The sequence below is a fragment of the Archocentrus centrarchus genome, chromosome 3, assembly GCF_007364275.1.
Source record: "Archocentrus centrarchus isolate MPI-CPG fArcCen1 chromosome 3, fArcCen1, whole genome shotgun sequence".
In the NCBI taxonomy this organism is placed as follows: Eukaryota; Metazoa; Chordata; class Actinopteri; order Cichliformes; family Cichlidae; genus Archocentrus; species Archocentrus centrarchus.
In genome coordinates, this window is record NC_044348.1 from 897,969 (window position 1) to 969,396 (window position 71,428).

The following is a 71,428-nucleotide window of genomic DNA, read 5'->3' on the forward strand; positions in this document are numbered from 1 at the left end:
CAAAAGGGAGTGTTAATGATTGTCATATTACCATTTAGCAAATACACAAGAAAGCCTCAGCAAAGAAAATCAAAAAAAAAAGTGTCCATTAGATCAGCTGGTCGACCCATCGGACCTCTCTTATGGACCTCTCCCTGCCTATCCATTTCTCTCCCTAGAATCGAGCAAAAGAATAAAACATCTGAGGTTCCAATGTACTTACCAAATGACAGACATCCTTCTTAAATTGATTTAACCAAACATGTTATGCATACATGAAAAACTGTCACAAGTTCTGCCATTGTGTTACTGTAATGAACATACAATGAAACAATATTTTATTATCATATAAATTCAGCCAAACATAAGAATATCAACTGTAGTTCTCCAGCCACGTTGGCTCCTTCATGTGGTGTCCATACTGTGTTGGTTCAAGACATTTCAGTCCATTTTATTGTCCATTCATATGAACCCCTCATCTCAGCGGGTTCCCAAACACCTTTTCTGAAAGAGACAAGAAACACTGAACAGTATCTTTTGTAAAAGCAACAAATAACATTGAAAACATCAAATGTAAAAATTTTATTTTATATTTTTTAGACAAATGTGAAATTTCCTATTTCCCATTTTTGCATTTCCAATTTATCTTACTTTTCTCTTTTCCCCCCTTGGAAAACATCACACTATTATAATAAACATCAGTAAAGAAATAAGGAAAATTAATAATATGAGAGTAAATATTTAAGAGTATAATAAGGCTAAATATTAAAAGTACAATAAAGAAGATCAAAATGGATATCTTTCCACCACTCCTCCTATCACCACATCTTCCTCCTCATCCATATCAGTTGTTTGTATTAATGGCATCTGAGTTCCATCACTAGGCATAACTATTCCAACCCATCTCAATATCATTGCTTTCGCAAAAGTCAACAGCACTGTGCAAAAACAAAACATCACACATAATGATAGAATGACTGCAATCAAAATTTGAACCAATATTGCGCCCATTGGTCCCAATTTATCCTGCAACCAAGCATTAGCTGACCATCCAGCTCCTTCTGACGGACCAAATGCATCTCTAATATGTCTCAATGCATCAATGACACTAGTGATATTATCTGAACTATCTGGTATTAATGTATAACATGCTTCTCCTGTTAGATTCAAAGTCATGCATAGGCCACCTTGTTTGGCCAGAATATAATCAAGAGCCATATCATGCTTCAACAGTGTCAGTCGGTGACTTCTTTGAGTATTTGACAAAAGTTGAAATCCTTTAATGGTCTCATTTGCGAAACCCTGTAAAGTGTATGTAATGTTATCAATGTGATCTGCTAAAAACACAACACCATACCATGGAAAAATTCCTATACCCCATTTTTCTCCCAAATTTATTCTCCAATGATAAGATTCCAAGTTATGAAATTGAGCAAGTTCTCTTTTTCTTCTATTTCCCCAAATTTCATTGGATTGGTTCTTATTGGGTGCTTCACCCCTCTGCATAGTAAAAACCTCATATGGCAATTTCAAAGTTGCCATATAACAGCATCCTGTCCACCCATATGGCAGAAATAAATATGCTTTATCACCACAAACCCACCAGATATCTTTAAAGTTTCCTATAGTTACATTACCTGGCAACAGTTGATGTTTCACACTCACAGTTTTACTCTGTTTTTGAAATGGTATCTTAAAAGTCACTTGAAACATCTCCGTTACATTCTTAGGCTTATGCTCACCAAAATCCATCATATATTTGTTACAGTCCGAAATGCCCATAAACATCCCAGGTCCTCGGTGAGTATTGTTAGAACAAAAACAATCTTCAGCTCTCTCAGGTCTTACCACCATTGCATCTGGAATTGCTGTTATTGCATTTTCATGTTGATCAAGTAAATTTACATATGGCAGCTCCCTCAACCAAGAACAGTTTAATCTGGGTCTAAACAGATGCACTGACAATGCCATGACTATATCTTCTGCTGATTGTTGTTGATATAACAACCACGATAACACATAAGATTGACACATAGGGAGCAATGGTTCTGGTACAGTCTCTAAAATTGAAGGCCATGTTCCTGGTGTTGGAACTTTGACCACACATGGACAATTCAATCTTCTAATAGATTTTACAGAATGTGTTAACTGTTGAAACCATAAGTTCCTACTAGCCCACGGGTCTTTTATTTGCAATACAGAGGAATCAAACCCATATGCTTTCCACTGAGCATCTCTCTTCTGAACTGTATGATAACTGTCGACCATCTCTTCTGGTAACCAATCATCATTAAACAACTCCTCATCCATTTTTGTAATAGTTTCTAGAGTAGTCACAAATGGTTCTGAAACATTCTTTTCCGTCATATGTTCTCTCATTATTGGAATCTCTTTGTGATTATTCTCATTGAGCTCTACAGACATCTGAGTTATATTTACTTCACTTTCGGGTTTCAAAGTTGTAACCTTTAGTATCTGAGTCACCTTTACCATGCTTTCAGTAGGCGTTATTGTCTCTATTTTATTGGTGGAATTAGTCTTTAATTCCTCTAAAGTTGTCAATAAAGTAGTAGCTTGGGTTGTAATGTTAACACTCTTAGTTACTTCTGGAACCAAAGTTGTCATTGTCTCTTGAGTCGTGCTAATCCCTTGAGTAGTTATCATGGTAGATTGTTTCTGAGCTAAGGTTGTTATCCTAGGTGTTGTGGTGAATTGTTCCTGAGTCTTTTCAATTACTGTAGAAACTCTAGCAGGAATCAAACCTCTTATTATTAGTATCACTGTACGAGTTATGTGACCTCCTATCCATTTATTCCTAAATGGGATAAATTTAAACTCCGGTGTATAAAAGGTACATGTATATTGTCCTTGATCTTCCCACATAACACTGTGCACAAAAAGTGAACAATCATCTCTAGACTTTATTATTCTGCCATCATTGAATAACAAATACTTCCTCTGGTAACGAGGCACTGTCTCAGCTTCTGATATTGCTAGCAAATCTTCACCACGACTATTTTCCCATCTTGGTGCAAAATTACCATGTACGTTATATCTAGTACATTTACATGGAAGACTAGCTAATTCTCCCAACCGGGCTTTAATTACAGTCTTCAGGGGATTTGGTGTTGTCTGAATCATCTTAGGCATCACTACTGTTAAATGTGACTCACTTAAACCACTAGATGTGTTCAATGTCAAAGGAACGGGTTTCTCTAGGGTTAATTCTACCCTAGTTGTCATAACGCTTCGGTCTAACTCTCTTCCGACTCGATTTTGGTCTCTTTTGTCTTGCCGGGTTTCTGAATCTTCTCGTGGTGGAATCACCACTTCTTGTAGCTGTAGACTCTGCAGTTTTTGGGACATGTTGAAGGTCGATTTCTCCAAACCTTCTGTCTTGTCCACTAACTGCTGAGTCATTCCTGTCATCATCAAAAGTGTGCCCAGGATCAGCATCATTGTCCCCAGCATGGACAATTTCTTCTTCTGAATTTTGATCCTGGAGATCTCTAAGTATCTCCTCTGCATGATCTTCTTCATTTTCGTCTGGCTCTCTTGAGGCCTCTTCATGTTGGCCTCCTGCAGGTGATACTTCTTCACTCGGTGCCTTGACACAATGTGACAGGTGGTACCACGTTGGGGACCCTTTCACCTGTACTGCAGTTCCAGTACTGTGAACAACTTCAAATGGTCCCTCACGGCGTTCATTATACCACTTTCTCCTAAACACCTTCACGAACACCTTGTCTCCAGGTTGGATTGTATTCTTCTTTTGCTCATTCAGCTTCTCCTGCACCTCTTCTTTCCTTTGCCTGTCAGAAATGTACGTAGATATTCTTTTATGCAGATTAGCCATATATGACACGTATGCTTTCATTTCATCTTCCAGAAGGGCTAAACTTGGGCCCTTTCCACTTGTACGAAAACAAGGCGCTGGCATCTGTCTTCCTGTAGCCAGCTCATGGGGTGTCAAATGTAAATCACGCAACTCACTTGAGCGACATGCCATTAATGCTAATGGCAATGCTGCTACCCAGTTTAGGCCTGTGTGCTGACAAATTTTAACGACACGGTTTTTTAGTACACCATTCATTCTTTCACAAATTCCTTGACTTTGCAGGTGATAAACCGCACCAAAACGCTGTTTTATCCCCAGTTTTTTCAAAATCAGTTTCACTGTCTTATCAACAAACTCCTTACCGTTATCTGAAGCGATACGATCTGGAAAACCCCATCTGCTAATCACTTCTTTACACAGAAAATTGGCAACCGATTGAGCATCTTTTCGCTTTGTTGGGCAGGCCTCAGGCCATCTTGAAAATCTATCAACCACTACGAGCATGTATCTCTTACCTTCAACTGGTTTTATCATGTCAACAAAGTCTACAACTAGTTCACGCATTGGACCCCTCGGAGTCGGAATGTGACCAGGAAGAACCGTCACCCCCCTTCGAACGTTGTTTTTCAGACAGATGACACATCTGCCTATGACATAGTCAATCTGTTCAAGCAAACATGGTGCCCAAAAACCATACTCTTTAATGATCTTTCTCTTGACTTCTCTCGCCACATGAGCTAACCCATGCGCTTCTTGGATCATCAGACCTAAAAGGTCTGGGGGAGCTACTATGAGTCCCTCATGGTTTCTCCAAAGTCCCATAGAATCTTGGGTGACACCTCGATCAAGCCATAGCTGTTTATCAAGGTCAGGAACAGCTTCTTGCATTAAAATCACATCCCTAAGCGTGATTTTGTCTTCTAAATCTACTTCATGAGTGACCAGAAAAACTTCACCCACTTTATTAGCGCCAGTCACCGCTTTTGCAGCTTCATCAGCTGCTTTGTTACCTTGCGTGACCCTTGACATATCCGCTTTATGTGCTGCACACTTAGCTATCGCTATTTCTTTAGGCTTCATCATGGCCTGCAACAATTTCATTATTTGTTCATGGTGACGTATTGGCGAACCATCTGTCTTTCTAAAACCTCTGCTTTTCCATACTGCTCCAAACAAGTGGCACACATTATGTGCATAAGCAGAGTCAGTATAAATTGTTACTCGCTTACCTTCTGCAAGCAAACATGCTTCTGTCAGTGCCACAAGTTCAGCAAGTTGTGCTGATGCTGGCTGAGGTATGACTTCAGCCTTTTCAACAACAAAATCTAATCCTTGTGCTTTTACCACTGCGTAGCCAGCACTCAACTTATCACCCACACGATAACAGGACCCATCGGTCCAAAGCTCCAGATCTGCCTCACGCAATGGGAGGGCTTGTAGATCTGACCTTAGCCTAGAATATTTCTCAGCTTCTCGCACGCAATCATGTGGTTCACCATCTTCTAATGTTGGCAAGCTCTCAGCTGGATTCGTTGTGACGCACCTCATCAAAGTGACGTCTTCTTGCTCCAGCAGCCTGTGATATTCTCGAAGTCTGGGCATAGTCAATGTGTACTTACCATAGTTCAACAAATTTCGAAGGCTATGGTGAGTAAGTATTGTCACTGGATAACCCATCGTGATCGCTGATGCTTTCTCATACATTAGTGAGACTCCCACTAAGGCTCTGTAGCATGGTGGTAGTCCTTGCTCCACTTCTGAATAAGCGGTCGAGTAATAAGAAATCAGCTGAGGATTTGTTCCTGTGCCAGTTGGTTGGCATAGGACTGCACACGCATATTTGCCTCCTGTAGAGGTGGACACATAGAGCAAGAAATTCTTGGAGTAATCTGGAAGCGCCAAAGCTGGAGCTTCTTGCAATCTTTGTTTAATTGTTTCAAAGGCTACAAAGCCATCTGATGTCCAAGAGAGCATAGAGTGAAGCTGAGAGCTTCCAGCGTCCTTTATCATAGCTCTCAATGGTCCTGTCAAACTAGCATAATCCTCAATCCACGCTGAAGAATAGCCAGCAATCCCAAGAAATGTCATCATCTCTCGGACGGTTCTGGGCTTTGGAGCCTTTCGGATTGCTTCCAACTGACTGTGAGAAATACTTCTATGTCCTCTGGTTATTACCTGTCCCAGGTAGACCACTTTCTCCTGGCAGTACTGCAGCTTTTTCTGAGAAACCTTATGTCCTTTCTCTGCCAATATCTGTAACAAATTCATTGAATCCTTGTGACACGTTTCTGCGTCAGGTGAACAGAGCATAATGTCGTCCACATACTGAATGACAGTGCTCTTTAGCACCTGACCAATTCCTTCCAGGTAGTGTTGTAGTACTCGAGATCGGTCTTGGTCTCGAGACCGGTCTCGAGACCGCTTTTTGATGGTCTCAGTCTTGTCATGGACTCGACCGCATTTGGTCTCGGTCTTGTCATGGACTCGGACATTGCGGACTCGGCATTTTATTTCAAGACCAGTCGAGACCGCAGCTGTCGAAATATCACTAATTTGCCAGAATATTCTCAAATTTATTTGTTAACATCCTTGCTTTTATTGAGTGCAAAACGTACTGATTCAAATCCGAGCAATAATGTGACTGATCCTACCGCTGTCACTCCCGCCCCCTTTTCACTTGCACTCCAAGTAAGATGTGGTTGTCTGGGAGCGGGAGGAGATGTCTGCCAAATCGTCAATTATAAAATTCGGCTATATAAATCATAAAGAATATGTTTGTAAAACAACATCGAGAAAAAAGCATACTGCGACATGTAAATTCTGCCGTGCTTCGCTATCAGAGACGGTGGGGACAACGTCCAACTTTTATCGTCACCTAGAAAGGAAGCACAAAGCAAGGTAAGCTATGTGTAAGTGATGTTAGCAAAGCTAGCTAACTAACGTTAGTAATCTGCCTCTACCGAAATTCTTTACCTGGCCATCACACAAAGACATTTTGTCAATATTAGCTATGCATATTAAGTTAGCAAACACTGTAGAGCATGTATATTTAGGGTGCAATTTTCCGTTTCTTGTCAGCTATTTGCCACCTAGCTTGGCGCACAAGCTAATGTCACCTAATTGTGTTTGCGTCAGACATTACTGATTTAAAATCGTCTGACATGTTGACCGACGTGCTTCTCCTCTAACCTTGCCAATATATTGCCATTAAATAAATCTTGAAAATTACAGGGCTGTACAGTGACAAATATGTTGCATTTGCGATGAAAAAAATTGTTTCTACGCTGAATTATTGTGCAGACGTGTTGTTCGACAAGCCTGCAAATACAGTGATGTGACGGCTCTTGACTATGAGCGATAGGACTCGAGTCTCAGTGAAAACCGTCCTTTGTTTTTGTAATGCTCTGCACACTACAGTAGCTATTATTCCATCCATCCATCCATTTTCTTCCGCTTATCCGGGGCCGGGTCGCGGGGGCAGAAGCCTAAGCAGAGAAGCCCAAGCTTCCCTCTCCCCAGCCACCTCCTCCAGCTCATCCGGAGGGACCCCAAGGCGTTCCCAGGCCAGCCGAGATACATAATCTCTCCAGCGTGTCCTGGGTCTACCACGGGGCCTCTTCCCGGTGGGACATGCCCGGAACACCTCACCCAGGAGGCGGCCAGGAGGCATCCTAATCAGATGCCCGAGCCACCTCAACTGGCTCCTTTCGATGTGGAGGAGCAGCGGCTCTACTCTGAGCCCCTCCCGGATGGCCGCACTCCTCACCTTATCTCTAAGGGAGAGGCCAGCCACCCTTCGAAGGAAACTCATTTCTGCCGCTTGTATTCGCGATCTTATTCTTTCGGTCACTACCCAAAGCTCGTGACCATAGGTGAGGGTAGGAACGTAGATCGACCGGTAAATCGAGAGCTTCGCTTTTACGCTAAGCTCCCTTTTCACCACGACGGACCGGTGCAGCGTCCGCATCACTGCAGAAGCAGCCCCGATCCGCCTGTCGATCTCCCGTTCCCTTCGCCCATCACTCGTGAACAAGACCCCGAGATACTTAAACTCCTCCACTTGAGGCAAGAACTCGTTCCTGAGCCGGAGATGGCACTCCACCCTTTTCCGGCTGAGGACCATGGCCTCAGACTTAGAGGTGCTGATTCTCATGCCAGCCGCTTCACACTCGGCTGCGAACCGTTCCACTGCGAGCTGGAGGCCCCCCCCTGATGAAGCCAACAGAACCGCATCATCTGCAAAAAGCAGAGATGAGACTCTGAGGCCACCAAGGAAGAAGCCTTCCGCCACCTGGCTACGCCTAGAAATTCTGTCCATAAAAATTATGAACAGAATCGGTGACAAAGGGCAGCCCTGACGGAGTCCAACACCCACAGGAAACAAATCCGACTTATTACCGGCTATACGGACCAAGCTCTCACTGTGGTTGTACAAGGACTGAATGGCCCGCAACAATGGGCCAGACACCCCATACTCCCGCAGAACCTCCCAAAGAACACCCCGAGGAACACGGTCGAATGCCTTCTCCAAGTCCACAAAGCACATGTAGACTGGTTGGGCAAACTCCCACGCACACTCGAATATCCTTGAGAGGATAAAGAGCTGGTCCAGCGTTCCACGACCAGGACGAAAACCGCATTGTTCCTCCTGAATCCGAGGTTCGACTAACGGACGCACCCTCCTTTCCAGCACCCTGGCATAGACCTTACCGGGGAGGCTGAGGAGTGTGATCCCCCGAAAGTTGGAGCACACCCTCCGGTCTCCCTTCTTAAAGATGGGGACCACCACCCCGGTCTGCCAATCCAATGGCACTGCCCCAGATCTCCACGCGATGTTGCAGAGGCGTGTCAACCAAGACAGCCCTACAACATCCAGAGCCTTCAGGAACTCAGGGCGAATCTCGTCCACCCCAGGGGCTCTGCCACCAAGGAGTTGTTTAACTACCTCAGTGACCTCACCCCCAGTGATGGTCAAGTCATCCCCCTCATCCCCAGACTCTGTCTGTAGCTAGTAGCTATTATTATTTTATTTAATTCAATTCAATTCTATTTTATTTATATAGTGCCAAATCACAACAAACCGTCGCCTCAAGGCGCTTTGAAGGTCCTTTTGAATTAAAAATTACATTTGTTTAATCGGCGAATAAATAAAATGTAAGAACGTAAGAGCACACAGAGCGCATGCTCATTGCTCTGTTTTCGTCACCTGTCATGGTGGCAGTCATATGTAGCTCTGCGTGGTACCTGGCTGCTACACTGATGCAGGCTTCATGCAGCAGGAGAAAGGGTGAGAACAGTCGCGGTGAACGGATCCCAAAGATTCGGTTCCCTTCAAAAAGAGCCATCACTGCTGCAGTAGTTGTTTTGATCTTGAAGCAGGGACTACAGGTAACTGATTCGAGCTGAATAATTTGGTATTTAAATCCATTTCCATGGTAACAGCTTTCTTCAACAGGCCTCTGTATTTCTATCGGCTGCATGACTTCACATCATGGTATAGTGTGATTGCGCTGCATCCAAACTGACCAGATTGTGGCGCAGAGGTGGAAGCAAAGCAGAACAAAGAAGGGTTTGAAATGATAAGGATATTTATTACTGTGCATCAGACTCCCTTTGTTTAACCCTTATATGAATTTTAATTTAGTGTGTCATCATATTTAAAATGAACGGATCTATGTAGAGTAGAATATTAATGTTCAAGTACAGTGTAAAATGTGCAACTGTTAGAGGCCACTACAATACCCACTATTAAATAGATACAAATCTGCAGCACGCGAGTACATTGTCCTACATATTTAAAAAATGTCCCGCCTGATACACTCCCACATCTGCTGTAGCTCAAAAGTTTTTGCAAACACTAATTAATTAACATATTAACAGAAGTAAGCAAATGCAGTGTTTTTAAGTTCCAATTTACAGTTGCAGATCAAATAACTTCTTACTAGTGCGCTTTCTAAGGCTCATACCATATCAGTCATGTAACTTCCTTGTTTATCGATTTGAAAAATATGATGGCCAAAATACCATTGATTTACATTGTGTTGTTTACCCACACGTGTCATTCTATGCAGTAACAGTATTACACATGTTTGACATACATTTATGAAGTTGCTACATATTTTTAAGATTGTTCTTTTGATGTAATTGATGTACACATGACCAGATATACTGATTCCTCTTTCCTATTTTTTAGGTTCTTGGAGTACAAGTCAAGGCAACAGACTGATGTCACACAGCCAACGATATCATTTACCCAGAAAGTGCAGCTCTACAGCCCACAATCGCCAAGGCAACAAGCCATCAGTGAAGCCATTGTTCAAGATTTGATCATTGGGTGTTGTCTGCCTATCTCACTTGTGGAAAATGGACATTTTAAACACTTTCTTGAGGTCATGGATAGTAAATACAGACCAATCTCTAGAAGAACAGTTTCTGAGAGGCGAATACCAGAGTTGGTAAGGAAGGTCAAGGAAACTGTTTTGGAGAAACTGAAGACCCAGTCGTCTGTGTCATTAACAACTGACCTCTGGTCTGATCGCAGGCTACGCTCCTTCCTTGGAGTGACTGCCCATGTGTGCTACAAATCAAAGGATTCCTATGCACTTGAATCCTACCTGCTGGACTGTAGGTGTTTTACAGGCAGGCATACTGGAGAGCATATTGCATCTGCCTTTGAGGAGATCACAGAGGAATATGGGATTCGTCACAAAATAAGCTATATCATAACAGACAATGCCAGCAATATGAAATGTGCTTTTAAAGTACACATGCCCCAACAGCAATCTGATGACAGTGAGAGTGAGGAGGATAATCTAGATGACGAGCACTTGTGGGAGGACATTAATTTAGCGGAAGACACAGAATTACCCTGGTCATCAGGTGAACGTCTTTCCTGCTTTGCACACTCTCTGCAGTTAGTTGTGAATGATGGCATGAAGGAGGTTAGGACCCTTTCCCGCACCATAGCCAAAACATCACGGTTCACAACTCTATTACATAGCAGCTCACAATTCAAAGACAAGTTTGAGGCTATGTTTGGCACTAATAGGACTGTTCCAGCTGCAAGCATGACTCGTTGGAACAGTACATTTAAACAAGTACAGGCCCTCATAGCTCTGGACCACAAAGCCCTGAACGAAATGTGCACTAAGAATTATGAGGATGTGGTGTTTAGCACCCGTGAGTGGAACCAACTGAAGGAACTGAGTGCAGTTCTTGCTCCATTTTCTGAGGCAACAGACCTGACAGAAGGAGAGAAATCAGTTAATTCAATTCAATTCAATTTTATTTATATAGCGCCAAATCACAACAAACTGTCACCTCAAGGCGCTTTGTATTGTGGGTAAAGACCCTACAATAATACAGAGAAAACCCAACAGTCAAAACGACCCCCTATGAGCAAGCACTTGGCGACAGTGGAAAGGAAAAACTCCCTTTTCACAGGAAGAAACTAGAAACACTAGTGTGAGCCACCCCAACTACGGGCAGTCAGGAGGCCTGGGGTCCCCTCGACCCCCAAGCCTCAGTGGGACGGGGAGAAAGTCCGGGTGACCCCTTGGGGACCCCAGTCGTCCCAGTGGCGGCGGAGGCGGCTGGGGTCACTGGGACCCCACGACTCCCGGCTCAGCGTGACCTCCCCTGCGGTGATTGGGTCGAGGTGACCCCAGGCCTAACAATGGCGGCGGTGGGGGGTCGAGGTGACCCCAGGCCTAGCAATGGCGGCGGTGGTGGTGGTGGGGGGTTGAGGTGACCCCAGGCCTAGCAATGGCCGTGGTGGGGGGTCGAGGTGACCCCAGGCCTAGCAATGGCGGCGGTGGCGGTGGTGGGGGGTCGAGGTGACCCCAGGCGTAGCAATGGCGGCGGTGGTGGGGGGTTGAGGTGACCCCAGGCCTAACAATGGCGGCAGCGGGGTCGAGGGGACCCCAGGCCTAGCAATGGCGGCGGTGGTGGTGGTGGGGGGTCGAGGTGACCCCAGGCGTAGCAATGGCGGCGGTGGTGGGGGGTCGAGGTGACCCCAGGCCTAACAATGGCGGGGGCGGGGTCGAGGGGACCCCAGGTCTCCCAGCTCAACGGGACCCCCTGTGGCCGGGGACATTCATTGCATGCGTGCTATTGCCCCCGCCCCCCAGTGGCCAGTGATAGTCATTGCACCGCTTGTGACGGGGACACTCGCGTGCACACACAGACACGCACGCACGCGCACACATACACACTCGCACACACAAACGCACACACTAACACAGACACACACACATACACACAGACACTCACACACACACACACACACACACACACACACACACACACACACACACACACACACACACGCACGCCCACACACGTGGCCAGTGCGCCACTGCCCAATACGCCTCGGCCCTGTGTTAGTGATAAACACGCACACACACACACACACGTGGCCACTGCGCCACTGCCCAATACGCCTCGGCCCCGTGTTAGTGATAAACACGCACACACACACACACACATGTGGCCAGTGCGACACTGCCCAATACGCCGCGGCCCCGTGTTAGTGATAAACACACACACACACACACACACACACACACACACACACACACACACACACACACACACACACACACACAGGGTCTAAGCAGCACTATGGGGATTCACTCTGTCAGGGGGTTGGTTCGACCCCACCTGAGACCCACGTATGTATCACGCGTTTTCGAGTCCCCATTGCAGAGGGGGTCCTTCGTGCCCCGGACACATTCTCGTGAATTCAAACGCAGTGGGAGCACAAGGGTTAAATTTCTTCAGTACATTAGTGTTTACCATGGACCATAGTGCAATGTAACATGAAGTATTTTCTTAGACATACAATAGTATTTTATTAATTACAATTCCATTCAACTCAAATCAACTTTATTTATATAGCACTACATGAAAACATTCCTCCGTGAATCGCCACCTTATCATGGTGGAGGGGGTTTGTGTGTCCCAGTGATCCCAGGAGCTATGTTGCCCGAGGGCTTGTCCCCCTGGTAGGGTCTCCCATGGCAAACTGGTCCTGGGTGAGGGTCCAGACAAAGAGCAATTCAGAAGACCCTTATGGCTGTAACGCCGAGGGAACAGTTTACCCTGCCCGGGATAGGGTTACCGGCAACCCACCGTGGAGCCAGGCCTGGGGAGGGAGCTCGAGGGAGAGCCTGTGTTGCTCGGCCGGGAGCAGTCCGAAGAGGTTACATGGGCCCGCCCTCCTGTAGGCCCACCACCCGCAGGAGGCATCGTAGGGGTCAGGTGCAGTGTGTGTCGGGCGGTGGCTGAGGGTGGAGGTCCTGGGGGACCGATCCCTGGCTATCGAGACTGGCTTTTGGGACATGGAATGTCACCTCTCTGGTGGGGAAGGAGCCTGAGCTAGTGCATGAGGTTGACAGATACCAGCTAGATATAGTTGGGCCCACTTCAACACATGGCCTGGGCTCTGGAACCAGTCTCCTGGAGAGGGGCTGGACTCTGTTCCAGTCTGGAGTTGCCCTCGATGAGAGGTGGCGAGCTGGGGTGGGTATTCTTGTATCCTCCCGGCTTGCTGCCTGCATGTTGGAGTTTTCACTGGTGGACGAGAGGGTTGTTTCCCTGCGCCTTCGGGCCGAGGAACGGGTCTTGACTGTTGTTTGCGCTTATGCACCAAATGACAGTTCAGAGTACCCACCCTTTTTGGAGTCGCTGGGTGGGGTGCTGGAGAGTGCTCCATCCGTTGACTCCATCGCCTTGCTGGGAGACTTCGACACTCACGTGGGCAATGACTGTGAGACCTGGAGTGGCGTTATTGGGAGGAATGGCCGGCCCAATCTGAACCCGAATGGTGTTTTGTTATTGGACTTCTGTGCAAACCACAGTTTGTCCATAACAAACACCATGTTCGAACATAAGGATGTCCATAAGTGCACATGGAACCAGGACACCCTAGGTCGCAGGTCGATGATCGAGTTTGTAATCGTATCATCAGATCTGCGGCCCTATGTTCTGGACACTCGGGTGAAAAGAGGAGCTGAGCTGTCAACTGATCACCACCTGGTGGTGAGTTGGATCAGGCGGCGGGGGAAGATGCTGGACAGACCTGGCACACCTAAACGTATTGTGAGGGTGTGCTTGTAACACCTGGCAGAAGCCCCAGTCCGGGAGATCTTCAACTCCCACCTCCGGCAGAACTTCGACAGCATTCCGAGGGAGGCTGAGGACATTGAGTCCGAATGGACCATGTTCTGCACCTCCATTGTTGAGGCTGCTGCTCAGACCTGTGGCTGCAAGGTGGTTTGTGCCTGTCGTGGTGGTAACCCCCGAACCAGATGGTGGTCACTGGAGGTGAAGGGAGCCATCAAGCTGAAGAAAGAGTCCTATCGGGCTTGGTTAGCCTGTGGGACCCTGAAGGCAGCCGACAGGTATCGGCAGGCCAAGCGGAATGCAGCTCGGACAGTGGCCGAAGCAAAAACACGTGTGTGGGAGGAGTTCGGTGAGGCTATGGAAAAAGACTTTCGGACAGCATTGAAGCGATTCTGGCAAACCGTCAGGCAACTAAGGAGGGGAAAGCAGTACTCCACTCACACGGTTTATACTGAGAGTGGGGTGCTGCTGACTTCAACTGAGGCTATAGTCGGACAGTGGAAGGAATACTACGAGGACCTCCTGAATCTCACTGACACACCTTCCGTAGTGAAAGCAGAGGCTGAGGACGAGGGAGATGACTTGAACATCACTGGGGGAGAGGTCACTGAGGCAGTTAAACAACACCTTGGTGGCAGGGCCCCTGGGGTGGACGAGATTTGTCCTGAGTTCCTGAAGGCTCTGGATGTTGTAGGGCTATCTTGGTTGACACGCCCCTGCAACATCGCGGGGAGATCTGGGGCAGTGCCACTGGATTGGCAGACTGGGGTGGTGGTCCCCATCTTTAAGAAGGGAGACCGGAGGGTGTGCTCTAACTTTCGGGGGATCACAGTCCTCAGCCTCCCCGGTAAGGTCTATGCCAGGGTGCTGGAAAGGAGGGTCCGTCCATTAGTCGAACCTCAGATCCAGGAGGAACAATGCGGTTTTCATCCTGGTCCCGGAACGCTGGACCAGCTCTTTATCCTATCAAGGATATTTGAGTGGGCATGGGAGTTTGCACATCCAGTCTACATGTGCGTTGTGGACTTGGAGAAGGCATTCGACCGTGGATATCCTGTGGGAGGTCCTGCGGGAGTATGGGGTGTCTGGCCCGATGTTGAGGGCCATTCAGTCTCTGTACAACCGCAGTGAGAGCTTGGCCCGTATAGCCGGTAATAAGTCGGATTCGTTTACCTGTGGGTGTTGGACTCTGTCAGGGCTGCCCTTTGTCACCGATTCTGTTCATAATTTTTATGGACAGAATCTGGTGGCCTCGGAGTCTCATCTCTGCTCTTTGCAGATGATGCGGTCCTGTTGGCTTCATCAGGGAGTGGCCTCCAGCTCGCAGTGGAATGGTTCGCAGCCGAGTGTGAAGCGGCCGGCATGAGAATCAACTCCTCTAAGTCTGAGGCCATGGAAAAGGGTGGAGTGCCCTCTCTGGCTCAGGAACGAGTTCTTGCCACAAGTGGAGGAGCCAGTTGAGGTGGCTCGGGCATCTGATTAGGATGCCTCCTGACTGCCTCTTGGGTGAGGTGTTCTGGGCATGTCCCACCGGGAGGTGGCCCCGTGGTAGAGCCAGGACACACTGGGGAGATTATATCTCTCGGCTGGCCTGGGAACACCTTGGGGTCCCTCTGGATGAGCTAGAGGAGGTGGCTGGGGAGAGGGAAGCCTGGGTTTCTCTGCTTAGGCTCCTGCCCCCGCGACCCGGCCCCGGATAAGTGGAAGAGAATGGATGGATGGACGGATGGATACATGAAAACAAACAGTCGCTTCAAGGTGTTTCATTTTGTAAAGACCCTACAATAATTACAGAGAAAACCCAACAATCAAAATGACATCCTATGAGCAAGCACTTGGTGACTGTGGGAAGGAAAAACCTCCGGTGGAACCAGGCTCAGGGAGGGGCAGTCATTTGCATGACCATTTGGGGGTGAGGGGAGATTAATAATAACTAGTGCTTAAATGCAGAGTGCAGGGTTTCCGCAGGGTAGTAAAAGGTAGTAAATTAAATGACCTCAAATTAAGGCTATTAAAAAGTAGTAAAAGGTAACAAACAGAATTTGACTTGGTAGTAAATTTTTCATCACCTCTTCAATATATTTTGACTTTTCCATTGATGCAGACTTTTTGTTTTAAGTTCGTTTAACTATAAAATCTGTATAGAAATATAACTACTAAGTAGGACCTGAGCTGATGTTGATAAGAGTCTATTGGTTCCGCTGTCCGATCTGCTGTGCGCATGTGCAGAGTCATTTTGTGTCTCGTCATGGGAAAATGTAAGTTTTCACAACTTTGGGTCGATGACCCGGCATTCAAAGACTGGCCTAAGATGGTCATGGGGAATGATTGAGAGGCCTTTTGTAAAGTGTGCAGAAAAAAATATAAATTTGACCTCGAATGCTGTGACGGTGACCAAATCACACCAAGCATCCACCAGTCACCAGCAGCAGATTTGGGCGCCTGGGGAGCAGATCCCTATTTTGTTTTTTGGTGCTACACAACGCACTGCAACTGCAACCTCAAGGTCAGCTACGAGCACAAGTATTGTTGTCACACCTCAGCAGTAAACCAGTATTTCAATATTCTATTGGAAAATAAATCATAGGTTTATGAAACTTGAATTTCATTGCATTTTGTTTATATTCTTAAAAAAAAACAAATTTCCTAAATCTGCTTGTAATGTGTTTGGAATATTAATGTGTATGAGGTTTTAGTCAAGACAAAGTCACAGTTACACCTTCAAGTAAGTGGGATAAAATTTTGTCTTTGGTGAGAGATGGGCTATCATCTTACATGGCTTAGTACTGTGAATCCACCGCCACCCCAAAAAAGGCTGCTGCTCGATTTCGTGCTGGTGGTAAAAATACTTTAGAGGTAGTAAAAATAGGTAGTAAAAAGCAGTAATCTGAACTCTAGGATTCCTGTATAAACCCTGAGAGTAGTGTATAAACACAGAGCGAGTGAAAAGAGGTGAGTGAAGAAGAAATACTCAACACATCATGGGAGCCCCAGCACCCTAGACCTATTGTGGCTTAACTAAGGGAGGGCTCAGGGTCACCTGATCCAGCCCCAACCATGAGCTTGATCACAAAGGAAAGTTTAAAGCCTAATCTTAAAAATAGAGAGGGTGTCTGTCTTTGGGAGATCTGGGAGCTGGTTCCACTGAATAGGGACCTGAAAGCTGAAGGCTCTGCCTCCCATTCTACTTTTAAATGTCCTAGAAACCATAAATAAGCTAACAGTCTGAGGGCAAAGTGTTCTATATGGGTGATATGGTACTATGAGGTCTTTAAGATAATATGGGGCCTGATTATTCAAGAGTTTTTTTGTTTGTTTGTTTTCAGAATGATCTTTGAAACTCATCTTAATGAAATAAAATAAAATAAAAAAGGAAACTTTCTGACAGTTGCAAAGTGGATGAATTTTTCATATCGGGATATCAAAAGCTCCCAAACAGCTGCACAGTGGAGTAGTGGTTAGCACATTCGCCTCACAGCACAACACACCCTGGACAGGCATCCATAAAATAAAAGCTACACACATGCAGCTATGCCACATTCCTAACTAACAAAAAGAACACAAAAAAAAAAAGCGTACACACAACAGATCTAACAGATCTCATATGTCATGCATAAACGAGTCCTCAAAGATTTTGTCTGTAATGTAAACATTGCTGCTTACTGAAAGGTTTCATGTACCAGAAGAACTGGCAGGGACAGGGGTGAATAGACTGAAATAATGGAGTTCAACTGCTATGCAAATTTCTGAAAGACTTACTAACCAGAAAATGTATTTCCTGGTGAGAGAGGTTGGAGTTTTTTCCTTGTTACATCTGACTGTTGTTGACCTTGAATCCCTGAGTTTTATTGATGTCAGCTTTAGTTCCTAATTCCTGAGTTACCTTTAGCTGCTCTGTGTGTATAAAAGGATCAATAAAAATAATAATACAATGACAACTTAAACACTTTTTTCATACTTTTTTTTTTGCATTAAAAACAACCTTTTCCTCTGAGTGCATGGATTATAGTACAGATCTAGAGACATAAGAAAAAATATAGAACAGTTTATTCTGATTAGGTGACTGCTAATGCACACTGTGTCTAAAAGAAAAGAAAGAAAGAAGAGGAGGAGAAAGCAGACTGAGGAAAGTCATTTGTTCAAAATTGCTTTGAAAATAAAGTTAAGCAAACTACCAAAATGGTTTAACTATTAGCAGTGAGCTAGTGTTAGATGTGGCACTATATCTATCAAAATGGCCAGCTCCCGTTGTTCACTTCAAAGAGTCGGCTCTTAGAGCCAGATCGTTTGCAACCGACCCATCACTAGTTGCGTCTTCCAAGAAAAAACCGCTCGCAATCAAAAGCCAGCTCCCGCACTGACTGGAAATGCAAACGTTTCTCAGATGCATTAAACCTAAAGTAACAAGCTTGTTTTGAAAATGTAAGAAGTAGAAAGTACTGATACTTGTGTAAAAATGTAGGGAGTAAAAGTAAAAAGTTGTCAGAAAAATAAATACTCAAGTAAAGTACAGATACCTGAAAAATCTACTTAAGTACAGTAATGAAGTATTTCAGTCACTAGATGTGCAAAGCTGGTGGAGACATACCCTAAAAGACTTGCAGCTGTAATTGCAGCAAAAGGTGGTTCCACAAAGTATTGACTCGGGGGGGCTGAATACTTTTGCACACTGCACTTTACAGTTTTTTATTTGTAAAATAATGCTTTGTATCATGTATAATTTTCTTTACACTTCACAATTGTATACCAGTTTGTGTTGGTCTTTCACATTAAATTTCAGTGAAATATATTTGTTTGTGGTTGTAATGTGATAAAATATGGAAAAGTTCAAGGGGTATGAATATTTTGCAAGCCACTGTATAAAACATAATCATACAACTTATACATATTATTTGTAAATCTACACTAATCTAAGCACACATGCAAATTTACTTTCAATGTGTTTTAGAATAAGTCATTTGACTGAGGATATTTCTTTCTTTTATTTGAAAGCACTAAATATGCTACTGGACATTTAGAACCATACCTTCTACCACCTAGTGGCAGTAGTGTATCAATTCCTAATTTTCCAACTGCCAATAAATCTCAAAGTAGAATAGTCCCTGCATTCAACACTCCTGTGTTTTAGCTGATTTGTTTTTTGTTATAACCATTGGTGCAACTTGATAAAAAAAAGCTTAAACTATGTTCTAACTAAGCAACTCACTTGAAAGGAAGGGCAAACCTTTACTTAAAGTACCGTATTTTGTGGACCATAAGGCACACCACATTATAAGGCGCAATATCAGTGAACAGGTCTATTTTCATACATAAGGCGCACCGGGTTATAAGGCGCATGATAAAACATATGTAGAGTGAAACAAAAGCGTCACGTAAGTCCAACTTTATTCAGCTCATTCACAGTAACTCAGAATATTGTTCAGGTGTAACAAATACAGAAAAAAACACTCACATTTTAAATCATTCATCTTCCACAAATCCATCAAATTCCTCATCTTCAGTGTCTGAGTTGAACAGTTGGGCGATTTTGGCATCAAACATGCTGGGTTCCCTCTCGTCAGCACCGAGTCAGTCTTGTTGTTCTTACTGTTTTGTTTTGGTTGCGCCACACAGCAACCATTTAATTGTTATTAAAAGGGCAACTTTTGTTGGCAATCTCTCACCATCTTCTTCAACGTCTTAACAGACGGCACAATATATTCTTTATTAATGAAGGTAAGAACAAGTAATTTTTTCATTTTATATATAAGCCCTTCGTAAATCCTGTGCACCAGTATATTTACCGATATAAACAAAGAAAAAAAAAAAGAAAAAAAAAGGAAATCCTTTTTTGAAACAACACCTGAAACCTGAAAACTCCGCTGTCACCATGTTTTGTGTACATACAGCGCTTGTACTGCATCCTTTCATATGCTGTGGCATTGCCTCTCTTTGGCACCAAGGGGAACAGCACGCACCCCCAGACCTCGATGAGTCCTTTAGCGACTTTTAGCATTTTTAAGACAGCCGACAGCGAGTTTTGTTACACAAAAGTTGGCAACAGTGCCAGCCCTCGATCGCCAGATTACGCACAAATATACGGGCCAGCATAGATGAAAGCAGGCCAAATCCATCATTGTTTTCTGTGGTTTACTGCGTACGGTTTCCATTTTTGGAACAATGTTTCCACTTCTTGTTGAATTTATCTCCAGCAGCTTTGGCTGCTTTCCACACCTGCTGCGCCACACTCGCAGCTTGTTCCTGTCTAATATCATCATAGAGTCATTTTGTGACTCAGTGATGGACTATTTTAGAGAATATAATGAGGCCTTTGAACTGATCTGCCAGACCGGAGGCCATATCGCTCCAGACCACGCAATGGTGCAGTGGTGTGGATGCCTCGGCCATCGGCAGTCAGATTGCAGCGCTCAAATTACACAGACGGACTGACATTTTCTAACTATTTGAAAAGCATACGCTGGGTGTTACCCCCCTGTCGTACACGTTGTACACTCTGGAAAATGTCTGTTTGTGAAGCGTCAGGGGCGATTCTAGGGGCGGGGCCACAGGGGCATTGGCCCCATCTGAAATCTGATTGGCCCCCTGAATTGCCTCTGTCCTGTCACTCATCTGTCCTTTGTCCAGAGCAAGGATCAAATTATAGGTGGGTGCAATTCCATGCCGAAACACCAGTAGCTGTTTGGACATGAATGTTAGCATTTCACTAATTCATGTACTTGTAATTATGTACTTGTACATGTAATTTGCATTTTTGTGTTAACATTAACTATAATGTTTGGCAGTGATAGAGAAGAATGTTTTTCAAGAACGCTGGTTTTCCAAGAGCCAGGCGAGAGCTGCTGTACAAATCCGTATCCGCAGGGTCCATTATGGCCGCGTCGTACTGTCATGGATCAGCTGTGTGGCAGGCAGGAAGGAGGACCCCAATGCAGGATATGCCAGACAGGTAGGATATAAACTCGGCTTTATTTGGCAGAGCCAACAAAAGGCACGAACAAACTCAAACTCCAGAAAAACAGGGAAAACTGACAGAGGCACACAGCATGGGGAAACAAAGAGCAAGACGAAGACAAGACGACGACGCAACAACAGGCACTGAAAACATGGGACTTAAATACACAGGAGGATAACGAGGGAAGTGGAAACAGCCGGGAACACGGGAACACTAACTATAAGGACAAGACCAGGGGAAGCAAAACTGAACACAACAGACAGAGACCGGACGACTATCAATGTAAAACAGTAAGTAACTTAACATAGTACACACCGACTTGACACAATATTGACACAGAGTGATAACAGGCACAAGCACAACAGAACTCAGGGAGAAAGAAACAAAAAAACCATGATAAAACAGAACTTATATAACAAGAACATAAAACAGTGGGCCACCGGCCCAGGACCATGACAGAATGAGGCACACTATGGATAGTTTCTGTCTTCCCAGGTTGACAAACACAAATCTCAAATCTCAGCCTTTGTCTTTTCAGTTTGAGCAACAGAATTCACATTCTTTGAAGAGTCCTACACAGCAGATAAACAGTTTCTGGCAATGCTAGCAGATAGAATGGTCTCAGATAGAGCTGGCTTGGGAGTGTTAACAGTTTCTGTTTGAGGTGCAGAAACAGGAACTTCACTCACCGTCTGTTTTGTTGATTTAGAATCACAACATGAAATTTCATGTCGGCTATGATGCTCAGCATGAAATTCTATTATTAGCCAGCTCAGCCCCATGCAATGAAATGTTATTATCAGACAGCTCAGAAACCAAAAATACATTCTTATTAGCTAGCCTGGAAATAGATAACCCCATTTGACTATTGCCCATTTCCAAGGTGGTGATTCTTTCAGTGCTGACCTTGTCAGATGTGGACCAGAAAGCCGGTTCTGGCTGGGGGCCAGCTTCACCAGACACGGGCTGTTAGACTGTCTCTAGAAGTGGCGAGGAGCACCAACAATGAGAGCTCTGCTTCCTCCTGAGAACAGGGGCTGCTGCACTAGCAGCAGGCTCCTATTCTTCAGGCCACAGTCCCACCAGTGAGCAGGCTGGGGCAGACTTGGAGAGGGCAGCAGTAACAGGCAGTGGAACTTTGGATGGGACAGGCGGTATGATCTCCAACAAGCTGAACACTGGCGGTGTAAAAACAGGCAAGCAAGGCAATGACTGCATCGAAGCTGGAAAATTGGGAAACAGTGTTGGACAGATGATAGTTTGTCAGAGATTATGATAACCTTGGGCTGGTGATCCTGTGTTTTTTTTTTTTTAGTGTCATATACATATATAGACTGGTTTGCTAGATAAGACACTGGAAGAAATATTGAATACTGTTTTGACTTATTTTGACTGTATTGCTTTCATTTATTTTGACTATGTTGACAAACTTTTGTGACTGTTAATTCACAGGATTTTACTATTTTTTTCTTTTTTTTTTGCCTACAATAAAGCATATACGAAGGGTTTGTGCCAGAAATACCTTTAATTAGAAAGATTTATAGCTGGATTTTGACAGCTGGAGGTTGTAAAACAAAACGAAACAAAAAAACAGGTGCAGACCTGCAGTGGGAAGGCTGCCAATAAACTGGGGAGTGAGCCAAGGAACTGGTCCGACTGCCAATAGATTATGTAAACTTGAAAGTTATTTTTTAACAGCCAACTTCCCTCATTCTGCTTTCACGTTCTTTCTTTTCTCAATAATGACAGGCTTTACAGTAAAACACACCCTGAACAATCTGTCATGGCGTGTGTGTGGCAGGCAGAATTGGACCCCAGGATGCAGACTCAAAAACAGGATTTATTGGGAAAATAACAGAAACCAGAACACAGCTAGGCAGGGGCTGGACAGATGCCAAAACTAAACTAAAGGAACTACAGAGAAGGAACAGACACAACGAGGGAACACTGAAGACGACGCGACAAGAAACAGATGAACACTGAGGGCTTAAATACACAGCAGGTAATCAGGGCAAGAGGAAACAGCAGGGAGCAACAGGTGAAGCAAATGAAACTAATAACAGGGGTTAGCAAAACTAGACACAAAGCACAGGGAACACAAGACTGTCAAAATAATACAGGAAGTGACTAACCAAGGTGCACGCAGACTACATACGGGGAACTGGCACACAGACACGGGGCAGAGACGCAGACAAGTCACAACACTAGGAATAACAACATGAAAACACAGGAGGTCAGGGACAAGACATCATGACAAGAACATGGAGCAGGGGAGACAGGGACGAGGGGAACAAACGTATCAAAACAACTGAAAAACAACAAAACTCAGGGAAGACAGAACTAAACACAAAATGCTGGGCAGACGGCCCAGGACCATGACAGCACCCCCCCCTCAAAGGCCGGCACCCGACGGCCAAAACAGGAAACAAAACCAGACCAGGGAGGGAGGCGGGGGACCAGGACGGAGGGACCGGAACAAAAACAAAACCAGGCAGGGAGCAACAAAGGCAGGGAGCAAAACATCAAAAATCACAATGTCAGAACAAAAACAGCAGGGGCACAAGGCCGGGACAAAGTCCAAAAACAGGGACAAAACACAGGGATGAGAAAAAAAAAAAACAACTGGATGAAACAAAACGCGACGGCACAAGGCCGGAGAGCTCCAATGTCCAAAACAGGGGGTCAAAACAAGGAACAGTTCAGGAGCTATGACAAAAACAGAAACAAAAAGAGCAACGGCCAGGGGGAACAAACAGTCCATAGTTCAGGGGGCCGTCCAGGCCAAGGGGCCAAAAAGCAGAGTCCAAACCTCTCAGGCGGGCGACCGCGGCACCAGCGGCGGCGACGAGGAGTCGTGGCAGGGGGCCGACCGCGGCTCCAGCGGCGGCGGCGAGGAGACGAGACTGGGGGCCGACCGCGGCTCCAGCGGCGGCGGCGAGGAGACGCGCCGGGGGGCCGCCCGCGGCGCCAGCGGCGGCGGCGAGGAGACGAGACTGGGGGCCGACCGCGGCTCCAGCGGCGGCGGCGAGGAGACGAGACTGAGGGCCGACCGCGCTCCAGGCGGCGGCGGCGGCGAGACGAGACTGAGGGCCGACCGCGCTCCAGGCGGCGGCGGCGACGAGACGAGACTGAGGGCCGACCGCGCTCCAGGCGGCGGCGGCGAGACGAGACTGAGGGCCGACCGCGCTCCAGGCGGCGGCGGCGAGACGAGACTGAGGGCCGACCGCGCGCCAGGCGGCGGCGGCGAGACGAGGCAGGAGGCTCGAACTGAGCCAGACGCTCCAACTGAGCGTAACCCTTGGGCTTCAAACACGGCTCCGACTGAGCCGGACCCTTGGGCTGAACGGGGCCTACAAGGTGAGGCTCCGCATGTGCAGGCTGGGTCTGCGGTGTAGGGCACACAGCTACTTTACTGAGCAGCTGGGGCTGCTTGGGGGATGAACCAGGTGCATGTGATGGTGGGTGCGTGGAAGCTGACACTGGGGAGGGCGAGGGAGCTGACACTATGGAGGGCGAGGGAGCTGACACTATGGAGGGCGAGGGAGCTGACACTATGGAGGGCGAGGGAGCTGACACTATGGAGGGCGAGGGAGCTGACACTATGGAGGGCGAGGGAGCTGACACTATGGAGGGCGCTAGGAGTGTGGAAGCTGAGGATGGGGAAGCTGACACTGGGGAAGCTGACTGCGGGAAAGGTGAGGGGACCGAAGCTAACTGCGGGGAAACTGGAGTCGGGGGAGCAGGAACAGAGGAGACTGGGACTGAGGCTGCAGGGGGAACCACAACTAAAGGAGCTGAGGGACCAGAGGAGGGAACAAAAGGGACCAAAACTGAAGGGACTGAAGCTAAGGGAACTAGCACTAGAGGCCGCGTGGAAGCAGGCCGGGAGACGACTGGCTGCGTGGAAGCAGGCCGGGAGACGACTGGCTGCGTGGAAGCAGGCCGGGAGACGACTGGCTGCGTGGAAGCAGGCCGGGAGACGACTGGCTGCGTGGAAGCAGGCCGGGAGACGACTGGCTGCGTGGAAGCAGGCCGGGAGACGACTGGCTGCGTGGAAGCAGGCCGGGAGACGACTGGCTGCGTGGAAGCAGGCCGGGAGACGACTGGCTGCGTGGAAGCAGGCCGGGCGCTAGGGAGAGCCGGCTGCGTGGAAGCAGGCCGGGCGCTAGGGAGAGCCGGCTGCGTGGAAGCAGGCCGGGCGCTAGGGAGAGCCGGCTGCGTGGAAGCAGGCCGGGCGCTAGGGAGAGCTGAAGGGACTACGGGGACCTGAGGGACTGAGGGACCAGAAGTGGAAGTAGAGTAAGGGACTACGGGGACCTGAGGGACTGAGGGACCAGAAGTGGAAGTAGAGTAAGGGACTACGGGGACCTGAGGGACTGAGGGACCAGAAGTGGAAGTAGAGTGAGGGACTACGGGGACCTGAGGGACTACGGGGACCTGAGGGACTACGGGGACCTGAGGGACTACGGGGACCTGAGGGACTACGGGGACAGAGGGCACGGAGGAAACCGAGGAGACTGCGACTAGAACTGAAGATGAAACTAAACTGACTGGAGAGACCAAGGGATTTAAGGGAAGTGACGCCACTGAAGGGGGCAAAGCTGAGGCAGGGTGAACTAGAGCGGCTGGAGCTGCTGCTGACTGAGGGCGAGCAGGCTGAGAGCTAGGGAGAGCTGACTGCGTGGAAACTGACTGAGAGCTAGGGAAAGCTGAGGCTGAGGGAGCTGAAGCGGGGAGAGCTGCAGAGGCTGACTGAGACTGAGCGGAGGCCGGAACTACAGCTGACTGAGCCTGGGAGGTGGCCGGAGCTACAGCTGACTGAGACGGGAGTAACTGGGGAGGAGCTGGAGCTACAGCCGAATGAGACGGGAGTAACTGGGGAGGAGCTGCTGCAGGCGGCGTGGGTTGCTGAGGCTGAACAGGGGCTGGAGCTATGGGGGCTAGAGCTGCTGTAGTCTGAAATGCAGGCGGCGTGGGTGACTGTGGCTTAGATGCTCCCACCCGTGGAACAGAAACGGGTGCGGGTGCAGGTTCTTCTGTGGCTGCCACCACCCGTGGAACAGAAATGGGTACCACCGAGTGGATCATACTTTCGACCAAGCCCCTCTTCGAACCTGGCAAAGCGTCCAAAAGCCAGGGAAAACTGGACTCCAATCTGTGCGCACTGTGGGCCATGGCGTCTCGATACCCCTGACTGGGGCATTTAAGCCATTGCTCACAGAGGTCCATCATAGAGCTACAGATTTCCTTTCCCAATTCTGGTGAGGGAGGAACAGCTTCAGAAACCACAGGTCTTGAATGGGCAGGCATGGCAAGAGTATCTATGGAACAATTTGTCTTCTTTATGATTTGTGAAATGTCAGTAACTGAGTTCATGATCAAACTGTCTATGGCTGACACAGGAGTTGTATCATAGTTCGCTGACTGAGTTTTACTCCGGCGCCGAGAGCTCCGCTTCCGCGCCCCCGCTGTAGGATGAGAGAGGGGAGCGGCGCTAGGAAACGAAGCAGGAGATGGTGGGCCTGGCATCACGGAGAAGCCGCCTAGCCTTATCCCCGGAGGCATGGGCGGAGGCGGGGAGACTGCCGGCGAGCGCGGCTGCAGTTTCAGAGGTGGGGAGAGTGGCGAGTACTGAAGCTGAGGTCTCTTTCCCCAGCCGGGTCCTCCTCGGGCGAGACTAGTGCCCAGAAAGCGTGACTCGTCCTCCGGAGCACACCACCTCTCTATTTCCTGCAGGAAAACCCGTACGGCTCGCTGCCGTCCCCGCTGGCTTGAGTCCGCGAGGTCCGTATTTTGGTCGCGTCGTTCTGTCATGGCGTGTGTGTGGCAGGCAGAATTGGACCCCAGGATGCAGACTCAAAAACAGGATTTATTGGGAAAATAACAGAAACCAGAACACAGCTAGGCAGGGGCTGGACAGATGCCAAAACTAAACTAAAGGAACTACAGAGAAGGAACAGACACAACGAGGGAACACTGAAGACGACGCGACAAGAAACAGATGAACACTGAGGGCTTAAATACACAGCAGGTAATCAGGGCAAGAGGAAACAGCAGGGAGCAACAGGTGAAGCAAATGAAACTAATAACAGGGGTTAGCAAAACTAGACACAAAGCACAGGGAACACAAGACTGTCAAAATAATACAGGAAGTGACTAACCAAGGTGCACGCAGACTACATACGGGGAACTGGCACACAGACACGGGGCAGAGACGCAGACAAGTCACAACACTAGGAATAACAACATGAAAACACAGGAGGTCAGGGACAAGACATCACGACAAGAACATGGAGCAGGGGAGACAGGGACGAGGGGAACAAACGTATCAAAACAACTGAAAAACAACAAAACTCAGGGAAGACAGAACTAAACACAAAATGCTGGGCAGACGGCCCAGGACCATGACACAATCCGGACAGACATGGGTACAATAAAATTTACACAGCTATGCCACAAAAAACCAAAAAGCCTTTTGTTGCTTGTTAACCGAGCTTGTAAGTAACATAAATGCATCATCAACATCTTCATCTTAATGTCAACAGACAATTAAAAAAAAAAACAATTTCATAAATAAATGGGACACTTTCACTCCATTTCTCCATCGATCCAAAAGGTTCCTTGTTTTCATTCCAGCTGCTTTTGTCTGAAAATCTTCACTGTCTTTTGTCTCTTGAAGATTACTCATCTACAGTACTGAGATATAATCTTCTTTTCATGTATTGCTTGCTTACCAAAGGTTGATAAAGAAACGTCACTGTACTGAACTTAGGTCAAAATTGCTATTGTGGAAAATGGATTCAGACTGATATATAAAGGTATTCCACAGCTAATGAAAGTCACAGGATTTTAAAATGATTATTTATTTACTTAATTCATTTATTTATCACACATTTCTCCATTACTTCCTGGAAAATTGTTGTTGCTTCAACGTTTTGACATGACCAAAAACCAAGATGTCACTGATTCATAACTAACCTTAACAACATTGGTGAAACCTCAGCCACACCCTGTGAGCTGCTTATAAAGATGGAGCAGCTGAACACCTGCTGCAGCCAAACGTCTGGTACAACAGCTAAGCTGTTTGTCTTATTCTCTTATTTGCCTTAATATTTGAGCATTTAAATTATACAGCACACTTTTGATAATCTTTTTTTATCACAGCTTTTATAACTAAACACTGTTCAGATTGACTGTTTTAAGTCTGTAGATTAACTGCAGGACCAACAAAATGATTCCAGTCTTCAACTTCCTCCTCTTCCTCTCAATGACAGCCGTTTCTCTGGTAAGTTTGACTCTTTCAACAAAATCATTATCATGTTAAACGCTGCCTGCTGTTCTGTGAAAGCCAAGCAATTCTCATAATGTCATTCTAACATGGTGGTACCAACACATTTCCAGATAGTTTTTAATCTAACAGCATTGTGAGCTTTTAAGATGCAGTGATGAGCATTTTAACCATTTTCAGACAATATATTTTACTTAATAAAATCTATCAATGTGATTTCAAATGTGATTAAAAGTAAGTAAAAATGTTTTCAATTTTTGTATTGCAGAGGGCTGCTGTCATTAAAGATCCAAATGGTGAGTTGAATGAGAAAAGATTTCCCAGATGCTGAAGTGAAATCTTTTTTTTTTTTTTTGTAATCTGAGAGATGACATGATCACAGTTAAACTGTTCCTGTCCTCTTGTTCCATCAGATGAGTCTTTGGGTGCCGTAGAAATTATTAAAAAAGTCAACACTGGCTCATGTAAGTGAACTTTTATATAATACAACTCTTGTGGCTGAAATATAAATACTAGATTATAATAAAAAATTCCAGAGTTGAACCAAGTGACTTGTTAACAACAACAGCTGACATGATAATCAAAGTTACAGTTGCTGTCCTCTTGTTCCCTCAGACAGGTCTATGGATCCCCCAGAAGCCATTGAAAAAGTCAATGCTCACTCTTGTAAGTGAACTTTTACATAATACAACTCTTCCGGCTAAAATATAAATACTGAATGATAATAAAAAAAATTCCAGAGATGAACCAACTGACTGGTTGACAGAAGATAAACTGCCAACAGTCAGAATGATGAATTAATCACTTTCTCATTTCTGGGCTCTGATAGTTAAATGTATTCTTTGTGCTTTCATCCATTAAATATTGTGAATATGTATCTAAAGAAATCAGATTAAGCTCTGCATAAACATCTGTGGTTCAATTTTTGTTTTTTAAAAACATTTTATGAAACATTCAAATATTTACAAGAAAATGAGAATCTCAACTGATAAAGAAAACACTCACCACAAACTGGTTTTAATGTCAATCAAACCAGTAATACTCTCATTTACATTCTGGGTTTGAATATTCATCCACTCTCTGTTTGTTGTGTTGCAGCAAAAAACCTGGTTCATGGTGACATTGTTCCTGCTACAACCAGGAATGCTGATCCGTGCACAGCCATTGGCTGCAAGTGGCCTAAAACTGGACCCTATGTCTACATACCTGTCTCCATATCCTCTGTATACTGTAAGCAGTGCAAACTTTACCCTTTAAACTGTGACTTCAATGCTTTCCCTCTTGGAAACACCTAATAGAGTTGTTGTCAGATGTTGTCTTTATGAGAGAACCGAGTTTAAAAAAATCTGACTGGAAACATGAGTTCAGGTTCTGAAAGGAGAAATATGAACTTTTTTTTAGAAATTTGAATTTAAAAGTCACTGTTAAACATTATTCTTTTAATCAAGTTTTAGGTTTTGGGCATGTCCCATGATGGAAACAGAGATAGATTGGATTTTTATACTCTCACAGGACTTGACACTACAAAGTACATTCAGACATCCATGCAGCACTTTGTTACCTTTGACCTTTAAGCACTTGATCTCTCTCACATCAACACCACAGCTAGTTTAGACTCCCCAGTTAACCTTTTTGCTGATCCTGTCAGTCTGATTGGACTGCAGAAATCATCATTTATTAGTAATGCTGTCTATGTTGCTGAGATGAAACAGCTGATAGGTCTGTGCAGCACTCTTTTTGTAATGTTGGGTATCTCATAAAACATGAGTAAGAGATTCAGATTTTAACTTTATTTTACACATAAATGTCACAACCTGGCTGGTAAGGCCATGGCAAAAAGGGTGAACACACCATTTTCCAGTTTAAAATGATTTATCAAACAAACTTAAGCAACTGAATTAGAGAGAGGTGAGGTATGGAAAGCAGTAGGCTCAGTGGTGCAGGGTGTGCATGTGTGTCGAAATGTTTGTACTGTAAGTGTTCCAAATGCAGCATTTAACAAAACCTAAAGGAAAACAAATGTGACACAGGGCATGTTAGAAAACGGACTGATGCACAGCAGCCAGAAAGAAGTACCTGCCTCAAATTTATAGTCTGGGAACACAGGGCCCATTTTGGGATTGACAATTTATGGTCTACCCACCAAAGACCTAATACACCTGAAGATTGGAAATAGGGGCAGGGGTCGTCACATAAAGTATAACTAAAAATAAAAGTGATTTGCAAATTTCACAACCCTGGAATAACATGAGCAATACTGAGGTCTGTGTTTACCAGCTGAGATAAGAAGCAAGTTTCAACAACTTGAAATGTTACTGTGGTTCAAAGAAGCTCCTCAGCAGACTCATATTTGTTCCTGCAGCCACCCAAGAGCGCAACATCATCATCAATGCCTTGGTGACCTTCCATGAGTCCACCTGTATTCGCTTCATCTGGAGGACAAACCAAGTCAATTCCATCAACTTCTTCTCTGGAGATGGGTGAGAATACACTCACTGTTCTGATACTGTATGACAGGACACGACTGACACACCCTCACACTCGAAACTCTTTAGGAATCCGAATCTAAAAATATTTTGTTGCACATATTCTATATGTATATTCAAAACAGGTTTTTCATGAACTATTCTGCATTCACATTCTACAATAAAATGTCCAGGGTTATTATATGCCACAGCACATTAATGAAATTAATATTGTTGCATCAGTGGATAAATTGCATTTTAATGAACTTAATTAACGTAATATTTCACATACTGTTTTGTCCACTGGTTTCAGAACTGGATCTACTCGATCTGCTTGATTTTATTATTTTTTTTAAAAATAATGTTACTCTGTGTGTCAGGTGTTATTCATATGTGGGCCGTCAGAGCCAAGCGCAGCTAATCTCCCTACAAAGAAATGGTTGCTTGTACCTGTCGACAGTGCAGCATGAGGTTCTTCATGCTCTGGGCTTCCACCACGAGCAGGTCCGCTCTGACAGAGACCAGTATGTGAGGATCCTCACCCAGAACATCTTGCCAGGTCAGCTCAACTACACAAAGCTTTGGTAACACTTTACATTAAGACACACAAAAGCTCAGTTATCCAGGAACAAGAGAGGAATGGATCAGAAACAACCTGATGGCTAACAAGTCATGCATCATCACTCTCTTAAAAACTTTTCATAATACCAGCAATACCAGCATCTGTGAAAATTTAGTCAATAATTAGATAATTATATAATTTTACACCAAACAAGTTACTTCAAACTATCTATGACTGTTTTGCTCCAAGTCACAAAATATCATTCTAAGTTGTTGCTCAGTTGTTTGGGTTTTTTCACTATTATTTGCTGCTTATGTGTCCAATCAAAAAAAACAAAACAAGAGCAGATCTGATATGACAGGATATATGGTACATTGATTTAACAGAATGTTTAATTTCATGATGTTTTCTGCCACATGAGAGGAATAACTTAAAATGTAATAATGAGAGTTTGACTCTGGATCTGTGTGGAAACATCATGCAGTTGATTTTCTCTCACTTGTCACATTAGAATTCAATTCTACCTCCAACATAACAGTAGATTTCTCATTTGTGTTGATGGTAATCTTAGTTAACAGGAAAGCGAGCCTTCAACTGTTCAGTGTTATTCCAGTATTGGCTGAATCATCTGGTGGTTTTGGTTTTTGCTTTTCTTCCTCTCTCCTTTCAGGGTCCAGGATGGGGTACACTCCTTTTTTACAGCAATGTAATTTTAAAACTAATGCTCAATCTGTGTAATCCCAGGCTCAGCAGATAAAACACTTCAGTCCAAGTCAGCATTGCAACCAATGATTATAGCAGTAGAGATTAGCCAGCATCTTGATGTATATAGTTCACACGGTTTCCAAGTCTTGATGTCTTGTATGTAGAAATTAATTTATGTCAAATTCATTTTTTTTAGAATAAATGTTATTGCATCTGATTTCCTTTTGAACAAATATTTGTTAAAAAAGATGTAGAAATAATGAAGGATGCTTCATATTATTTGATGGGAAACAAGAACAGTAATGTTAAAGTAATCCTGACGTAACAAGACATCACTAAATAACTACTAAGGATGATGCTTCGCTGGTTGGCAGATTACAAAAAGAGTAACAAATGTTGAAATGACCAATTATATACTATTAGGTAGTATTTTGTGTATATAAATCTTCATGATACACAAGCATTTATCCACATACACATACATGTAAAAACAACTGCGAAGTATTCACGGCACTTACATTTTACTAAATATCAGTTACATTGCAATATTCTATTTTTAACCTTTCCCCTTATTTTCTCTCACAGAATGTAAATGTTACACAGTCTTACTTAAAATACACAAACAAATAATACCAGACAATGGCCAAATTGCCATTTTCATACAATAGAAAATTGAACATCAGAGCAGCCACAATATTAAAACATTAAAAAATTTTTAAATATTTTGTCTGTTGGAAATTTGTGTACAGGGCAAGAACACAACTTTGTGAAAGTGCAGACCAACAATCTGCAGACTCGCTATGACTTCAACTCTGTCATGCACTATCCCAGGTGAGAACAGATAAGTGAGATTGGCGCATTAACTTGACCTGTAAGTCATTATATTACCTTACAAGTCTTACATTTTCTACTAGAAAATGTGACCATGCAGTACGTAAAAAAGAATATTTCCTATTCTTGATATAAGCATGAATGTGGCACAGGTAAAGTATCTGCTGTTGTTGGTTCTTTTAGAACTGCGTTCTCCCGTAATGGGCAGCCAACAATTGTTGCCAAGTCCAATCCTAATCTGGATTTCGGACGTGCTACTCAGATGAGTGCCAACGACATTGCCCGTATAAACAGGCTTTATGGATGCTGTGAGTAAAAACAAAAACTATATTATCATTTTGTAAGAAGCAAATGTTTCACATTACTCACTGCATTTGATGCTTTTCTTCCAAACCAGAACTCTGGCAAGAAACTTCAACTCTGCACCCAGATACTTCAACTCTCAATACATCAAGTTTAAGGCAAATGCAGCAAAATGTGAAAGAAACAGAAAACCTGCTGCAAATATTGGCATTTGTCACATATAGAGAAATGAGTTTCTGGGTCTTTTTTTCAGAGAGGCTAGACTGCAGGGCCATATGCTAGAGGGTGATGGTTTTACATCTCTTTCTGTTGATGTTTCTCTTTCTTTAATCAATTATAACTAACTGATTTCTTTATCTATGTAATTGGATGATAATTAAGTTTTGAATTGTAAATGTTGATAGACAGAGCACCAACCCCCGCCAACACCACCCTCTTCCATTTGTGATTGCTGTTTTACTCTGTGCATGACCAGCAGTTTCTTCTGTATTAAAAAAATATGTGCACATAAAGACAACTTTCAGTGATAGAATAAGAATTTGAATCTTTTTTTCTGAAGTAAAATTTGCAGTATAGGGTAGCAAACAGTCCTGAGGCATATTAACACTTCAGAGATTAATCTGTTGAAATCAAGTAGAACTAAGTCAAACTAATAATAAAATAAATTGGTATTGGGGGGGTCCAGTTTTCATGAGTTTTTTTTTCTTGGTTTCTGAACTTTTGGGACTTCTTTATTTTCTTTTGTTGTGTTTCTATTTCTGTAATGAAGTTGCATCAAATAAATATTTACAGCAAAAAGGGACAGTGTTGTTCCATTATTTTACAGGAATAAATGTTACCATACAGAGTATTAGTGTGTTTTTTAGAAGTCTAAAGTATTTGTTATGTAGCTCCATGATTGTTAAAGCTTTATCACTGTAATTGTCCTGGATTTAAAATCCTGATTAAATAAAATTATGTAAGCATTATCAAGAACAAGTAATTTTTAAAATTAATACTTGTGCATCAAGGTTTACGCAGCATTTTAATACTGTAGCTGGTCAGTCAAACAGGTTTTTATTGGTGGTTCCAAAAGGCCACGTGAATCTGAAAATTTAGGTCAACAAGTTTTTTGGTCAACAAGTTTTTTGGTCAGGTTTACCCACCTTTTTCTTTAATACCTGCAGAAATTCTTGAAAACCCTTTCTCGTTGGTCAACTACAGTTGATAATGAAATAATGAACCCAAACAAAGGCTTCTTTGGGCTCATTATCCATATAAGCCAGAGAGTAGAACATGTCTCTCAAGGCCTCTCCAGACCCCAGACCTGAACATTACTGAAGCAGTGTGGGATCATCTTGACAGAAAGACTCAAAAACAAAGCCAACATCCAAAGAAAAGCTCTGAATGTTCAAGAAGCCTAGAGAACTATTCCTGAAGACTACTTAAAGAAATGACAGGAAAGCTGCCTAAGAGAGTTCAGCCTGTGTTGAAGAATAAAGGTGGTCATACCAAATATTGACTTTTCATCTCTGTTTTAATGATGTAACCATGCAAATGAAAATGCATACCTGATCCATCAAGTGGAAATTACTTTTTTAACCCTCTGGGGTCAAGGTATTGGAGGAAGGCTCTAAATTTACACCTGAGCATTGAGATGTGACAAAAGCTTCACTGTAAAATGACCACTAAGGCTCTGTTGTCATGAGAACAATAAAAAATTTTCAGTTTTGGAAAGTAGGTGTTGTAGGTGGCAATGTTTTAAAAATTATCACCATTCCCATGGAACTGCAAAAGACGAAAGCACTGTAGTTTCCATGCCAGGCCACAAGTTTGCAGTATCTGGGGCAGGTAAGAAATGCATCTTGTCATGATCCTCGGCCAGTGGCCCAGTGTTTTGAGTTTTTGTGAAGTTCTGTTTTGTTCTATTTCTATTTCTAGTTTTGGTTATAGTTTAGTATTAGGATTGGAGTTTGCCTTTTTTTTAGTTTTCCATGTTAATCCTGGTCTTCCCTGTGTTCCTGTGTGTATTGTCTGTGTCTTGGCCCTTTTGTGTTTGGTTTGACATCCCAGCGTTCCCTGTGTGTTGTATGTAGTTTTCTGTTTTGGTCTGGGTTAGATTCCCTCTATTAAGTTTACATGTGTGTCTTGATCAGTCACTTCCTGTTTTATTTTGACGATCTTGTGTTCCTTGTGCTTTGTGTTTAGGTTTACTTCCCCTTGTCTCGTTAGTGTATTTCGTTCACCCATGTTGTCACCTGTTTCCTTTTCCCTCGTTATCCCTTTGTATATTTAAGGTCTCTGTGTTGTTTAGTTCCTTGTTGCGTCGTCAGTTAATCGTTGGTTTTTCCCTGCTGTGTGGTTTATGCCACGTTGATGTTTATGCTACGTTCATGTTTATGCCACGTTCTTGTCTTTTGGATTAAAGCTTTATTGTTACCTCCTCATCTGAGTCCTGCATTGGGGTCCTTTACCACGCTTGCCACAGCCCAAAACCTGACAGTACAACGCGACCAGGAAATGGATCCCACGGACTATGATCGACAGGAGCGCAAAGAGGTAATGGATTATTACCTGTGTGAAAAAGCGAGGTGGAAGCCCTGGCTCACCCCTGAATGCCAGTCAAAGTTTGTTGGCACTCGCTTGGCCCTGGGTGGGCTGGCTAGTTGGCAAAAGGCCCAGCAACGTCATGCTCCACCACAGCCTTGAGTCCAAGCCTCACCACAGCAGCTGATCACTCCGCCAGCTGCAACCCCTCCGCCTGTTCCGACGGCAATCACAGTAGGCGGCTATTTCTCTTCGCCTCCTCTGCGAATTATGCCGTCCGTCACCTTGCTTCAGCCTTTGCCAGATTCCAGGAGAAGGACCAGGGAATCGGCAGCATTCGCCTGCCGCACCTGTAAGCACTGCACAGCACCAGCTTGGTTTCACTGCGCGGTCTGTGCAGCCTCAGGACAATTCTGCTCACTCGCCCGTGTGTGGCAGCACCGGGTCTTTCGTGAGTAACTCTCTGACTTTGCCTGTTACTTCAGCAATTAAGCTAACTGCCGCTGTGCCTAATAAAGTGGCCACTGGGGAAAGTGAGTTTCTTAAGCAAACACAAAACCCTGCGTTCACTTTCCCCGCCACAATGCCAGCTAAAGATAAAGACTTTTCGTCTCCCCCTAAGACTGATGCTGTGGACAATAAAGTGAAGCGGGACATTTTTGATTATTTAATGGACTTATATAAACAATGGCTTACACTACCCAGTGAGGGGAGTAAGACAGCCATTGTGCACAGTGTGACCAGGCTGATTTGAACTTTTCCCTGGCTCTTGGACTCGTTGCCTCTTTTAATTAAGGACTTGGTGAGGGATATTATGAAGTTGGATGCACCCGTTCCTGTTCCTGCAGCCCCTCACCATCAGCCGCCTGCAGCAGCCCCAAGTCAGCAACCAGAGCAACCAGCTTCAGAGCCTCCGTAACACCCTTTACAAGGTAAAGTTTATTAGCAAGGAGCTACATTTTATTTATAAAGCGCATTTCATTCTAGTTAATAATGTAATGTGCTGCATAAAGCTACCACAGAGGTTACAGCCACATAAAAGATAATAGGGTGAATGGGGGGAAAAAAATCAATACAGCATGGTATTACAATATTTTGGGTGGTGATATCATATCAATACAGGGACACCAAATATCAATATTTTATTAAATAAAATACTCTGGGAATACTGTGAACACCCCTGTCCTGAGATAAAGGTAGCCAAGCAAACTTATCCACAGTATTTCTGACTTTGTGCCATTACCCATAATTCTTAGCAGAAGCCGGTGTTCTACTTCCGTTTGTGCTGTTGTTTACGGCTGCGGACTTACACACTTGCCGTTCATTTAAACATTTTGACACTGCAGTTTCTTTTACCTGGCCTAAATGGTACCACATCGGTGGTGGATACATTGCAAGGATGTTTTAAAAAGCAGCGAGGTAACAGTGCCTCACCTGTCACTTCTCACTGACGGGTAGATGAAACGAAACTATGGCCTGAAGTCAGCTACATCGACATTATCAATTACCTTGTTTTTTCCAAAGGTGTTGATGGCGAGAAATCACGTAATTATAAGAGCACCAGATTACCTTCAAAGCAATAAAATTGATAAAGTAATGCTGAACAAACAAGGCAACGTTGTTTTCCTTAAAGCAGCTGTAGATCCGAGCCAGAGCATCGGCCAAGCTAAGCACTTAGCATGGGTCATGCTAAGGGAAAGTGGAGGTGGAGACAGTCAGCTGTTCCTGTATCGCTGATTAGGGAAATCATGTAGTGATGCTGCAGCTATTCTGTGGAAGGTACATCACTGATCTGGATATCAGAGTGTTCAGATCACTGAAACAGAAACACTGGACTGGCCAAAGGCTGTGATCGGGGAGACACGCAGCTGTCATCTCACTAACTGCTATGTGTTTACATGTGGAAGGCACGCATTGTTAAAGCTTTGTGTAGGCTGTATGCCGTAGTGTCACACTACAAATAAAATGTAAAAAAAACAAGAGGCTGTACATTAAAGGAAAATTTAAAACATAAGGAAAAAATACAGCAATAGGATGTGCAACTGGGTAGTATAATTTTGGAGAAAAAGAACAAATTTACAGAATAAAATAAATTGAAAAATGTACAGACTGATGTAGTGACAACCGACAACAGCACAAGTTGAATCCGAGCTCATGTTTCAACTAATAAAGCCGCCTGTTACAGCACAAAGTAACCGAATTTTGTCATTAACTCTGGCTCTGACTGGGTAACCGGAAGTATAAAACCGTACAGCGGAAGTAGCAGTCTGTCATGGCAGCCTACGTGTGCTCTTCCAGAAACCCGTGGATATTAAATCAGCTCAACCAAAAAAAAAAACATTCAACACTACAACAGTTGTGAAAACTACTTCCTGATTCAGAGCAGGCTAATGGCTCAGTCTCAGGAGTAAAAATTGGACAGCAACCTCTGCAGCTACAATTCTGTGAATGATTGCAACCTGTGGTCACTAAATAGTCCTGAAATTGAGTATTAGTGATCAGTTTGCATAATAATCCACTTATGAAATAATGAGTGCTTGGGGGAGACTGAGATTATTTTTTTTTATATTTTAATGGAATAACTAAATGTAGTCATTTTATAGTTATAACAGAAAAAATTTGCATTCAGAACTGGCTTAAGATTTCTATGCATTTATTTGAATTTGTCATGCGAAGGGCACTAAATAAATTTTGATCTCTCAGGCGTATCTGGAGGCTTTCTACAAGTTCTGCTCCAACTTGGGAGGAACGACCGCTGACACCATGTGTCCTATTCTGGAGGTGAGTCTTCAGTCTCATTTAGATGATTTTTGATACGTCTCTATCTTCTAGGATTGTTCATCGTAGTAGCAAAGTGCAGGAGTCAAGTGGGTCTTGACAGTGAGCAGGCGTTCCCATGAAGACGCTGAAGTGTCTTTAGCGCGACTCATCCCTCTTCTTCCCCTCTGTATTTGCTGCAGTTTGAAGCTGACAGGAGAGCCTTCATCATCACCATTAACTCATTTGGCACAGAGCTGTCCAAGGAGGACCGTGCCAAACTCTTTCCCCACTGAACGAAATGTGCACTAAGAATTATGAGGATGTGGTGTTTAGCACCCGTGAGTGGAACCAACTGAAGGAACTGAGTGCAGTTCTTGCTCCATTTTCTGAGGCAACAGACCTGACAGAAGGAGAGAAATCAGTTAATTCAATTCAATTCAATTTTATTTATATAGCGCCAAATCACAACAAACTGTCACCTCAAGGCGCTTTGTATTGTGGGTAAAGACCCTACAAAAATACAGAGAAAACCCAACAGTCAAAACGACCCCCTATGAGCAAGCACTTGGCGACAGTGGAAAGGAAAAACTCCCTTTTCACAGGAAGAAACTAGAAACACTAGTGTGAGCCACCCCAACTACGGGCAGTCAGGAGGCCTGGGGTCCCCTCGACCCCCAAGCCTCAGTGGGACGGGGAGAAAGTCCGGGTGACCCCTTGGGGACCCCAGTCGTCCCAGTGGCGGCGGAGGCGGCTGGGGTCACTGGGACCCCACGACTCCCGGCTCAGCGTGACCTCCCCTGCGGTGATTGGGTCGAGGTGACCCCAGGCCTAACAATGGCGGCGGTGGGGGGTCGAGGTGACCCCAGGCCTAGCAATGGCGGCGGTGGTGGTGGTGGGGGGTTGAGGTGACCCCAGGCCTAGCAATGGCCGTGGTGGGGGGTCGAGGTGACCCCAGGCCTAGCAATGGCGGCGGTGGCGGTGGTGGGGGGTCGAGGTGACCCCAGGCGTAGCAATGGCGGCGGTGGTGGGGGGTTGAGGTGACCCCAGGCCTAACAATGGCGGCAGCGGGGTCGAGGGGACCCCAGGCCTAGCAATGGCGGCGGTGGTGGTGGTGGGGGGTCGAGGTGACCCCAGGCGTAGCAATGGCGGCGGTGGTGGGGGGTCGAGGTGACCCCAGGCCTAACAATGGCGGGGGCGGGGTCGAGGGGACCCCAGGTCTCCCAGCTCAACGGGACCCCCTGTGGCCGGGGACATTCATTGCATGCGTGCTATTGCCCCCGCCCCCCAGTGGCCAGTGATAGTCATTGCACCGCTTGTGACGGGGACACTCGCGTGCACACACAGACACGCACGCACGCGCACACATACACACTCGCACACACAAACGCACACACTAACACAGACACACACACATACACACAGACACTCACACACACACACACACACACACACACACACACACACACACACACACACACACACACACGCACGCCCACACACGTGGCCAGTGCGCCACTGCCCAATACGCCTCGGCCCTGTGTTAGTGATAAACACGCACACACACACACACACGTGGCCACTGCGCCACTGCCCAATACGCCTCGGCCCCGTGTTAGTGATAAACACGCACACACACACACACACATGTGGCCAGTGCGCCACTGCCCAATACGCCGCGGCCCCGTGTTAGTGATAAACACACACACACACACACACACACACACACACACACACACACACACACACACACACACACACACACACACATACTGGTTTTGGTGTATTAGAAGGACAATTTTTTCAAACCAGTTTTTTGCAACACTAAACGGACACCCCTTTCCACTCATGCTAGAAAGATGTAGTAAATCTTAAAAAATTCTGTTTGAACTATACAACACAAATCTCACTTCAAAATTTAGATACACACATCAGAACTCAAAATATAAGAACCTGACACAATGCTGTATTAAGAGGACAAACAATAATGAGGTACTTAGCTCCGCCCATGACACAAACAGTAATTGCCAGGGCCAACTTTATTTGTCAGGACAATGGCCATACACATACACAAACATGTAATTTTCATGCATAAAAAGGCCAACATGGATAAATGAAAAATGACTAAACAGAAAGACATGGACTGCATTTTACAGCACCTTCACTAAGTAAGCGGCAGTAGCAGTAACTTTCACTAAGCAACAGAATCCTATTTGTGAACAGAAAGGAAAAATTATGAATGGCAAAATGAAATTATGCAAGTCTGTTAAATCATCAAACAGATTAAACAAAAATTGAGTGAACAAGATGAACTTACCCATCGTCTCACAGTAGAAATAAAACTGAAACGTACAGTAACCAATCCACACCAAACAATATATACTGTAAAATATCAGTATGTTTACATATTCTGTTCAACACCCAGTTTGCCAATATAACTGGAATACTGTCAGCCCTTCTCCTGCCTCCACAAGATGAAATATTTAAATTGTCCACCAGTGATATCATCAGGACACAGAGATTGCTTCTGGTCTTACCCTTAATATCCCATGTGTCCTGATGATATCACTAAAGGACAATTCATCACATTCCCATATTCTATCCAGGATTTTCTTTTCTTTTCATAGTTATGCCCCGATTCCTTACAAAATCTCTTATGTTTTGGATAGAGCGGGCAGCCAGAGCAGGATCTTCAGCCTTCTTGCATTGCTGGCATTCAATCATAGTGGCCAGTTTTCCTTTTTTGATGTGTTCGCCAAAATGTCTCATTTTTATTTTTTATTTTATTTATTTGGGACAATGCACATTAATAAAACAATCAATACTTAGTACAGATTGTAAATGAGCCAGATTATAGCATATTTGCTAATTTGCATCTGTAGTCCCTAGGCAGAAGGACAAACAACAGAAAACGTCATGAATATACAATAGTAGTAAAAGACAACACATTGACAAACATTAAAACAATATGACTGCGACAACCTCCATGGGAGACCATGGATTCTTTTTTGCTCTTCTAGCACTTTCCAGAGATACTAGAAAAAAGACAAATAAATTATTAATGAAAACCAACTCCATTTTAAACAGTTTTTAAATAAGGAAATTTGTGTTTAGTATATTATTTGTTAAAACAATGGTTCTTGGCTATAAATTATGTACTGATGTAATGCCTATTTATTCCCCTTTTAAAATGTGAATTAATAAAGAACATACATTAGCGGGACAAGCTACAGAAATGAGCATGTGCGTTGCACAGATGAAAATAAATTTCTGCCAATGCTAAACAGCTTATTCTGCCATTGACACTTGCTTGGTAAGTGTGGTTGATTATATGATTGAATTCTGAAGAAAAGGCATTTTCGTAATTTCAAAATAGTATTTGTTTGACAAACAGGCCTCAGCAGCTTTCATAGAACCATCCAAAGCCAAAAGAGGCTTGCTGGTCCCTAGATCCCACTCAGCACCACGTTTCTCTATAGGTGCTGTATCAGCAAAAGCCCAAAGTTGAGAACCCTGGTGTACTAAATCTAACTTAATAACCAAATTAGAAAATATATTCCCATTGCTTTGCTTATTACAGTTTTTTGGTGTTTTGCTGTTTTGAAAAAACATTACAGATTAAAATATGTATAAAGAAAGTACTATAAACATTAGTCCTATTACTGATCACTAAATTGCATCTATTTTCTAGCATCTGAATATTGACAGTTTGAAAATGTATCAATTTAATACAAGGTACAGTTTTATATGGTATGTGCATTTAGGCCAGATATATTAGCTAAAATATCAGCTCACAGTATCCTGCAGAAAGAGAATGGTCACCATATTGCCTTTGGGTGGTGTGGATAATTTCTTTTGACCATGCTTCAGTTGTGCTTTTGTGCTTAAGTAATTTGGTGTTTAGTGACTTGTGTATGTGTGGTAGCATTTACCAGAATGTTTATTTGTGTTCTTTTTTCTGCTGGGCTCTTTGTCCTTCTTTAGTTTTGTGTTGGGTTCTTTCTCCTTAGCATCTGTGTGTTTACTTTGTGCTGAAATGAAGAAAGAAAAGATTATAAAACAAAAAATAACAATGGTCTGGATGAGCATTTATTTGTTGTAGGTAGGTTTCTTAAATACTGTGAAGTCCAAGATTCTCCTTTATGGTGTTAAGCAACTAATGGATAAATAATGAATTTATTCTCTTAATGATGAAATCCAGATGTACGGTTTAGACTTGTAGTTCACAGCGACACATGGATGTGTGATATGCCCAGTGCTACTACAGCTTATAACAAAAGATATTGAGCTGACTTATGCACTAAAATAAGACTCAAGCAGTGACTGGAAAGTCGACCAGCTTTTGCAAAACAAGGATGCGATCACAGAGAGAGCTAAGCAAACCAGGCAACTAACAAGGAGACATTCCACCAAATACATACTTTAGTAGATCAGCCCCTTCTTTCAGGTCAGATGGTCACCACAGCAAGTCAACCTCTTCCACCTCCCCTTGTTCTCTACATTTTCTATCCTCACACCAACTATCTGTTAAGTTTCCTCATCCACATCCATCAATCTCTTTGGTCCCCCTCTCTGTCTCCTGCCTAGCAGCTCCATCTCTAACATTCTTTGATCAATATGTCCACTGTCCCTCCGCACATGCCCAAAACAATCTTAGTCTGGCCTCTCTAACTTTTTCTCCTAACTGTCCAACCTGCGTAGTCCCTCTGACATTTTCATTCCAAATCCTATCCATCCTCATTAGTCCCACAAAGAATCTTAACATCTAAGCCTCTGTCACATACAGCTCAGCCTTCTGCTCAGTGCCACTGTCTCTAAATCATACAATATAGCTGGACTCACTCTTCTCTTTTAAACCTTTCCTTTTACTATTGCTGCAACTCTTTGGTCATACACCACTCCTGAAAATTTTCTCCATTCATTCCATCCTGCCTGTACTCTCTTCCTCACCTCTTTTTCATGACTCTTCATTTCTCTGGATAGTTGATCTACTTAAATTCCTCCACTTTTGCAACCTCTGCTCCTTGTAACCGGACTGTTCTACCACCGTCCTCATTCACACTCGTATTCTGTCTCACAACTGACTTTCATTCCTCTTCTTTCCAGTGCAAGCTTTTATCTCTCGAAGTTCTCTTTTACCTGTTCCCTGCTCTCACTGCAAATCATGATACTGTATGCAAACATCATATTACATGGAGATTCCTGTCTGACCTCAACTGTTAGTCTGTCCATCAGCAGGACAAATAAGGGGCTGAGAGTTGATCCTTGATGCAGTCCCACCTTCAACTTGAAACTGTCAGATCTCAAAACTACATGCTTGTTGGGAGGTTGCATCGCTACTCCTTGTTAATGAGGGGATGCCTCACAGATAGAGCCTTCTGTCTGCTGTTGGGGCAGTTTTCTTCCTCGGTGGCCCCTCTGACCTGTGGGGTTCCCCCGGGGTCAGTTCTTGGTGCTCTACAGTTCTCCATTTACATGCTACCCTGGGGTCGACATTTAGGAAGTATAATATTCCTTTTCACTGCTTTGCTGACGATGTGCAGGTTTACATGCCATTAAAGGCACCTTCCAAGAAATCTATTTATGCTGTGTTTAATTGCATGAGGGATATTAAGACAAAGATGGACTTAAAGTTCTTAAGATTAAATTAAAACAAAACAGATTAACCTGTTTGGTCACCCTGACTTGGTCCAGGTTCTTACCATTTCTCTTGGCCTACTAGCACCTTATATACCATCACAGGTAAGGAATCTTGGTGTTATTGATGGGGTGTTCAAATTAGACAAGCAGATTAGCTCTGTGGTCAAGGCTAGCTTCTTTCAGCTTCGGCTTCTAGCCAGAGTCAAACCTTATCTTAGAAGGGGCAATTTAGAAAAAGTCATTCATGCCTTTATTACATTGTGCTTAGATTAATGTAACTCCCTGTACTTAAGCATTGGCCAGTCTGAACTCAACTGTCTGCAGTTGAAAACTAAGAACATTATTTGCTTAAGTTGATTCATCATTGTGAATGGTATGATAGGAAGTGCTTTTATTTTTATATTAGGAAGTGCAAGCCTAGACGCTGTAGTTGCTGTTGTGCACACTGAAAAGCAGCAGCCATGCCTATATGTTAATTGTTGCACTGTAATGTATTCAATGAGTAAATTGTTAGATTGAAAAGACTGTCCTGGTCATCAGTTATAGCTACTACTTCTGTATTCTACATTCAGATCACTTGAAATTTAGCTTACATATCACCCATTTATTTGAACTGTTGCTGTGACAACAAAATTGAAATGAGTGAAGAAGGTCTGAATCCACTGTGCATTATTTCATAGCCTAAAAGCAATCAAAAATGGTGACATGTTAGTATACTGAGGATATGGGCTAACCTTGTGATAATGGCGCAGACATGCCTGGAGGTTCCTCGACAGGTTGCCTAGCCATCAATGGTCCTGCAGAACCTGTAATAAAATATAATATATTTCATTGCATACATAGGAAGATGAGTAGAAGTATTACAGTGAAATTTTGGTTAACTTGCTATGTGGAAAGGTAATGTTTACTCTCATAATAATAATAATAATAATATCTTATGGTTATTTGCCTTTTCCACTGAAATTTGAAGTCCTTGGGACTGAATTTCATTTGGCACATGAAGTCAAGTTTGGACAAAAGCACACTTTTACAGAATAAACCAGGAAATGTTCAAAAATCTAATTGACATACTACACCCTTTGCCATCTTTTTATGCGACTTCAGAGAGACCCATCTGTAGAACACAAACCAACTGTGGAAGTCTCTTTGCATGAGTGCTCAATTGCTATCTGGGACCTAAGTCATTCTGGCCCTTGCTGTTTTCTAGTATTTCAGATACAAATTAATGTCCCCTCAATATATGTCTGAAATACTAGAAAACAGCAAGAAATTTTAGTTATTGACTTGACAGTGAAATTAAAATTGGTTACGAATACAACATAGCATGTAGCTAAACTGTTAAAAGTCTAACCATCTGGTGACAATAAATACACGCTAGGTTCCTCAACAGATTCCTTATATATATATATATATATATATATATATATATATATATATATATATATATATATATATATATATATATATATATATATATATCACACAGTACTTACCGGTCTGTGGATGTGTGAGATTTGCTTCATCTACCTCACTCTCAGCATCGACCTCACTCTCAGCATCTGAATCGGTCAACTGTAGGTTGTCTAGTTAAAATAAATTATATTGCCTTAATGAACCATGAGGTTAAAATGTTATAAGTTGCCTATGCACAATGTGTGTTCCATTTTGCTACCATATATTTGCTAGAAACATGTCTAATTTTTAATGTAAACAACTTTAAATGGCATTACCTTCGATTTCATTCTCGTCAAGTGTTTTGCCTTGAAGGCTTCTGAGAGATCCTTTCTCCATGGCAAGCAGCAGTTTGGATATCTTGGCCAGCTGGGTAGTAGCCTCAGGAAGTCTGTAATATTCACGATGAACGCGAATATCGTGGCCAAGGAAGTTAGCAACTTGGTCCAACTCGTGATTCTTGAGGTTCAAGATCTGAGACAAAGTTGCAACATGTTTGCGTAATTGCGTTGACCTGAGGAGCTCAGGGTTTTCAGCCCCACATTCACTGGCATAAAACCTCAAACAGTCCTGTCCTCTGTAGGGAGTCAGACAATGAGGTCTGGCAAACAGGAACAGGTTTTCTGCCAGAACACCACAGTCTTTTCTTTTTTCTATTAGGCGTGTTATGGCATTCACCATGTCTGGCGAGAGTAACACTGCAACCTTCCGGCCTCTTTTACCCCTTAATTCAACACGACTGAAGTGTTGACAATGGCGAAGTTCAAATTCTGTCAGTCCAAATGCGACGTCCTTATGCAGGGGACTTGTGTCTCTTTCCAGAAAGCCATTCATTGTCATCTTTGAAATTTCTCCCCCTCTTCTTCTGTTAAAAAGTATTATATTTGCCATGGTGGCTTTACACAGTTCACTATATGATTTTGGTGAACTATTGTCTTCCAAGTCCTTCAATGCTTGTTCTGTAGTCTTCTCCAGATGTCTGTGAAGACGCTGAACATCTTCGGTGAAAGGAAGAGTGGAGGGCTTGTTAAACTGCTGCTCATTCAACGTAGTTAAAGCGGTGTGAGAGATGAGTTCAGACCACTTTGTAGCATAGAGAGTTTTGAAACTCTGGGTTGACTTTATCAGCGTACTGTCTTGTGCCATGAGTGCTCTGCAATGTAAAATATCACTGACTTTCTGTAGTGAGTGACCTAACTTTAGAGCAAGGCTTGGAGTACGGTAGCAGTGCTTTTCTTCATCATACCCGGATACTTTCTTGACCGCTTTGATAACCACATCAAAATTTTCAGGTCTCACAGCATCCTCAAGACTATGTATTGAGAATTCCTTGCGAAGCGTGAGCAGGAGTCTTCCAGATTCTCTGAGTCTCTGGCGAATGTAGTCATATTTGGTGGGATCCTGTCCATATTTGTTAAAGAATGATTGGGCCAGCTGAAGAATAGAGAAGTCACTTCGCACAGTAGAAGTTATTTCATCATCTTTCATAACAGCTAACACGCTCCAAACACCTGGTGATATCTGCTGACACAAAGCTGACTCATTCATAGAGGCCAAAGACAAAACTTTTTTTCTTCCAATCTCTGAAGTGGCTTCTACTGCTTTTGAAGAACATTTTCGAACATGTCGCCAAAGATCTCGTCGCAGATATAATGCCTGGCAGTACATGCAGTGAATGTAATCTTTTGCATTGTACTTTTTCTTTGATGTGCGTCTTAGTTTTAGTGATCCAACTCCACTCGCCAAGACCTCTGAGTTATGCTTGTGGTTTCCCTTGTTGCGAAGCTTTATAAGCATTTTCATACGTTGTTTGGACCTCTTGGGAAGACTTAAAACTTGAGCAACATCTGCATGTGTTTTCTCGTGAGTTTTTAAGTGACGTGTAAACTTTGTCTGTAGTTTCCCACAAATGTAGCAGTAAGTTTTATTTCTGAGCAAGGATGACGTGTTTGAGACTTTTTCAGCCATAGCATCAGCACCATCATCAACAAATATGTCTTCGGCATCAGCGTTTCCTATATTGCCAGTAACTCTTGATACTTCAAGCTGACTTGTGCTGATCATATCTTCAGTTGATGATTCTGCAGCTTCAGAAACGGGCTCTCTGTTTTCCTCTACAAAACTTTCTTGGTGGTGTCTTTTGTTTTTGGAAGAAGACTTGCTGGTGGAGACCTCACAATTCTGTACTTGTTTGTAACTGATTTTTAAAGGCTCTGATCTGTCATCGCACGAGCTGTTTGAATCATCTATGGAATCAGGAACATACTCCTCTTCTGATGATACCACCTCACTTGAACTTGGTTCTGTACAGACCTGATAATGATTAAAAACCATCGTATATACATATATTATATTTTGCATACTTGGAAAGCATTGCACCGAGAATAATTCTACTAAAAAGCTTACCACTTGCAGAAGTTCAGTGATGTCCACCTTGTGTTTAACATAACACTTTTTGTGCCAGGACTGGTTGCAAACTAGAAAGAGAAAATTAAGAATTAATAAAAGAAGGTAGCATGGAAAGTACTTAAAAAGTCAGTGCAGCAGCAAATGGCTCATTTTAAACATATAGCACAGCTACACATGGAACAGGTTTTTAAAAGTGTTCCTGTGGCATCACATTCAAAAGATACAGATGAAGCCCCCCTTCCATTTTCAAAAAATTACCTTTACATCTCACACCACTCCATTTCAGAGGTGCAAAAGGTCCTCCACATGAAACACATTTTTCTAAACTTGACATTTTGTCAGGGACAAGATCATGATCACAGTCCTGTTGACCAAAAAAAAGTGTAATCATAAGATAAGAATCTTAACGGACACTTGTGAAGTGTAGAATATCAAAACCAATGAATCGTTTGTACTCTGTTTCTATAAAAACATGAATTAAGGATGAAAGTGACATGATTTGTATGTGTTATCCCTGTTGTGAATGAAATTGTTTAGAAATTAGAAACTTCAAACCTTAAATCTACATTAATAACTTGTTGCCATGTAAAATTCAGAGGAAAAATTACACACCTGGAATAACAGAAAAAAGATCCCCTCTCAACCTAGCTTGTTCTTCAGCAGAACAAACCTAACTAATCAACTAAAATAGAACAAAAACATACATTCACTGTGGATTTACTCTACCAGTTAAAAGTTTGGAGCCAACTTCTCATTCTCATTAAAATGAGAAGGTGTGTCAAAACTTTTGACTGGTATTGTACATAAATATATTGTATAAAAGCATGCATGGAGCATGACCCTTAAGAATATGGTCATGCTCCATATTCTTGATGGTGAGCAGATATCTCACCTGAAAAAAAACAACCCCACCCCACCCCAAAAAATAATTTGAATATACATGCTTCAGAAGACTGAACTGGATTTATAATCTTCATAATGTATTAACTTGTGAAATTAAAGATTACAAAAACCAACTGAATCTATACACAACTGAATATAATTTATATGAGTGAAAATTTAAAAAAGTAAAAGTTAAGAAGTCGTTAGAGATGAAAATTACCTCTGGTGAGTTGCCCGAAAATGATCTGCAGGCATCCACATCAGAAGCCTGACACAGCAACTCTTTGGAGAGCTAAAATGAAGGGATGAACACTGAATGAGTCTAGGCTTCTAAATTAAAAAAAAAGAAATAATGTCCACCTAATGTATGAACCTATCAAGCTGAGTATTACACAGGACCTGTGTGTCTGCGCACTTCTAAATGTAACTTTCGTTCTTTTGTACTTGTATTTTCAAAAATCAGTCCTCCAAATTCCTCCATCTTACATTTTGAGGATTACATAGGACCTGTGTATCTGAATAGTACTGAATATCACTCTCATGAGTTTGTTTTATAAAGTAAATAACTCATTGAAGATGTAAATTACCTCTGGTGAGTTGTCTGGAAAAGATCTGCATGCGTCCACATCAGCAGCCTGACACGGCATCTCTTTGGAGACCTGAAATGTAAAGAACAATCACTGAATGTGAGTTTGTTCATAATGTTCAAAACCGAGTCCTCCTTATTCCTGCACCTTACATATTGAGTATTACACAGGACCTGTGTATCTCCGTGCTTCTAAGTGTAACTTTCATTCTTTTGTACTTGTATTTTCAAAACTCAGTCCTCCTTATTCCTGCACCTGACATGTTGAGTATTACACAGGACCTGTGTATCTGCGCGCTTCTAAATATAACCTTCATTCTTTTGTACTTGTATTTTCAAAAATCAGTCCTCCAAATTCCTGCATCTTACATGTTGAGCATTACATAGGACTCTGTATCTGAATAGTGCTGAACATCACTCTCATGAGTTTGTTTTATAAAGTAAATAGGTCATTGAAGATGAAAATTACCTCTGGTGAGTTGTCTGGAAAAGATCTGCATGCGTCCACATCAGCAGCCTGAAACGAAATCTCTTTGGAGACCTGAAATGTACAGAACAATCACTGAATGTGAGTTTGTTCATAATGTTCAAAACCGAGTCCTCCTTATTCCTGCACCTTACATGTTGAGTATTACACAGGACCTGTGTATCTCCGTGCTTCTAAGTGTAACTTTCATTCTTTTGTACTTGTATTTCAAAACTCAGTCCTCCTTATTCCTGCACCTGACATGTTGAGTATTACACAGGACCTGTGTATCTGCGCGCTTCTAAATGTAACTTTCATTCTTTTGTACTTGTATTTTCCAAATTCCTGCATCTTACATGTTGAGCATTACATAGGACCTCAGTATCTGAATAGTACTGAATATCACTCTCATGAGTTTGTTTTATAAAGTAAATAGGTCATTGAAGATGAAAATTACCTCTGGTGAGTTGTCTGGAAAAGATCTGCATGCGTCCACATCAGCAGCCTGACACGGCATCTCTTTGGAGACCTGAAATGTAAAGAACAATCACTGAATGTGAGTTTGTTCATAATGTTCAAAACCGAGTCCTCCTTATTCCTGCACCTTACATGTTGAGTATTACACAGGACCTGTGTATCTCCGTGCTTCTAAGTGTAACTTTCATTCTTTTGTACTTGTATTTTCAAAACTCAGTCCTCCTTATTCCTGCACCTGACATGTTGAGTATTACACAGGACCTGTGTATCTGCGCGCTTCTAAATATAACCTTCATTCTTTTGTACTTGTATTTTCAAAAATCAGTCCTCCAAATTCCTGCATCTTACATGTTGAGCATTACATAGGACCTCTGTATCTAAATAGTGCTGAATATCACTCTCATGAGTTTGTTTTATAAAGTAAATAGGTCATTGAAGATGAAAATTACCTCTGGTGAGTTGTCTGGAAAAGATCTGCATGCGTCCACATCAGCAGCCTGAAACGAAATCTCTTTGGAGACCTGAAATGTAAAGAACAATCACTGAATGTGAGTTTGTTCATAATGTTCAAAACCGAGTCCTCCTTATTCCTGCACCTGACATGTTGAGTATTACACAGGACCTGTGTATCTGCGCGCTTCTAAATGTAACTTTCATTCTTTTGTACTTGTATTTTCAAAAATCAGTCCTCCAAATTCCTGCATCTTACATTTTGAGCATTACATAGGACTTCAGTATCTGTATAGTACTGAATATCACTCTCATGAGTTTGTTTTATAAAGTAAATAGGTCATTGAAGATGTAAATTACCTCTGGTGAGTTGTCTGGAAAAGATCTGCATGCGTCCACATCAGCAGCCTGAAACGAAATCTCTTTGGAGACCTGAAATGTAAAGAACAATCACTGAATGTGAGTTTGTTCATAATGTTCAAAACCGAGTCCTCCTTATTCCTGCACCTGACATGTTGAGTATTACACAGGACCTGTGTGTCCCTGTGCTTCTAAATGTAACTTTCATTCTTTTGTACTTGTATTTTCAAAACTCAGTCCTCCTTATTCCTGCACCTGACATGTTGAGTATTACACAGGATCTATGTCTAGACACAGATACTATATCCCATCCTAGTTAATATATATATAAATATTAGGTCAGCATAATTTTTTTACATGTGACAGTCTATGACATTTTGAATAGTACCGAACAAGTTGGAATAGTGTAGTCTGATTAAGTCTTTCTGCAAGATCTGCTTTTTCAGGCTCTGTGCTCCTCACTTGTGTTTTTGACTATATTGAAAGTGTGTGCTACAGCTTGATATATCCTTCAAAATTGTGTTCAAAGGTGGTAGAATGACTGGTGGTAGAGGTGGTAGAGTGACAGTATTGTTACACTTCTATATACCTTGCTTCTCCATGGCCAGTCAGAATCACCATAATTATAAGTGATTTCTTCCCCTGGACCAATATCTTTGAGCGCAAATAAACAGAGATGGGGTCTTCCAGCCACTCTTGTAACTTTCATTTTGCTGTTTGGGTTCACCTCCTCATCATTTACCAGTCTGCCTAATGATCCATCCTCTCTGGCAGCATCAACACTGAAATATCAAGTATGCAATAAGAATAATTACGTCATGTAAGAGAAAGGATTTTGCATATTCAGTGTTAGCATGTCTGAAGAATATTCTTCCACCATCTTAAAACCATCTGGCACTGTGTTTCATAACTGAAACTACTTTTACTGATGATGAGGCAGAAAATGTTTGCATCTCTGTGTTTAGATACAAATTTGGGGGGGGGGGGGGGGGGGGGGACACCTTAAAACAATCACATACCATAACTGTTGTCCATTGAACTGGAAATCAAACATAAAAACCTTGAGTGCATCATGGTAAACTTTCAATCGGTTTTCTTGTTCCTTTCTGCTTATGACTTCCCCTCTATACTCAATAAGGAAATCTCCTTTTTGAAAGCACCGACAGCTGAACACACCCCGACCTGAAGGTACACATAATAAACAAAGTAGAATAATACACTTTAAACAATGCAGAGCTGTCCAATAGTAGCAATTAAGACTAACTTTTGAGATTATTAACTTATTCAAAATCAGTTCATAAATAAAGTATCTCTCTAGGTGTATAGAATTATCTACCCAAGAAAAAAAAAATTATCCAACATAATAGCTTCTATTTTGAACAGTTGTCTCCTTTGGAATAAGACAGATGTTCTGATCATGATAGTCATAGAACATGATCTATGCTCCTAAAGTGCAGTTTAAAAATTGTAAATTAAAAACAATCTTTGTTAACAAACCTTTGCACAATAAACTCAGAACTCACCTTTAAATGAATTAATATATTTTACATTAAATCCTTCCTTATCTTCACCTAAGGAGCAGTAATAACTGGCATCATGTTTGGGATTTCTTTTTGCTCTCTGTGGCCTTGTTGCTGCCATCTCCTGCAAAAATCACATGTTGATAACTTGAGCAACAACGTATTACTGTGTACAATATAATTTAATGGTATTGTATGTGAAAATGTCGTATGAATGAACAGTATCACATCTCCTACTTTCTATTGACAGGTTCTCAAAACTTTCAAATAGAAAAATTAATCTTAATCCTAAGAATTCCTATATAGTATAATTTGTGCCTGAGAAAGAATATCACACACTGATACACATCACAGACAATGACCAAATACAGACTTGACTTTTCCGGCAATTTCATGCCTCGGTTCTAATTCTGGAGTGAGCCACCATCCCTTTAAACTCTGGTACACTGACTAGCATGCTTGCTAATAACTAGCTAAACTGTTGCAAATCAGATGCTTTAAAGTATCCCAACATCAAGTAACCTACACATTCTGCATAATTGCATAAAAATATGTACCTAAATGTGTAAGGGGTTTTATATGGATCTTACCTCTTCCTCCAAAGAATCCCCTGCAAAGAATGACGCTTGTTCAATTAACACGTAAGGGCTTGCACCTGAACTGGACGGACTGTACCACATTGATAGAAGAGGAGGGGTATGACAAATAGAGAATTCTTTTTTTTGTTTCTAAAGAGCACAAGGTTTGATTTATTCAGGAACAAGAAAACAAATTTGTTTAAATAATATTTTGTTACTTTGATTCAATATTTCAAAGTGTGTATTTTATCTTACATTTTGCTTTTATTAGGAGGCAGCAGTCACATGGTATCTCCCACCAGCAATGTTTAACCCTTTATCAGGCAAGTGACTTCTTTTGATCACTTCTGCTGACCTCCTAAATGATGTCACAGCAGCTATACTTTAAAACACATTCTTATTCAGAGACACTTTGGTATTTTTTGTATTCATTTTCACCCAAATAAGGTAGCTTAAACCTTTTATAAACTTTTCCTTTATCTGGAAACTGCTGTCTAATGGCAGACCCAGCAGAAAAACGTTTTCTGATGAACCTGCCTATAGACAATCTAGACTACCTAGACAATCCATGTGTATACAGAGTAGCATTATTACCTGGAGATAAGGACAAAATATCAATCTTTATAGTTTTATGCTAACAGTAACATAAGTAATCATGATATTTTTGCACGTTAAGTATTTTTTAAATTAATGCTTTTTATTTTTATATTTGTAATTCTGTATTACCCCATGGGTGGTTATCCATTCTTTCAAGCTTGGGTTCTCTACCACAGGCCTTGGAGCATGAGGGTTCTGCACAATATCTTAGCAGTTCCCAGAGGTGTGCTCTTCTGTATCAAGAAGTCTGATGAATCTCCGGGTATCTGTTTGAGCCACTCTTCCAGTTTGGGGGTCATTGCCTCGAGTGCTCCAGTGACCACAGGCACTACTGTTGCCTTCACCTTCCCGGCTCTTTTTAATGCTTTTTTGAGTGCTTGGTATTTTTCTAGTTTTTTTTTTTGTGTTCCTTTATCCTAATGTTTCCATCATTTGGGATGGCTACATCACCACAAAAGCTTTCCTCTGCAGGTTAATGATCCCGATGTGCAGTTGGTTCGCCATTCCCATTTTGTTGTTCTGTAGCTGGAAGTCCCACAGGATCTTAGCTCATTTGTTTTCTACCACCTTGTGTGGCATCTCCCATTTTAACCTGGTTTTCTCCAGGTCATATTCTGCACAGATGTTTCTTTACACTATTCCGGCTACTTGGTTGTGGCGTTCCATGTATTCTTTTTCTGCTAGCATCTTACATCCTGGTGTTAGGTGCTGAATTGTCTCAGGGGACTCTTTGCACAGCCTACAACTGGGGTCTTGCCTGGTGTGATAGATCTGGGCTACTATTGCTATGGTGCTCAGGACCTGCTTCTGAGCCACCATGATTAGTGCTTCTGTGCTGTGTTTTGGTCGAGCCTTTCTGTTCATTGGTAGGATTTGTTCATATCAGCCACTTCAGCTATCTGTCCCTGGTACATGCCATGCAGTAATCTTTCTTCACATTCACTGAGCACTTCATCCTTTGGAGCTATCTTTCCAATGTATTCATATATTTTGTGTTTCATTTAAGACAGTGGCCCTGACACTCACTATCCTCTGTCTATAGCTTCTGGATGCTGGATTTGGGATGGAGCCCTCCATGTATCGTCAGCAGCTTTTGCATTCTTAAATCAGTGGACTGAATTTCCTCCCTTTTCTATCTTATTATTCCAGCAGGGTATCTGATTACTGGTGTTGATTGGCTGGACCTTGTTACACCCATTGAGCTAACATTTCAGGCCTTACTACTTGCAGATATTTGGCTGTTGCTGCTTTCCCGATGGTTGCCATTTGCTTGTGGTAAACCCAGGTACTTGTAGCTCTCCTTTATATCTGTTTTTCTGCCTTCTGACAGTGTCACACTCTGTGTGTATTACCTTCACTTCCTTTGTCAACATTGCGCCATATTTCTCCAGTCCAAATTACACTGATACATAGATATATACAAAGAGAATACAGCTTGATGTCATCCATGCAGAGGAGGTGGCTGATGGTGGCCCCATTTCTGAGTCGGTATACATAGCCAGTCTTGTTGATTATTTGGCTGAGAACATTCAGGCCCAAGCAGAACAGCAGTGGGAACAGAGCATCTCCGCATCTCCTTGGTAAATGCTATATTTGATGGAGACTTGTGCAATTGTGCAACTGGCTTGGAGTTGGCCTCAAAATTTGTTCTCCACAGCTTTGATGTAATGTCCTTAAAACAAGTCAAAATGAGGCTCAGTATTGTGTGTGGCCTCCACGTGCCTGTATGACCTCCCTACAATGCCTGGGCATGCTCCTGATATGGTGCCGGATGGTCTCCTGAGGGATCTCCTCCCAGACCTGGACTAAAGCATCCACCAACTCCTGGACAGTCTGTGGTGCAACGTGACGTTGGTAGATGGAGTGAGACATGATGTGCCAGATATGCTCAATCAGATTCAGGTCTGGGGAACGGGCGGGACAGTCCATAGCTTCAATGCCTTCATCTTGCAGGAACTGCTGACACACTCCAGCCACATAAGGTCTAGCATTGTCCTGCATTAGGAGAAACCCAGGGCCAACCGCACCAGCATATGGTCTCACAAGGGGTCTGAGGATCTCATCTTGGTACCTAATGGCAGTCATGCTGCCTCTGGCAAGCACATGGAGGGCTGTGCGGCCCTCCAAAGAAATGCCACCCCACACCTTTACTGACCCACTGTCAAACCGGTCATGCTGAAGGATATTGCAGGCAGCAGATCGCTCTCCACGGCGTCTCCAGACTCTGTCACGTCTGTCACATGTGCTCAGTGTGAACCTGCTTTCATCTGTGAAGAGCACAGGGCGCCAGTGGCGAATTTGCCAATCCTGGTGTTCTCTGGCAAATGCCAAGCGTCCTGCACGGTGTTGGGCTGTGAGCACGTGGACGTCGGGCCCTCATACCATCCTCTTGGAGTCGGTTTCTAACCATTTGTGCAGACACATGCACATTTGTGGCCTGCTGGAGGTAATTTTGCAGGGCTCTGGCAGTGCTCCTCCTGTTCCTCCTTGCACAAAGGCGGAGGTAGCAGTCCTGCTGCTGGGTTGTTTCCCTCCTGCGGCCTCCTCCACGTCTCCTGGTGTACTGGCCTGTCTCTTGGTAGCGCCTCCAGCCTCTGGACACTACGCTGACAGACACAGCAAACCTTCTTGCCACAGCTTGCATTGATGTGCCATCCTGGATGAGCTGCACTACCTGAGCCACTTGTGTGGGTTGTAGAGTCTGTCTCATGCTACCACGAGTGTGAAAGCACCACCAACATTCAAAAGTGACCAAAACATCAGCCAGAAAGCATAGGTACTGAGAAGTGGTCTGTGGTCCCCACATGCAGAACCACTCCTTTATTGAGTGTGTCTTGCTAATTGCCAATAATTTCCACCTGTTGTCTATTCCATTTGCACAACAGCATGTGAAACTGATTGTCAATCAGTGTTGCTTCCTAAGTGGACAGTTAGATTTCACAGAAGTTTGATTTACTTGGAGTTATATTGTGTTGTTTAAGTGTTCCCTTCATTTTTTTGAGCAGCGTATATACACACACACACAAAACTTAATGGAGAGGTGTACTGTACTGGCTGACTTACTGTGAAGTGGACTGGCTCCTTCACACTGCTGTTGACCTGCTGGATGAAACCCATTATTTGACCCCATTTGTCCACAAGCCCTGCACTCATGGTCAACATTGCAGATAAATAATTACTAATCTGCTCAAGTAGACCTCGACTGTTGTCTTTATGAGCATTTTTAACTTTTCAAGCTCCTCTATAACATTCAGATCATACAGTGGTGAAAACCCAAGAATCACGCTGAGGTTCAAATCCACAAAAGACATCCTCATCCAAGGAGTCAACAGAGTGAGCAAATAAAAACTCAGAGAAATTTGACAGCTATGCAAAAACACGCTTAGCTGGAAATAATGGAAGTGTTATGTTTTTTTACTTCATACTAAAATCCTGTTGGTTTTTAATCAGTCTTTCCATCATACTGTGATTGTCTCGATTGCCAAGAAGGTGATACATGTACAAATGATCTGCTCTATTGTGGCCATAAGAATGTAATTTATAATTTTTTTTTGTGACAGTTTATTAGTCCTTCATCAAAATATTCATCATGTACATGTAGAAATCCATGTTCAGCATTTATTACATTTTAATAAGATAGACTTGTCTTGCATACAGAACAAATAGATTAATGTATTAAGAATTTGAAAAAATCGTGACCTCTTCTATTCTATCTGGCCTTGAATACGCTTTTTTTCATTTTCTCAATGACATAATCAACAAAATGGCAGCAGTGGAGTGCAAAAATATTGTGGTGAAAAAAATGTCTCTTTTAAGTTTTAAATTTTTTGTCATCCATGCACTTATCACACACATTTATTATTCATAATGATTCAAAATTATAAGATTTGATCAAAAAGTATTTTCATTTGTGCATATTTTTAGGTGTCATAAACATTTCAAGGTTGGACAAAAGATTGGGTTTAGGCACCCAACTAAACTTTATAAAATCTTCAGTTTTATAGCATAGCGAGCAATCATATTGCCAACTCATCCCCAGTGTAACTAGCGAAACGTGAATTAGAAGGACAGTGTAATAATTAACAGGACCTTCCGGCAGACAACCAATCAGAATTAGACACTGTGTGAATATTCATGAGGTCCTGCTATTACACAACCTGCCATAGGGGGCACTGTGGCGATACACAGATTATACACAAAGTCAGGTTTATGTGTATTAAACGGACATCTTTTTTTTTTGCATTTTTCGGGTTAATGGACCAATAGAAACCATTCTACATTCTTAGAATTTCATCAAAATTAGCAGGACACGGCCCCTGTCCTGTTAATACAAAATGTCCTTCTAGTGTGGTGTGTATTCTGACGAATTGTCCTGCTAATACACATTTACCAACGCACACACACACACACAGGGTCTAAGCAGCACTATGGGGATTCACTCTGTCAGGGGGTTGGTTCGACCCCACCTGAGACCCACGTATGTATCACGCGTTTTCGAGTCCCCATTGCAGAGGGGGTCCTTCGTGCCCCGGACACATTCTCGTGAATTCAAACGCAGTGGGAGCACAAGGGTTAAATTTCTTCAGTACATTAGTGTTTACCATGGACCATAGTGCAATGTAACATGAAGTATTTTCTTAGACATACAATAGTATTTTATTAATTACAATTCCATTCAACTCAAATCAACTTTATTTATATAGCACTACATGAAAACATTCCTCCGTGAATCGCCACCTTATCATGGTGGAGGGGGTTTGTGTGTCCCAGTGATCCCAGGAGCTATGTTGCCCGAGGGCTTGTCCCCCTGGTAGGGTCTCCCATGGCAAACTGGTCCTGGGTGAGGGTCCAGACAAAGAGCAATTCAGAAGACCCTTATGGCTGTAACGCCGAGGGAACAGTTTACCCTGCCCGGGATAGGGTTACCGGCAACCCACCGTGGAGCCAGGCCTGGGGAGGGAGCTCGAGGGAGAGCCTGTGTTGCTCGGCCGGGAGCAGTCCGAAGAGGTTACATGGGCCCGCCCTCCTGTAGGCCCACCACCCGCAGGAGGCATCGTAGGGGTCAGGTGCAGTGTGTGTCGGGCGGTGGCTGAGGGTGGAGGTCCTGGGGGACCGATCCCTGGCTATCGAGACTGGCTTTTGGGACATGGAATGTCACCTCTCTGGTGGGGAAGGAGCCTGAGCTAGTGCATGAGGTTGACAGATACCAGCTAGATATAGTTGGGCCCACTTCAACACATGGCCTGGGCTCTGGAACCAGTCTCCTGGAGAGGGGCTGGACTCTGTTCCAGTCTGGAGTTGCCCTCGATGAGAGGTGGCGAGCTGGGGTGGGTATTCTTGTATCCTCCCGGCTTGCTGCCTGCATGTTGGAGTTTTCACTGGTGGACGAGAGGGTTGTTTCCCTGCGCCTTCGGGCCGAGGAACGGGTCTTGACTGTTGTTTGCGCTTATGCACCAAATGACAGTTCAGAGTACCCACCCTTTTTGGAGTCGCTGGGTGGGGTGCTGGAGAGTGCTCCATCCGGTGACTCCATCGCCTTGCTGGGAGACTTCGACACTCACGTGGGCAATGACTGTGAGACCTGGAGTGGCGTTATTGGGAGGAATGGCCGGCCCAATCTGAACCCGAATGGTGTTTTGTTATTGGACTTCTGTGCAAACCACAGTTTGTCCATAACAAACACCATGTTCGAACATAAGGATGTCCATAAGTGCACATGGAACCAGGACACCCTAGGTCGCAGGTCGATGATCGAGTTTGTAATCGTATCATCAGATCTGCGGCCCTATGTTCTGGACACTCGGGTGAAAAGAGGAGCTGAGCTGTCAACTGATCACCACCTGGTGGTGAGTTGGATCAGGCGGCGGGGGAAGATGCTGGACAGACCTGGCACACCTAAACGTATTGTGAGGGTGTGCTTGTAACACCTGGCAGAAGCCCCAGTCCGGGAGATCTTCAACTCCCACCTCCGGCAGAACTTCGACAGCATTCCGAGGGAGGCTGAGGACATTGAGTCCGAATGGACCATGTTCTGCACCTCCATTGTTGAGGCTGCTGCTCAGACCTGTGGCTGCAAGGTGGTTTGTGCCTGTCGTGGTGGTAACCCCCGAACCAGATGGTGGTCACTGGAGGTGAAGGGAGCCATCAAGCTGAAGAAAGGCTTGGTTAGCCTGTGGGACCCTGAAGGCAGCCGACAGGTATCGGCAGGCCAAGCGGAATGCAGCTCGGACAGTGGCCGAAGCAAAAACACGTGTGTGGGAGGAGTTCGGTGAGGCTATGGAAAAAGACTTTCGGACAGCATTGAAGCGATTCTGGCAAACCGTCAGGCAACTAAGGAGGGGAAAGCAGTACTCCACTCACACGGTTTATACTGAGAGTGGGGTGCTGCTGACTTCAACTGAGGCTATAGTCGGACAGTGGAAGGAATACTACGAGGACCTCCTGAATCTCACTGACACACCTTCCGTAGTGAAAGCAGAGTCTGAGGACGAGGGAGATGACTTGAACATCACTGGGGGAGAGGTCACTGAGGCAGTTAAACAACACCTTGGTGGCAGGGCCCCTGGGGTGGACGAGATTTGTCCTGAGTTCCTGAAGGCTCTGGATGTTGTAGGGCTATCTTGGTTGACACGCCCCTGCAACATCGCGTGGAGATCTGGGGCAGTGCCACTGGATTGGCAGACTGGGGTGGTGGTCCCCATCTTTAAGAAGGGAGACCGGAGGGTGTGCTCTAACTTTCGGGGGATCACAGTCCTCAGCCTCCCCGGTAAGGTCTATGCCAGGGTGCTGGAAAGGAGGGTCCGTCCATTAGTCGAACCTCAGATCCAGGAGGAACAATGCGGTTTTCATCCTGGTCCCGGAACGCTGGACCAGCTCTTTATCCTATCAAGGATATTTGAGTGGGCATGGGAGTTTGCACATCCAGTCTACATGTGCGTTGTGGACTTGGAGAAGGCATTCGACCGTGGATATCCTGTGGGAGGTCCTGCGGGAGTATGGGGTGTCTGGCCCGATGTTGAGGGCCATTCAGTCTCTGTACAACCGCAGTGAGAGCTTGGCCCGTATAGCCGGTAATAAGTCGGATTCGTTTACCTGTGGGTGTTGGACTCTGTCAGGGCTGCCCTTTGTCACCGATTCTGTTCATAATTTTTATGGACAGAATCTGGTGGCCTCGGAGTCTCATCTCTGCTCTTTGCAGATGATGCGGTCCTGTTGGCTTCATCAGGGAGTGGCCTCCAGCTCGCAGTGGAATGGTTCGCAGCCGAGTGTGAAGCGGCCGGCATGAGAATCAACTCCTCTAAGTCTGAGGCCATGGAAAAGGGTGGAGTGCCCTCTCTGGCTCAGGAACGAGTTCTTGCCACAAGTGGAGGAGCCAGTTGAGGTGGCTCGGGCATCTGATTAGGATGCCTCCTGACTGCCTCTTGGGTGAGGTGTTCTGGGCATGTCCCACCGGGAGGTGGCCCCGTGGTAGAGCCAGGACACACTGGGGAGATTATATCTCTCGGCTGGCCTGGGAACACCTTGGGGTCCCTCTGGATGAGCTAGAGGAGGTGGCTGGGGAGAGGGAAGCCTGGGTTTCTCTGCTTAGGCTCCTGCCCCCGCGACCCGGCCCCGGATAAGTGGAAGAGAATGGATGGATGGACGGATGGATACATGAAAACAAACAGTCGCTTCAAGGTGTTTCATTTTGTAAAGACCCTACAATAATTACAGAGAAAACCCAACAATCAAAATGACATCCTATGAGCAAGCACTTGGTGACTGTGGGAAGGAAAAACCTCCGGTGGAACCAGGCTCAGGGAGGGGCAGTCATTTGCATGACCATTTGGGGGTGAGGGGAGATTAATAATAACTAGTGCTTAAATGCAGAGTGCAGGGTTTCCGCAGGGTAGTAAAAGGTAGTAAATTAAATGACCTCAAATTAAGGCTATTAAAAAGTAGTAAAAGGTAACAAACAGAATTTGACTTGGTAGTAAATTTTTCATCACCTCTTCAATATATTTTGACTTTTCCATTGATGCAGACTTTTTGTTTTAAGTTCGTTTAACTATAAAATCTGTATAGAAATATAACTACTAAGTAGGACCTGAGCTGATGTTGATAAGAGTCTATTGGTTCCGCTGTCCGATCTGCTGTGCGCATGTGCAGAGTCATTTTGTGTCTCGTCATGGGAAAATGTAAGTTTTCACAACTTTGGGTCGATGACCCGGCATTCAAAGACTGGCCTAAGATGGTCATGGGGAATGATTGAGAGGCGTTTTGTAAAGTGTGCAGAAAAAAATATAAATTTGACCTCGAATGCTGTGACGGTGACCAAATCACACCAAGCATCCACCAGTCACCAGCAGCAGATTTGGGCGCCTGGGGAGCAGATCCCTATTTTGTTTTTTGGTGCTACACAACGCACTGCAACTGCAACCTCAAGGTCAGCTACGAGCACAAGTATTGTTGTCACACCTCAGCAGTAAACCAGTATTTCAATATTCTATTGGAAAATAAATCATAGGTTTATGAAACTTGAATTTCATTGCATTTTGTTTATATTCTTAAAAAAAAACAAATTTCCTAAATCTGCTTGTAATGTGTTTGGAATATTAATGTGTATGAGGTTTTAGTCAAGACAAAGTCACAGTTACACCTTCAAGTAAGTGGGATAAAATTTTGTCTTTGGTGAGAGATGGGCTATCATCTTACATGGCTTAGTACTGTGAATCCACCGCCACCCCAAAAAAGGCTGCTGCTCGATTTCGTGCTGGTGGTAAAAATACTTTAGAGGTAGTAAAAATAGGTAGTAAAAAGCAGTAATCTGAACTCTAGGATTCCTGTATAAACCCTGAGAGTAGTGTATAAACACAGAGCGAGTGAAAAGAGGTGAGTGAAGAAGAAATACTCAACACATCATGGGAGCCCCAGCACCCTAGACCTATTGTGGCTTAACTAAGGGAGGGCTCAGGGTCACCTGATCCAGCCCCAACCATGAGCTTGATCACAAAGGAAAGTTTAAAGCCTAATCTTAAAAATAGAGAGGGTGTCTGTCTTTGGGAGATCTGGGAGCTGGTTCCACTGAATAGGGACCTGAAAGCTGAAGGCTCTGCCTCCCATTCTACTTTTAAATGTCCTAGAAACCATAAATAAGCTAACAGTCTGAGGGCAAAGTGTTCTATATGGGTGATATGGTACTATGAGGTCTTTAAGATAATATGGGGCCTGATTATTCAAGAGTTTTTTTGTTTGTTTGTTTTCAGAATGATCTTTGAAACTCATCTTAATGAAATAAAATAAAATAAAAAAGGAAACTTTCTGACAGTTGCAAAGTGGATGAATTTTTCATATCGGGATATCAAAAGCTCCCAAACAGCTGCACAGTGGAGTAGTGGTTAGCACATTCGCCTCACAGCACAACACACCCTGGACAGGCATCCATAAAATAAAAGCTACACACATGCAGCTATGCCACATTCCTAACTAACAAAAAGAACACAAAAAAAAAGCGTACACACAACAGATCTAACAGATCTCATATGTCATGCATAAACGAGTCCTCAAAGATTTTGTCTGTAATGTAAACATTGCTGCTTACTGAAAGGTTTCATGTACCAGAAGAACTGGCAGGGACAGGGGTGAATAGACTGAAATAATGGAGTTCAACTGCTATGCAAATTTCTGAAAGACTTACTAACCAGAAAATGTATTTCCTGGTGAGAGAGGTTGGAGTTTTTTCCTTGTTACATCTGACTGTTGTTGACCTTGAATCCCTTAGTTTTATTGATGTCAGCTTTAGTTCCTAATTCCTGAGTTACCTTTAGCTGCTCTGTGTGTATAAAAGGATCAATAAAAATAATAATACAATGACAACTTAAACACTTTTTTCATACTTTTTTTTTTGCATTAAAAACAACCTTTTCCTCTGAGTGCATGGATTATAGTACAGATCTAGAGACATAAGAAAAAATATAGAACAGTTTATTCTGATTAGGTGACTGCTAATGCATACTGTGTCTAAAAGAAAAGAAAGAAAGAAGAGGAGGAGAAAGCAGACTGAGGAAAGTCATTTGTTCAAAATTGCTTTGAAAATAAAGTTAAGCAAACTACCAAAATGTTTTAACTATTAGCAGTGAGCTAGTGTTAGATGTGGCACTATATCTATCAAAATGGCCAGCTCCCGTTGTTCACTTCAAAGAGTCGGCTCTTAGAGCCAGATCGTTTGCGACCGACCCATCACTAGTTGCGTCTTCCAAGAAAAAACCGCTCGCAATCAAAAGCCAGCTCCCGCACTGACTGGAAATGCAAACGTTTCTCAGATGCATTAAACCTAAAGTAACAAGCTTGTTTTGAAAATGTAAGAAGTAGAAAGTACTGATACTTGTGTAAAAATGTAGGGAGTAAAAGTAAAAAGTTGTCAGAAAAATAAATACTCAAGTAAAGTACAGATACCTGAAAAATCTACTTAAGTACAGTAATGAAGTATTTCAGTCACTAGATGTGCAAAGCTGGTGGAGACATACCCTAAAAGACTTGTAGCTGTAATTGCAGCAAAAGGTGGTTCCACAAAGTATTGACTCGGGGGGGCTGAATACTTTTGCACACTGCACTTTTCAGTTTTTTATTTGTAAAATAATGCTTTGTATCATGTATAATTTTCTTTACACTTCACAATTGTATACCAGTTTGTGTTGGTCTTTCACATTAAATTTCAGTGAAATATATTTGTTTGTGGTTGTAATGTGATAAAATATGGAAAAGTTCAAGGGGTATGAATATTTTGCAAGCCACTGTATAAAACATAATCATACAACTTATACATATTATTTGTAAATCTACACTAATCTAAGCACACATGCAAATTTACTTTCAATGTGTTTTAGAATAAGTCATTTGACTGAGGATATTTCTTTCTTTTATTTGAAAGCACTAAATATGCTACTGGACATTTAGAACCATACCTTCTACCACCTAGTGGCAGTAGTGTATCAATTCCTAATTTTCCAACTGCCAATAAATCTCAAAGTAGAATAGTCCCTGCGTTCAACACTCCTGTGTTTTAGCTGATTTGTTTTTTGTTATAACCATTGGTGCAACTTGATAAAAAAAAGCTTAAACTATGTTCTAACTAAGCAACTCACTTGAAAGGAAGGGCAAACCTTTACTTAAAGTACCGTATTTTGTGGACCATAAGGCACACCACATTATAAGGCGCAATATCAGTGAACAGGTCTATTTTCATACATAAGGCGCACCGGGTTATAAGGCGCATGATAAAACATATGTAGAGTGAAACAAAAGCGTCAGGTAAGTCCAACTTTATTCAGCTCATTCACAGTAACTCAGAATATTGTTCAGGTGTAACAAATACAGAAAAAAACACTCACATTTTAAATCATTCATCTTCCACAAATCCATCAAATTCCTCATCTTCAGTGTCTGAGTTGAACAGTTGGGCGATTTCGGCATCAAACATGCTGGGTTCCCTCTCGTCAGCACCGAGTCAGTCTTGTTGTTCTTACTGTTTTGTTTTGGTTGCGCCACACAGCAACCATTTAATTGTTATTAAAAGGGCAACTTTTGTTGGCAATCTCTCACCATCTTCTTCAACGTCTTAACAGACGGCACAATATATTCTTTATTAATGAAGGTAAGAACAAGTAATTTTTTCATTTTATATATAAGCCCTTCGTAAATCCTGTGCACCAGTATATTTACCGATATAAACAAAGAAAAAAAAAAGAAAAAAAAAGGAAATCCTTTTTTGAAACAACACCGGAAACCTGAAAACTCCGCTGTCACCGTGTTTTGTGTACATACAGCGCTTGTACTGCATCCTTTCATATGCTGTGGCATTGCCTCTCTTTGGCACCAAGGGGGACAGCACGCACCCCCAGACCTCGATGAGTCCTTTAGCGACTTTTAGCATTTTTAAGACAGCCGACAGCGAGTTTTGTTACACAAAAGTTGGCAACAGTGCCAGCCCTCGATCGCCAGATTACGCACAAATATACGGGCCAGCATAGATGAAAGCAGGCCAAATCCATCATTGTTTTCTGTGGTTTACTGCGTACGGTTTCCATTTTTGGAACAATGCTTCCACTTCTTGTTGAATTTATCTCCAGCAGCTTTGGCTGCTTTCCACACCTGCTGCGCCACACTCGCAGCTTGTTCCTGTCTAATATCATCATAGAGTCATTTTGTGACTCAGTGATGGACTATTTTAGAGAATATAATGAGGCCTTTGTACTGATCTGCCAGACCGGAGGCCATATCGCTCCAGACCACGCAATGGTGCAGTGGTGTGGATGCCTTGGCCATCGGCAGTCAGATTGCAGCGCTCAAATTACACAGACGGACTGACATTTTCTAACTATTTGAAAAGCATACGCTGGGTGTTACCCCCCTGTCGTACACGTTGTACACTCTGGAAAATGTCTGTTTGTGAAGCGTCAGGGGCGATTCTAGGGGCGGGGCCACAGGGGCATTGGCCCCATCTGAAATCTGATTGGCCCCCTGAATTGCCTCTGTCCTGTCACTCATCTGTCCTTTGTCCAGAGCAAGGATCAAATTATAGGTGGGTGCAATTCCATGCCGAAACACCAGTAGCTGTTTGGACATGAATGTTAGCATTTCACTAATTCATGTACTTGTAATTATGTACTTGTACATGTAATTTGCATTTTTGTGTTAACATTAACTATAATGTTTGGCAGTGATAGAGAAGAATGTTTTTCAAGAACGCTGGTTTTCCAAGAGCCAGGCGAGAGCTGCTGTACAAATCCGTATCCGCAGGGTCCATTATGGCCGCGTCGTACTGTCATGGATCAGCTGTGTGGCAGGCAGGAAGGAGGACCCCAATGCAGGATATGCCAGACAGGTAGGATATAAACTCGGCTTTATTTGGCAGAGCCAACAAAAGGCACGAACAAACTCAAACTCCAGAAAAACAGGGAAAACTGACAGAGGCACACAGCATGGGGAAACAAAGAGCAAGACGAAGACAAGACGACGACGCAACAACAGGCACTGAAAACATGGGACTTAAATACACAGGAGGATAACGAGGGAAGTGGAAACAGCCGGGAACACGGGAACACTAACTATAAGGACAAGACCAGGGGAAGCAAAACTGAACACAACAGACAGAGACCGGACGACTATCAATGTAAAACAGTAAGTAACTTAACATAGTACACACCGACTTGACACAATATTGACACAGAGTGATAACAGGCACAAGCACAACAGAACTCAGGGAGAAAGAAACAAAAAAACCATGATAAAACAGAACTTATATAACAAGAACATAAAACAGTGGGCCACCGGCCCAGGACCATGACAGAATGAGGCACACTATGGATAGTTTCTGTCTTCCCAGGTTGACAAACACAAATCTCAAATCTCAGCCTTTGTCTTTTCAGTTTGAGCAACAGAATTCACATTCTTTGAAGAGTCCTACACAGCAGATAAACAGTTTCTGGCAATGCTAGCAGATAGAATGGTCTCAGATAGAGCTGGCTTGGGAGTGTTAACAGTTTCTGTTTGAGGTGCAGAAACAGGAACTTCACTCACCGTCTGTTTTGTTGATTTAGAATCACAACATGAAATTTCATGTCGGCTATGATGCTCAGCATGAAATTCTATTATTAGCCAGCTCAGCCCCATGCAATGAAATGTTATTATCAGACAGCTCAGAAACCAAAAATACATTCTTATTAGCTAGCCTGGAAATAGATAACCCCATTTGACTATTGCCCATTTCCAAGGTGGTGATTCTTTCAGTGCTGACCTTGTCAGATGTGGACCAGAAAGCCGGTTCTGGCTGGGGGCCAGCTTCACCAGACACGGGCTGTTAGACTGTCTCTAGAAGTGGCGAGGAGCACCAACAATGAGAGCTCTGCTTCCTCCTGAGAACAGGGGCTGCTGCACTAGCAGCAGGCTCCTATTCTTCAGGCCACAGTCCCACCAGTGAGCAGGCTGGGGCAGACTTGGAGAGGGCAGCAGTAACAGGCAGTGGAACTTTGGATGGGACAGGCGGTATGATCTCCAACAAGCTGAACACTGGCGGTGTAAAAACAGGCAAGCAAGGCAATGACTGCATCGAAGCTGGAAAATTGGGAAACAGTGTTGGACAGATGATAGTTTGTCAGAGATTATGATAACCTTGGGCTGGTGATCCTGTGTTTTTTTTTTTTTAGTGTCATATACATATATAGACTGGTTTGCTAGATAAGACACTGGAAGAAATATTGAATACTGTTTTGACTTATTTTGACTGTATTGCTTTCATTTATTTTGACTATGTTGACAAACTTTTGTGACTGTTAATTCACAGGATTTTACTATTTTTTTCTTTTTTTTTTGCCTACAATAAAGCATATACGAAGGGTTTGTGCCAGAAATACCTTTAATTAGAAAGATTTATAGCTGGATTTTGACAGCTGGAGGTTGTAAAACAAAACGAAACAAAAAAACAGGTGCAGACCTGCAGTGGGAAGGCTGCCAATAAACTGGGGAGTGAGCCAAGGAACTGGTCCGACTGCCAATAGATTATGTAAACTTGAAAGTTATTTTTTAACAGCCAACTTCCCTCATTCTGCTTTCACGTTCTTTCTTTTCTCAATAATGACAGGCTTTACAGTAAAACACACCCTGAACAATCTGTCATGGCGTGTGTGTGGCAGGCAGAATTGGACCCCAGGATGCAGACTCAAAAACAGGATTTATTGGGAAAATAACAGAAACCAGAACACAGCTAGGCAGGGGCTGGACAGATGCCAAAACTAAACTAAAGGAACTACAGAGAAGGAACAGACACAACGAGGGAACACTGAAGACGACGCGACAAGAAACAGATGAACACTGAGGGCTTAAATACACAGCAGGTAATCAGGGCAAGAGGAAACAGCAGGGAGCAACAGGTGAAGCAAATGAAACTAATAACAGGGGTTAGCAAAACTAGACACAAAGCACAGGGAACACAAGACTGTCAAAATAATAACAAAACTCAGGGAAGACAGAACTAAACACAAAATGCTGGGCAGACGGCCCAGGACCATGACAGCACCCCCCCCTCAAAGGCCGGCACCCGACGGCCAAAACAGGAAACAAAACCAGACCAGGGAGGGAGGCGGGGGACCAGGACGGAGGGACCGGAACAAAAACAAAACCAGGCAGGGAGCAACAAAGGCAGGGAGCAAAACATCAAAAATCACAATGTCAGAACAAAAACAGCAGGGGCACAAGGCCGGGACAAAGTCCAAAAACAGGGACAAAACACAGGGATGAGAAAAAAAAAAACAACTGGATGAAACAAAAAGCGACGGCACAAGGCCGGAGAGCTCCAATGTCCAAAACAGGGGGTCAAAACAAGGAACAGTTCAGGAGCTATGACAAAAACAGAAACAAAAAGAGCAACGGCCAGGGGGAACAAACAGTCCATAGTTCAGGGGGCCGTCCAGGCCAAGGGGCCAAAAAGCAGAGTCCAAACCTCTCAGGCGGGCGACCGCGGCACCAGCGGCGGCGACGAGGAGTCGTGGCAGGGGGCCGACCGCGGCTCCAGCGGCGGCGGCGAGGAGACGAGACTGGGGGCCGACCGCGGCTCCAGCGGCGGCGGCGAGGAGACGAGACTGGGGGCCGACCGCGGCTCCAGCGGCGGCGGTGAGGAGACGAGACTGGGGGCCGACCGCGGCTCCAGCGGCGGCGGCGAGGAGACGAGACTGGGGGCCGACCGCGGCTCCAGCGGCGGCGGCGAGGAGACGAGACTGGGGGCCGACCGCGGCTCCAGCGGCGGCGGCGAGGAGACGAGACTGGGGGCCGACCGCGGCTCCAGCGGCGGCGGCGAGGAGACGAGACTGAGGGCCGACCGCGCTCCAGGCGGCGGCGGCGGCGAGACGAGACTGAGGGCCGACCGCGCTCCAGGCGGCGGCGGCGACGAGACGAGACTGAGGGCCGACCGCGCTCCAGGCGGCGGCGGCGAGACGAGACTGAGGGCCGACCGCGCTCCAGGCGGCGGCGGCGAGACGAGACTGAGGGCCGACCGCGCTCCAGGCGGCGGCGGCGAGACGAGACTGAGGGCCGACCGCGCTCCAGGCGGCGGCGGCGAGACGAGGCAGGAGGCTCGAACTGAGCCAGACGCTCCAACTGAGCGTAACCCTTGGGCTTCAAACACGGCTCCGACTGAGCCGGACCCTTGGGCTGAACGGGGCCTACAAGGTGAGGCTCCGCATGTGCAGGCTGGGTCTGCGGTGTAGGGCACACAGCTACTTTACTGAGCAGCTGGGGCTGCTTGGGGGATGAACCAGGTGCATGTGATGGTGGGTGCGTGGAAGCTGACACTGGGGAGGGCGAGGGAGCTGACACTATGGAGGGCGAGGGAGCTGACACTATGGAGGGCGAGGGAGCTGACTCTATGGAGGGCGAGGGAGCTGACACTATGGAGGGCGAGGGAGCTGACACTATGGAGGGCGAGGGAGCTGACACTATGGAGGGCGAGGGAGCTGACACTATGGAGGGCGAGGGAGCTGACACTATGGAGGGCGCTAGGAGTGTGGAAGCTGAGGATGGGGAAGCTGACACTGGGGAAGCTGACTGCGGGAAAGGTGAGGGGACCGACGCTAACTGCGGGGAAACTGGAGGCGGGGGAGCAGGAACAGAGGAGACTGGGACTGAGGCTGCAGGGGGAACCACAACTAAAGGAGCTGAGGGACCAGAGGAGGGAACAAAAGGGACCAAAACTGAAGGGACTGAAGCTAAGGGAACTAGCACTAGAGGCCGCGTGGAAGCAGGCCGGGAGACGACTGGCTGCGTGGAAGCAGGCCGGGAGACGACTGGCTGCGTGGAAGCAGGCCGGGAGACGACTGGCTGCGTGGAAGCAGGCCGGGAGACGACTGGCTGCGTGGAAGCAGGCCGGGCGCTAGGGAGAGCCGGCTGCGTGGAAGCAGGCCGGGCGCTAGGGAGAGCCGGCTGCGTGGAAGCAGGCCGGGCGCTAGGGAGAGCCGGCTGCGTGGAAGCAGGCCGGGCGCTAGGGAGAGCTGAAGGGACTACGGGGACCTGAGGGACTGAGGGACCAGAAGTGGAAGTAGAGTAAGGGACTACGGGGACCTGAGGGACTGAGGGACCAGAAGTGGAAGTAGAGTAAGGGACTACGGGGACCTGAGGGACTGAGGGACCAGAAGTGGAAGTAGAGTAAGGGACTACGGGGACCTGAGGGACTGAGGGACCAGAAGTGGAAGTAGAGTAAGGGACTACGGGGACCTGAGGGACTGAGGGACCAGAAGTGGAAGTAGAGTGAGGGACTACGGGGACCTGAGGGACTACGGGGACCTGAGGGACTACGGGGACAGAGGGCACGGAGGAAACCGAGGAGACTGCGACTAGAACTGAAGATGAAACTAAACTGACTGGAGAGACCAAGGGATTTAAGGGAAGTGACGCCACTGAAGGGGGCAAAGCTGAGGCAGGGTGAACTAGAGCGGCTGGAGCTGCTGCTGACTGAGGGCGAGCAGGCTGAGAGCTAGGGAGAGCTGACTGCGTGGAAACTGACTGAGAGCTAGGGAAAGCTGAGGCTGAGGGAGCTGAAGCGGGGAGAGCTGCAGAGGCTGACTGAGACTGAGCGGAGGCCGGAACTACAGCTGACTGAGACTGGGAGGTGGCCGGAGCTACAGCTGACTGAGACGGGAGTAACTGGGGAGGA

General features: G+C 44.2%; 4 protein-coding genes and 1 long non-coding RNA gene across 7 annotated transcripts; 3 read left to right on the top strand and 2 right to left on the bottom strand.

Moving 5' to 3' along the window:
• Nucleotides 1-9,023: 9,023 nt before the first annotated feature.
• On the top strand, nt 9,024-11,478 carry LOC115778158 (uncharacterized). Its single transcript, XM_030726210.1, has 3 exons — nt 9,024-9,104; nt 10,011-10,996; nt 11,306-11,478. Exons 1-3 carry the CDS (start codon nt 9,088-9,090, stop codon nt 11,476-11,478), a joined length of 1,176 nt encoding a protein of 391 aa, XP_030582070.1. The 5' UTR covers nt 9,024-9,087.
• A 16,646-nt stretch (nt 11,479-28,124) lies between these two features.
• LOC115777161 (high choriolytic enzyme 2-like) lies at nt 28,125-33,766 on the top strand. 2 transcript variants are annotated; one of them, XM_030725004.1, is made up of 10 exons: nt 28,125-28,179; nt 28,451-28,478; nt 28,596-28,646; nt 28,798-28,848; nt 29,281-29,412; nt 30,545-30,662; nt 31,028-31,206; nt 32,664-32,745; nt 32,929-33,053; nt 33,143-33,766. In XM_030725004.1, coding segments are annotated over exons 1-10 (822 nt in total). In that variant the 5' UTR covers nt 28,125; the 3' UTR covers nt 33,145-33,766. The 2 variants fall into 2 exon arrangements, with proteins under 2 accessions (XP_030580864.1, XP_030580857.1); XM_030724997.1 differs by lacking the exon at nt 33,143-33,766 and having other exon boundaries at nt 32,929-33,061.
• Nucleotides 33,767-36,476: 2,710 nt separating this feature from the next.
• LOC115800883 (uncharacterized) lies at nt 36,477-38,633 on the top strand. The gene is made up of 3 exons (XR_004021697.1): nt 36,477-36,506; nt 38,278-38,355; nt 38,535-38,633. It is a non-coding gene; the product is annotated as an uncharacterized LOC115800883 (long non-coding RNA).
• A 2,551-nt stretch (nt 38,634-41,184) lies between these two features.
• Nucleotides 41,185-46,140, bottom strand: LOC115777258 (uncharacterized). 2 transcript variants are annotated; one of them, XM_030725104.1, is made up of 5 exons: nt 45,702-46,140; nt 45,465-45,554; nt 44,706-44,777; nt 42,264-42,362; nt 41,185-41,366 (listed from the first exon to the last, which is right to left on the bottom strand). In XM_030725104.1, the coding sequence occupies exons 1-5, from the start codon at nt 46,102-46,104 to the stop codon at nt 41,290-41,292; spliced, it is 741 nt and encodes a 246-aa protein (XP_030580964.1). In that variant the 5' UTR covers nt 46,105-46,140; the 3' UTR covers nt 41,185-41,289. The 2 variants fall into 2 exon arrangements, with proteins under 2 accessions (XP_030580964.1, XP_030580969.1); XM_030725109.1 differs by lacking the exon at nt 42,264-42,362.
• A 13-nt stretch (nt 46,141-46,153) lies between these two features.
• On the bottom strand, nt 46,154-49,036 carry LOC115778159 (uncharacterized). Its single transcript, XM_030726211.1, has 5 exons — nt 48,935-49,036; nt 48,091-48,196; nt 47,830-47,900; nt 46,213-47,736; nt 46,154-46,162 (listed from the first exon to the last, which is right to left on the bottom strand). Exons 2-5 carry the CDS (start codon nt 48,164-48,166, stop codon nt 46,154-46,156), a joined length of 1,680 nt encoding a protein of 559 aa, XP_030582071.1. The 5' UTR covers nt 48,167-48,196; nt 48,935-49,036.
• Nucleotides 49,037-71,428: the final 22,392 nt, after the last annotated feature.

Excerpts from the sequence above, each read along its gene's own strand:
- LOC115778159 (XM_030726211.1), bottom strand. The coding sequence starts at position 48,166 with ATGTCAAGTTTAGAAAAATGTGTTTCATGTGGAGGACCTTTTGCACCT. Across the intron at positions 47,901-48,090 it reads GAGTGGTGTGAGATGTAAAG|TTTGCAACCAGTCCTGGCAC; the intron begins GTAATTTTTTGA and ends TTCTCTTTCTAG. Across the intron at positions 47,737-47,829 it reads TCACTGAACTTCTGCAAGTG|GTCTGTACAGAACCAAGTTC; the intron begins GTAAGCTTTTTA and ends AATCATTATCAG.
- LOC115777161 (XM_030724997.1), top strand. The coding sequence starts at position 28,126 with ATGATTCCAGTCTTCAACTTCCTCCTCTTCCTCTCAATGACAGCCGTT. Across the intron at positions 28,647-28,797 it reads AAAAGTCAACACTGGCTCAT|ACAGGTCTATGGATCCCCCA; the intron begins GTAAGTGAACTT and ends TTGTTCCCTCAG. Across the intron at positions 31,207-32,663 it reads CACCCAGAACATCTTGCCAG|GGCAAGAACACAACTTTGTG; the intron begins GTCAGCTCAACT and ends ATTTGTGTACAG.
- LOC115778158 (XM_030726210.1), top strand. Across the intron at positions 10,997-11,305 it reads GGATGTGGTGTTTAGCACCC|TCAGGAGGCCTGGGGTCCCC; the intron begins GTGAGTGGAACC and ends AACTACGGGCAG.
- LOC115777258 (XM_030725104.1), bottom strand. The coding sequence starts at position 46,104 with ATGGTGAATGCCATAACACGCCTAATAGAAAAAAGAAAAGACTGTGGT. Across the intron at positions 45,555-45,701 it reads TGACGAGAATGAAATCGAAG|ACAACCTACAGTTGACCGAT; the intron begins GTAATGCCATTT and ends TATTTTAACTAG. Across the intron at positions 42,363-44,705 it reads GTCTGCGCCATTATCACAAG|CACAAAGTAAACACACAGAT; the intron begins GTTAGCCCATAT and ends TCTTCATTTCAG.